This window comes from Henckelia pumila, chromosome 3, assembly GCF_033568475.1.
Source record: "Henckelia pumila isolate YLH828 chromosome 3, ASM3356847v2, whole genome shotgun sequence".
NCBI lineage: Eukaryota > Viridiplantae > Streptophyta > Magnoliopsida > Lamiales > Gesneriaceae > Henckelia > Henckelia pumila.
Window position 1 is genome coordinate 190,799,037 of NC_133122.1, and position 71,844 is coordinate 190,870,880.

At 32.9% G+C, this 71,844-nt stretch overlaps 6 protein-coding genes and 1 non-coding gene across 20 annotated transcripts; 6 read left to right on the forward strand and 1 right to left on the reverse strand.

Moving 5' to 3' along the window:
• Positions 1–5,391: 5,391 nt before the first annotated feature.
• Positions 5,392–7,308, forward strand: LOC140890211 (AAA-ATPase At5g17730-like). The gene is made up of 3 exons (XM_073297971.1): positions 5,392–5,476; positions 5,797–5,897; positions 6,577–7,308. Exons 1-3 carry the CDS (start codon positions 5,392–5,394, stop codon positions 7,306–7,308), a joined length of 918 nt encoding a protein of 305 aa, XP_073154072.1.
• Positions 7,309–14,299: 6,991 nt separating this feature from the next.
• Positions 14,300–15,748, forward strand: LOC140890213 (AAA-ATPase At3g50940-like). The gene has a single exon (XM_073297972.1). The coding sequence runs from the start codon at positions 14,300–14,302 to the stop codon at positions 15,746–15,748; it is 1,449 nt and encodes a 482-aa protein (XP_073154073.1).
• An 8,832-nt stretch (positions 15,749–24,580) lies between these two features.
• On the forward strand, positions 24,581–27,876 carry LOC140890967 (thioredoxin domain-containing protein PLP3B-like). The gene is made up of 9 exons (XM_073299155.1): positions 24,581–24,612; positions 24,698–24,812; positions 25,270–25,344; positions 25,425–25,472; positions 25,549–25,691; positions 25,960–26,032; positions 26,153–26,214; positions 27,127–27,224; positions 27,296–27,876. The coding sequence occupies exons 2-9, from the start codon at positions 24,729–24,731 to the stop codon at positions 27,400–27,402; spliced, it is 690 nt and encodes a 229-aa protein (XP_073155256.1). The 5' UTR covers positions 24,581–24,612; positions 24,698–24,728; the 3' UTR covers positions 27,403–27,876.
• Positions 27,877–30,117: 2,241 nt separating this feature from the next.
• Positions 30,118–44,095, forward strand: LOC140887846 (uncharacterized). 12 transcript variants are annotated; one of them, XR_012152020.1, is made up of 18 exons: positions 30,118–30,449; positions 30,553–30,644; positions 31,615–31,656; positions 31,730–31,783; positions 36,821–36,895; positions 37,992–38,057; positions 38,218–38,260; positions 39,648–39,714; positions 40,633–40,726; positions 40,829–40,881; positions 42,137–42,221; positions 42,307–42,409; positions 42,497–42,589; positions 42,689–42,755; positions 42,890–42,983; positions 43,081–43,147; positions 43,263–43,316; positions 43,672–43,689. XR_012152020.1 is itself a non-coding variant. In XM_073295375.1 (18 exons), the coding sequence occupies exons 4-18, from the start codon at positions 31,624–31,626 to the stop codon at positions 43,813–43,815; spliced, it is 1,098 nt and encodes a 365-aa protein (XP_073151476.1). In that variant the 5' UTR covers positions 30,120–30,449; positions 30,553–30,606; positions 31,284–31,363; positions 31,615–31,623; the 3' UTR covers positions 43,816–44,094. The 12 variants fall into 12 exon arrangements, 11 of the variants coding, with proteins under 11 accessions (XP_073151467.1, XP_073151477.1, XP_073151478.1 ...); XM_073295375.1 differs by lacking the exon at positions 42,890–42,983 and adding an exon at positions 31,284–31,363 and having other exon boundaries at positions 30,120–30,449; positions 30,553–30,606; positions 43,672–44,094; XM_073295373.1 differs by lacking the exon at positions 42,890–42,983 and adding an exon at positions 31,284–31,363 and having other exon boundaries at positions 30,120–30,449; positions 30,553–30,597; positions 43,672–44,094.
• Positions 44,096–49,679: 5,584 nt separating this feature from the next.
• LOC140887845 (3-epi-6-deoxocathasterone 23-monooxygenase CYP90C1) lies at positions 49,680–53,221 on the forward strand. 3 transcript variants are annotated; one of them, XM_073295363.1, is made up of 10 exons: positions 49,680–49,815; positions 49,915–50,161; positions 50,643–50,970; positions 51,059–51,208; positions 51,411–51,692; positions 52,145–52,234; positions 52,333–52,411; positions 52,503–52,609; positions 52,743–52,870; positions 52,945–53,221. In XM_073295363.1, exons 2-10 carry the CDS (start codon positions 49,917–49,919, stop codon positions 53,042–53,044), a joined length of 1,509 nt encoding a protein of 502 aa, XP_073151464.1. In that variant the 5' UTR covers positions 49,680–49,815; positions 49,915–49,916; the 3' UTR covers positions 53,045–53,221. The 3 variants fall into 3 exon arrangements, with proteins under 3 accessions (XP_073151464.1, XP_073151466.1, XP_073151465.1); XM_073295365.1 differs by having other exon boundaries at positions 49,707–49,811; XM_073295364.1 differs by lacking the exon at positions 49,680–49,815 and having other exon boundaries at positions 49,822–50,161.
• A 13,016-nt stretch (positions 53,222–66,237) lies between these two features.
• LOC140894136 (small nucleolar RNA R71) lies at positions 66,238–66,344 on the reverse strand. The gene has a single exon (XR_012153684.1). It is a non-coding gene; the product is annotated as a small nucleolar RNA R71 (small nucleolar RNA).
• A 273-nt stretch (positions 66,345–66,617) lies between these two features.
• On the forward strand, positions 66,618–67,880 carry LOC140890214 (uncharacterized). Its single transcript, XM_073297973.1, has 3 exons — positions 66,618–67,131; positions 67,249–67,400; positions 67,476–67,880. Exons 1-3 carry the CDS (start codon positions 66,618–66,620, stop codon positions 67,878–67,880), a joined length of 1,071 nt encoding a protein of 356 aa, XP_073154074.1.
• Positions 67,881–71,844: the final 3,964 nt, after the last annotated feature.

Sequence of the window (71,844 nt, forward strand, 5' to 3'; positions counted from 1 at the left end):
TAGAATTAAAATGTTAAAAATCAAAACATGCAGCCCACTCCCCCGCTATTAATTCAAACGGCATATATACATGTTACGGCCATGATTTGAACGCATACATACATATACATATATATATATATATATATGTCCACCTATCATGTCCACTACCATGTCCACCAATGATGTGACACTATTCTATTGCATGTGATAAATTGTAGGTCCAATAGAATAGTGCCACATCATTGGTGGGCATGGTAGTGGGCATGATAGGTAAGCATTTGAAAGAAACTATATATATATATATATATTTTCAAAACTATATATATATTTCAAAAACTATATATATATATATATATTTTTTCAAAACTATATATATATATATATCATGCCCAATATTATGCCCACCAATGATGTGGCACTATTCTATTGGACCTACAATTTATCACATCTTCCCCCTCAATTTTTTCCAAAAATTATATATATACATATAACTAATCTATATTTCATATATAAAAGTGTGAACCAAGGTCAAAGTTTTTCATTGTGTATTTTCAATTTTGTCATTGGTTAGTACACACTTGATAAATTCTATAAGGATACTTTTGTAAAATCAATTATTATGATAAAGTCAAAATTGACAATGTGTGCATATTAAATAAGGTTCCAGTTTCCAAAAATATTGAAATACCAAAATATTTTAATTTTTATTTTCTTGTAGATAAAGTGAACATATTTTTTTCACAAAAATTTTAATTAAATTAAATACTTATCCAATTTTCTAAAAGATTGAAACACCAATATACTTTAGTTTTTATTTGTTTGTAGATGGAATGACATATCTTTTCAACAAAAAATCTCATGTATTTTAATGTGCGTAAGGACTTATTGAACTAAATAATTATATCACGAGTTCATAAATATAACAAAATATCAGATTTTTAAACGTTATTAATATATATAAATTAAATTACACAACAGTGTTGAAATAAAACAATTCATGTGGAGTCAAGTTTTAATCCAAAATAATAAATAAAAAACAAAACTAACACACAAATATCATATATGTAAAAGTTGAAATTTAAAAAATTAACTATTTTTCCTTCTCAAAAAATCTAAAATTATAACAATTATTTTATTAGATGATGTTACAATTAAAGAAGGAATATTTTTACAAGAGTTGGAAATGAATATCTTCAATTGTTTTTAGAAAAACAATAAAATTTATATTATTTAAATATTATTGAAGTCTGTAAATATATATATATGTTAATCAATCTACTACGGGTTAGTTAATATTCTAACAATAAATTAAAGATCCTGTAAAAATTACATTGATGTAAATTTTCAATCAGATGCATAAATAAAGAAAAATATGCAACAAAACGGTTGAGATAAAATATGGAATGTTAACATTTGTAATTAAAGACATTCAAAATTCAATCAAAAATTTCAGCAATAAGAGCATTGTAAGCAAAAAGAGATCAGTAGATTTCGAAAAATGAGAAATCAAAAATAAAAAACGATGTTCAACAAATAAATTGATCGTTAACGATACTGACATACAAGTAATGGAAAACGATTACATACCAGAATGCAGATGAGAATGATGAAATTATTGTTATTATTTGCAAGTAAATATTTTTAGCATAAAAAAGAGACCGTCTGATTAAATAATAACGATAGAAAAATGCAAATGATTCATGAAGATAGTATCACAAGAATTGTTATTAAAGATGATGATAATAATGATTCTTTCATGGAGAATAAAAAACTCATGATAAGAAAATTCGTTAAAGAGAGAAAAATCTCAAATATAAAATAAAAAAATATTTGACGCAATAATTTAAATCAAGGTTTAGAATGCATTATCTATACTAATTTTTTTTCATAAATCAATAGTGATCAACATATAAAATATAAAATTAAAAAATCATATTTAATATAATTTGATTAACATATCTCACTTATTAACAAATAAAGAATTATTCATACATACATGAGATAGAAAATAAGACGAACTCATGGTACGAAGCATGTCATGATTTCTCAAGATTAGACATGTCAATTCGGGCCGGCCCGCCCTGCCTCCCAGCCCAGCCCAACCCTTCATGGGTTGTGGGTTGGGCGGGCCAACCCGCCAAAAAATAAAAAAAAATTAAAAATATTTTAAAAAATAAAAAAAAATTAAAAATTATACATAAACAATTATAAATGATATAAATATTATAAAAATCATTATAAATAATATAAATTTTTAAAATTAATCAATTAAACATAAATTATAATAAATTATATAAGTCATTTAGAACTTATAATCATATATAAAACATTTCAAACAATGTAAATTGTTCAAAACTTATTAATCATACATAAAATATTTAAAATATTAATTATAATAAAACTTAAAAAAATTGGCGGGCCGGCCCGCCCCTAAACCGGCTGCCAATTCTTCAACCCAGCCCGCCATTTTTTAATGGCGGGGCGGGTTGGCCCGACAGGCTCAACTCAAATTGACATCTCTACTCAAGATTAATAGAAAAAATAGAAAACTCGATCGAGCTGTAATAATTACATAAGTTTCAATATCAATATTGTGTTAATGTAAAACTACAATAAACGTAATACTTATATTTATAAGCTTACATGAATGATTGATAATGTCTTAAACTCTTATTTTAAACTGTTAATGTGGATGTAAAATAATCATGACCGTAAATAATACAAACATTGAAATTGCAAGTGTTACATTGTCGAAAAAGTTGCAAATATTTTTATTAGTTGCAATGTCAAATATTATATTGATTAAGACATGTAATAGTTTTTTTTCAAAAAAATATATATTATTACCATGAAAATTATTTATTTATAATTGTGTGTTAATATTTTATCATCTCAATTAATTTATTTAACAACGTTTATCGACAACAAAATATGTTTTCATGTGCATCGCACGTGACTTTTACTAGTTAAATAAAAATTAATGGAAATTTTAAATAGAAGTTTTCACATACTTTTGTCCCCATTAATTTTAAATTTATAATTTTATGCAATATATTTTATTAAAAAACATGAGCTCTTATTATATTTATGAGATCGATGCGAATGCTTTTCATTAATGATGTATAAATTTATACAAAAAATCACTTGATATCAACTACATTTACAAACATTTTGAAAAATAATTTTATTCGATGATTTGACAAATAAAAAATAGTTACCTATAAAGTAAGCATTTTACAGTTTTTAAATTTGATTTTTCGCATAATCATCAAATTTCGGATGTATCAAACTACTAAAATTGCAATGCCTATGTTGGGGGTGTAATAATTACACTTATTAGGTAGAGCGATTGAACCCTGGTGTTTGAACTACTATGTGGTTTAAAATATTTGAGTTGCACAATTATCAATAGCTATAGTTTTTAGTAAAGCTTCAAGCGCTCGATCCTACATTTGTTACCAGAGTCAAGGTCATGGGTTCAATTCTCATTGATTGCAAGGAGTGCAATTATTGGGAGGGAGATTGTTGGGGTGCAATAATTATCCCTGTTGATAGAACGATTGAACCATGACGCTTGGGCTGATGTGCGATTTAAAAAATTTGAGTTGCACCATTACCACTTGCTATAGTTTTTGATAAAGCGACAAGTGATCGATCATACAACCTACATATTTAAAAATGGGAAACTAGTAAATTAGTATGTAATGGATATATTATTAGATTTATTTTACTATTTCTATTTTCATTATAAATATAAAATGTGAAGTTTTAGCTCTAAAAATTGTAATAATATGAGTTTATAAAATAAAATTGAAGATTGATGCTTTAATAATTATTCGTTAATGTACACTTGTACATATTTTGTCCAACTTTTCAGAATTAATTTAATCGTTACTTAGTTTAAAACTATATGAAAAAACTCGAACATAATATAAATTATGTAACGATATGGCTATCTAGAAGAGTTCTACTAACGGCAGGTTTTCGGTTAAATCTGCCTGGAATTTGGTGCGAAATAGGAAAATAGAGGATGGGTGGTTCAAAGGCTATTGGTCCAAACTTCTTAGGCCAACGATTTCTATTTTTTGTTGGCGGTGGTTTTACAAAAAAATTCTTGTTGATGATATTTTAATGGCTCGAGGGATTGCTCTAGCCTCGTTGTGTCAGTGTTGTCAAGCTCAGGAATCCTTTGAACATTTGTTCTTTTTCAGTGCTACTGCTGGCAACACTTCTCAAAATTTTTTGGCGTTCAAAATCATCGTAATTTTAACAACTGGAAGATTGGAGAGGATTGGCTTAAGGATGGTCATGCTAAGGAATTGATCTCTTTTCTGATTATTTGGTTCTTTTGGAAGGCCAGGAATGACCATAAACATAGGGGTGTTCGCATCCAATCGGCCAGGATTATCATGAATATTAACGAGTATATTACTTCTCTTGGCCGTGCAGGGGTTTTGAAGGTGGGTCTTCACTGGCATGGTCATGGAGCGGTGGCTGGATCTTTGAGGCTCAATCATCGAATTACTCGAACCTCATTCATTCGAGTGGTTTTGTGACGCCCGGGGCTGAGGAGGCATGGAGTGATCGCCGGTGCCAAGAGGTTGCACGGACAATGAGCGGCTCCTGGTAGGCTTCTAGGTGGAGGGAGACATGAATGAACCGATCCCGTGCCGGAATGAGAGGGGATTCTGAGACTGTGTAGGTATGGGACTACATAGTTGAGGAGGGTTTAAAAGATTTCATATGTACTGCTCATATCAAGAAGGTGCATCTTCTTTTCAGAAGCTCATCACATAAGAACTCCAAAGTTAAGCGTGCTTGACTTGGGGCAATTATAGGATGGGTGACCCCCTGGGAAGTTTTCCAGGGTCCGTGTGAGTGAGGACATAAGCACGCTGAAAAGACCCGTCTTGATACAGTGGGGCGTTACAAATGGTATCAGATCCGACCTCTCTTAGTACGGTATGGTTCGGGGACGAACCAAGCGAAAGCTGGTGGGCATGTGACGCCCGGGGCTGAGGAGGCAGGGAGTGATCGCCGGTGCCAAGAGGTTGCACGGACAATGAGCGGCTCCTGGTAGGCTTCTAGGTGGAGGGAGACATGAATGAACCGATCCCGTGCCGGTGCCGAAATGAGAGGGGATTCTGAGACTGTGTAGGTATGGGACTACATAGTTGAGGAGGGTTTAAAAGATTTCATATGTACTGCTCATATCAAGAAGGTGCATCTTCTTTTCAGAAGCTCATCACATAAGAACTCCAAAGTTAAGCGTGCTTGACTTGGGGCAATTATAGGATGGGTGACCCCCTGGGAAGTTTTCCAGGGTCCGTGTGAGTGAGGACATAAGCACGCTGAAAAGACCCGTCTTGATACAGTGGGGCGTTACAGGTTTGATGGATGGCACCGGAAATGGGCCATTTCAAACTTAACTCAGATGGTTGTACGAAAGGTGATGGAAAATCTGGGATTGGTGGTATCATCAGAGATCACTCAGGTAAGATTATCCTAGCTTACCATGACTCTATTGGACATGGGACCAATACGAGAGCTGAACTCTGTGTCATTCTTATGTTGGGATATCAACCTAAGTCCCACATTGATAGATCAAGGAAATAATCATGGGTTAATAAATGGAATGATATCTCCATTGGTATGAGGCCTTTTGGGTGGGTTCCCAAAAACAAAACCATGAGGGTTTATACCCAAAGTAGACAATATCATACCATTGTGGAGATATCCGGATTCCATTGATCTAACATCTTAAGGGGTTGCAAATTTGCAAGAATTATAATTTATTCCCGTTATGGCTTGAAGTTGACTCTATGGAAGCTTTAGCCATTATTGATGCGAACAATACTTGTTGGAAACTTAGTTCCATACTGACGCAAATTCAGGGGATTTTAAATTCTTCGATGGTGAGGAAGACTCATGTCTACAGGGAAGCTAATGTTGCGGCTGATGAATTAGCTAATCTGGGTTTGGCTAAGGGATCGACTTTGTTGGGGCCAGATGACATTCATGGACAGTTAAAGGGGATATGCAGATTAGATTGTTCGGGTCTGCCTTATATTCGCATTTCCTCTTAGTTTTATTTTCTTTGGAGTCTTTGTATTTCGGTTGTTGAATTTAAAGTTTTCTTGCTTTTAAGTTTTGTAATTTTTTGAGAGGTCTTGGTCTAGTCCCCCTCTCATGTAATTTTTTTTTATTTCTAATAAACGGGTCGGGGTCCGCCAAACCCCCCGCCACAAAAGCGGCTTTTTGAAAGAAAAAAAATATAAATTATGTAAATTTATTAACCATGCAAATACAAAACATTTTATATATATCATTTTTAATTTTAAATCTATGCGGTAATATTTTCTCTACACTAATTAAGTTGTAATTTTTTTCGTTTAAAATATTTAAAAACATTCAAACAGTTGCTTGTAACTTTTATGTATTTAATATGAATTTTTTTAAAAAAATTTCCTCATAATAAATTGTGTGCATTTTTTAAAATTAGAATCAACTTTCTCTTTGATACGAGACAAAAATTATTTATTTCTTTTATTCAATATTGTATATATTTTAAAGTTTTTATAATGATCATTTCAGAATACTGAATTTGCGGCCCAAAGTAAAAATCATAGCGCCGCTGAAATCTATCTCTGCACCAAAACCAGGCCAAATATTGAGCGTGTGAAGATCAGCAAGCGCCACAAAGACACCAATGTGAGCATCAAGTTCGCTCAATCTGAGAAGATCGCTGATTCCTTCCAAGGGATGGAGCTTCTATGGCGGTTCGTGAACGAGGAGATGAAAAAGACTTCGAAAGTGATCGATGAAGAAACCGATAATGTTCTCCTTGAATCGGAGAAACGGTATTTCGAGCTGTGTTTCGATAAGAAGTACACGGATAAAGTGTTGGATTCGTACGTGCCTTTCGTGCTGGAAAAGGCCAACTCCATCAGAGCAGAGAATAATGTGGTTAAGCTTCACACGTTGGCTTGCGCTGCATCTTACACATCTTCGAACGTGTGGGATTCTATTAATCTCCAACACCCATCCACTTTTGACACAATTGCCATGGACTGTGGGCAGAAACAGGCTCTTATGGATGATTTGGGAAGGTTTTTGAGTAGAAGAGAGTTTTACAGGAAAGTAGGCAGAGCCTGGAAGAGAGGGTACTTGTTGTACGGGCCTCCGGGTACAGGAAAATCCAGTTTGATCGCTGCAATTGCCAATCATCTCAAGTTTGACGTGTATGATTTGGAGCTGACTAACATCAAACGCAACTCGGATTTGAGAAAAATTTATAAACTTTTAAAACTTATAATCTGTCTTTAATAAATTTAATCAAACATCGTACAGTATAGTTTAAAAGTAAGCAAGAGATTAATTTGAGTTTCAACTATTTAAATAATTTAACAATGCAAATAAATTTGAAATCTATAAATTTCCAATTACTCAATCCAAATGTAACTTAATTTGATTATATATCGTACCTTCAAAGAACAATTTGAAATAATTTATAAACGATGAAAAACTTTATGATACAACGATACAACACTTGTAGTTGAATTTTTTATAGTTGTTATCACTACCACATGTCGGAATTTAAGATTCTTGGAATTCAACATTTTTCAAACATTGTGATTCGTAACTTTGCATACAATTGACCATGAAAAACAATCTAACTCTTCAAAATAAATCTTACGTACACGTGACAATAATTGACTTTGTCCTCAAAGAATAATATTTTTATTGAAATAAATAATTTGTACCACAGTCACCCTATTAAAACCAAACACCAAATTTTATTTGATCACGAAAAAAATTATTTTAAATTTTTTGTAAATTCAATCATATTTTTATATGTATTTAATTAAGTAGTTATCACTTATTATATCATTTTTTTCAATCTTTACTGCACATATGTATATATCCATGTAGGAAAACCAACAAACTCATTAAAAGAAACAATAAAATTTGTTTTAAATTCAATCGTATTTTTATATTTATTTTAAAATTGTTAGATAAAAGAGTCTATCACTTATAATATAATTTTTTTGATTCTTATTTTTCTTTTTTTAAAAAATATTTGTGGCGTATATGTATACGTGCAAATTCACAAAACAACAATCTTATTAAAATTAAAAATTAATTTTCTTTGATCATGAAAATATTATTTTTAATTCTGTTTAAATTCAATCGTATTTTTATGTATATTGTCAATCTTGATATTAAATAGTTTATCAATCATAATATTATCTATTTTTTAAAATCTCAGCTATGTATATCTATATATGCATCAAAACAATCCCATATTTATGTAAAAAAAAATAACATATTGAAAGTAAAAAATAAATTCTGTTTGATAAAAAAAATTTATTTAAATTTTTTTTAAATTCAATTGTATTTTTATGTATATTTTAAAATTTTTAAATTGAGTATTCTATCAATCATAATATCTTCTTTTTTTAAATTTTTTTTCAATATCACTGTAATATATATAATTTTATTTAAATCATATCTTTATTTTTATTTTTAAATTTAATGCTGATGTTTCTACTATGTAGAGAAATGAATTTTGAGCAGAAAAATGTTAGTTTATATTTCTATTAGACTTTCTGATTTTTATATATCGATATATTTTAAAATCTTATATATTAAATAGTTTATTAAACATAATATCATCTTAATTTTTTTTGAATATTTGTTGTGTATATGTGTATATGCATAAAGTTAAAAAAACCAACCTATTAAAAACAAAAATTAAATTTTGTTTGATCACGAAAAATAGTATTTTAATTTTTTAAAAAAATTTAATCGTATTTTTAGCTATATTTTAAAATTTCTAGATTCAATAATTCTGTTATTCATAATATTATTTTTTTTAAAAATGTGACACATATATGTATATAAGCAAAACAATCACTTTATTAACAAAAAAATAAATTTTTTTTATCATTAGGTACCGTTTGGTACAAGTACAATTAGTATTTGTACAACTTATCATATCCAATTCCGCGTTCTTCTCCTCATATTACTTATACATTTATTAATTATTTATTTTACATCAATCAAAACATTAATCATTTATCTTAAATCAATCAAATCATTGAATTTAAATTACTATATTACCCTTATAAATAGTATTATTCATATTTTATTTATAATCAAAAGGACAAAATAGTAATTTATATTTTTAATATAAAATTCAATAAATCAAATCAAATAAACTATAATCTATCAATCAGATCAAATCTTAAATTAACTATCATTTTCTATTTATTTTATATTACATTATATTACTTATCCAAATATTATTTATCATATCCTCGAACCAAACGGTGCCTTAGAATATTATTTTAATTTTTTTTAAATTCAACCTGTATTTTTATTTATTAATTAATTAAAAATTAATTTTCATTATAAAAACTTATTTTAAATTTTTTTTATAAATTCTATCGTATTTTTACATGTGTTTTAAAATATTTAGATGTGTCTATCACTTACTTTTGATATAATCTTTTTTTTTTTGAATATATCATTATCTATGAGTTTAAAATCAATATTATCTTTATTTGTATTTTTTTTATGTATTTACGATTTTTGAATGAAAATTTAGCGGGAAACTTTTACTTTTATTTTTTTAGTGTTATTTTTAGTTTATATATACAGATATATAGATATAAATATGTATTTTAATATCGTCTATATTCCGATACTTACTAAACTATATCTATATCTAAATAAATATAAAAAAATAAAATTATATTAAAAATAAAAGTTTAATTTTCCAGCCTAAAGTTTTATTCTAATTTTTTTTGTTTAAATAGAAAGAGATTTTTTTTACTAAAGAAATGATGAAAAAAGTACAAAAATTGATCACGATTTGAAATTTTAAACAAAATAAATAAACTCAAAGTGATGCGGCGCTGCGAAAAAATTATCAGTTAAAAACAAAATTTATTTTTTTTATCACGAAAAAGATTGTTTAATTTTTTTATCGTATTTTTTTCTTTATTTTAAAATGTTTATATTAAATAGTAATAATTAATAATATCACTTTTTAATCTCTGTTGTGTTTGTGTATAATTGCTAGATAAAACACCAGCTATTAGAATTTTGTTTGATCACGAAAAATAATATTTTAATTTTTTTAAAAAAAAATTCACTCATATTTTACTATATTTTAAAATATTTGGATAAAACATCTTATCACTTATAATATAATATTTGTTTTATTTTGAATATTACCTTTACCTATGAGTTTAAATTCAACAATATCTTTATTTTTATCTATACAATAGTTTTACTATTTTTATCTATATATATAGATTCATCAAATCAATTGAAAGTTGATTTTTATAAAGGTCTCTAGAGAACCACATGCCCTAAATCACATCCACTGATTTTGTCCTTGTGAAAGTCTAGATTTATACATAAAAAATATATACTCTATTGTGTGCAAAGACAATATTTATTTTTATATATAGAAAAAAATTAAAAAGATAATGAATTATTTAAAATATAAATTCAGAAATAATTACCTGTATTTTCAATCTCCATAAAAATAGAATTGAAAGCAAGTTTTATAAAAAATAATAATAATAAATCACCTAAAAAGTGATTCGATGAAAAAGTAATTGTGATTTTAATAACAATTCATCAAATCAATTGAAAGTTGAATTTTATAAAGGTCTCTAGAGAACCCCATGCCCTAAATCACATCCACTGATTTTGTCCTTGTGAAAGTCCCACGCCATACAATATTCTATTCTATTTTCATCTTTTTCCTTTCAACAATACTACATGTACAACCAAATTTATACAATAATTTTTACACCACAAAAAATTCAATACAAAATTTTAATTTATCAAATCTCACGATACATTGAATGCAAAATATCACGATATCATATCAAAATCTCACGAGATAATAACAAAATATCACGATATAATTATTATAAATATCGTTGTGATATATTGGTTGCAGCTTTGACATTATTCTTCTCTTTTACCCATCAAACAAAAACGACATATACAAACCCATTCCTTTTAAAGTCACTATTTTGTGCATTGGTAGGTGCACGGGTATTATTATTATCAGGACAAGTGTCACCACCTTGGTCCTTTTCCACATCCACGGCTCCACAAAATCACATCCACGGCTCCAAATCAACCAGCAAACCTTGGTCCTTTTGTCACCCACTCGCCATTTTTCATAAAAGTTGTTTGCATTCATATTTGTTTTTTTTTATTTTAAATATTGAATAAGGGGATCTCATTCTACATGAGTTAAAGGTCCATTGGCCCATGCGGAGGGTAAATCGAGGGATGTGCACGAGCGGCAGGGACCTGAAGGAGGGAGCACATGGCCCAATCCCCAGAGTATACCCCCACAATATTTCAGCAGAAAATATGCTTTACACGAGGATCGAACCCGCAACGCTGAGGAATTTCTTTCCACGTCACCTCAGGCCTTACCAATTCGCCTATACCTTTGTGGGCATCCATATTTGTTTTTCTTCACGTACAAATGGAAAGTAAAGTTCCAAGGAAAAATGTTAAAATAAGGGTGCCGTACATATACCTTTAATGCGTCGGGACAAAACTCACACATATAGGATCGCAGATATATCTCTTGTCCCTTCAATTCTTCCCTTTTCTTGAGACTTCGATTACTACAAGTACTACTGAAGTAAACTGGAATTTAAGGTTGTGTTTGGATTGAAATATTTCAAATTCATGGATTTGATTATATTTTTACTGTTAACAATGAAACATAAAGAAATCTCAAATTCATAACTTAATAATTTACACATTATTTTAGATGAATTAAAAAGAATTTTAAATCACCATGTTATTGGATGAACTTTAAATCCATTTTAACTACAATGAGTTACCATATAAACATAAAAGAAGTGGATTTGATGTTTGTGGTACTACTTCTCTAAAAAAAATGCATTTAAAATTCATGAATTTGAAATACTTTTATTCAAATCAAATGTAAAAGATTTTATTTTTATATTTAAGCTGAATTTCAACCAATAAAAGTTGATCCAGTTAGAATTAAAATATTAAAAAATAAATAAAATGGAGCCCACTCCCCCTCTATTAATTCAAACGGCAAATATACATGTTACGGCCATGTTTTTTTTTTTTTTTTGAGATTTGAAACGCTTTTATTTATATATATATATATATATATATATATATATATATATTATATAATCATACACTGAGACGGAGCTAGGGCCTAGGAGGGCGCCCTGCCGCCCCCTCAAATTTTTCCCAAAATTATATAAATATATATAATTAATGAAATAAAAAGTAATAAAAATTTTAAATAGAAGTTTTCACGCAAATTCGTCCCCCTTAATTTTTAAATTTATAATTTTATTCAAAAACATGAGCTCTTATTATATTTATGAGATTGATGCGCATGCTTTTCATTAATGACATATAAACAAATTTTATACTAAAAATCACTTAATATCAACTACATTTACGAACATTTTGAAAAAAAAAAATTATTCGATGATTTCACAAATAAATAAGAAATAGTTACCTATAAAGTAAGAATTTTAGAGTTTTTAAATTTGAATTTCCGCATAATCACCAAATTTCGGATGTATCAAACTACTAAAATTGCAATGCCTATGTTGGGGTTCAATAATTGTCTCTGCTAGGTAGAGCGATTGAACCATGGTGTTTGGGCTACTGTGTGGTTTAAAAAATTTGAGTTGTACAATTACCACTAGCTATAGCTTTTGGTAAAGCGGCAAACGCTCGATCCTACAATTGGTATCAGAGCCAAAGTCACGAGTTCAATTTTCATTGATTGCAATGAGTGCAATTATTGGAAAGAAATTGTTGGGGTGCAATAATTGTCTCGGTTGGGTAGAGCTATTGAACCATGACGCTTGAGCTGTTATGCGGTTTAAAAGATTTGAGTTGCATCATTACCACTCGTTATAGCTTTTGGTAAAATGGCAAACGCTCGGTCTTACAACCTATATATTTAAAAACAGGAAACTAATAAATTAGTATGTAACGGATTACGGATATATTATTAGATTTACTTTACTATTTTGATTTTCATTATAAATATAAAATGTGAATTTTTAGCTCATAAAATTGTAATAAATATGAGTTTATAAAATAAAATAGAAGATCGATGTTTTAACAATTATTCGTTAATGTACACTTTTACATATTTTTTCCAACTTTTCAAAATTAATTTAATTGTTACTTAGTTTAAAACTATATAAAAAACTCGAACATGATATAAATTATGTAAATATAATAAACAAGTAAATAAAAAACATATATATATATATATATATATATATATATTATTTTTAATTTTAAATCTATGCGGTAATATTTGCTCTACACTAATTAAGTTGTAATTTTTTTCATTTAAAATATTTAAAAACATTGACACAAGTTGCTTGTAACTTTTATTTGTTTAATATGAAACAGCAAGTTTAATTTTTTTTAAAAAAAAAAAAAAATTCATCATAATAAATTGTGTGTATTTTTTAAAATTAGAATCAACTTTCTCTTTTGTACGAGACAAAAATTATTTATTTCTATTATTAAATATTGTATATATTTTAAAATTTTTATAATTATCATTTCAGAATACTAAATTCGTCGTCCAAAGTAAAAATTCTAGCTCCGTCTCTAATCATATATACAATTATCATTCATCTATTGGATGTACGAAGTGCCACATCAGTTGTTGCTCATATAGTTACCCATAATGATTGTCCATGAGATTAAAACAGTTACCCTCTATCCAACCGATGTGAAAAAATATTCAACACACCCCCAACACGCCCAGGAATGAACATCTGTAGCGTGGAGATATTAACGGATGACCTAACTATAGGCCGCCCAATTATGGGCGGTCCAACACACGGAGGGCCTGAGCTCTGATACCATGTTAGAAATGAGACTTGGACCTAACTCACCTTAAAAGCTAGCTCAAGAAATGATGGTTGCCCTTGTCTATATAAAGGGCTCACAGGTTATTTAGTTGTCCATGAGATTAAAACTATATATATATAGAGAGAGAAATTTTCAGCTGTTCAACCATGTTTATCCACTTGGTCCGCGACCACTAAAATCCGGTAGTGGGTTTTAGTGATGCAAAAATAAAAAGAGACAAAAACCACTAAAACCCACTACCGGATGCGGAGCAAGTGGAAAAACATGGTTGGACAACTGAGCATTCCTCAACAAATATATATATATATATATATATATATATATATATATATATATATTTCAACGTAGCTTGACCTTACACAGTCGATTATACATGGCGGTTTCGATATTCTCCGGCATGCCTCCCGCATCTTCCATTTTTACCTTATACGCCTCCATTTCAGCTCTACTTCTGATGCTTCAGACTATTTTGAGCCAACTTGTGCCTGGCCAGGTTCAAGACTATATACTCAACAAAATTCATCTCTATTTCATGCCAAAAAGTTGCAATATTAACGCCACCATTGTTATCGAAGAAAGAGATGGTATGTCCATGAACGAAATTTACAGCGCTGCTGAAATCTATCTCTGCACCAAAACCAGGCCAAATATTGAGCGTGTGAAGATCAGCAAGCGCCACAAAGACACCAATGTGAGCATCAAGTTCGCTCAATCTGAGAAGATCGCTGATTCCTTCCAAGGGATGGAGCTTCTATGGCGGTTCGTGAACGAGGAGATGAAAAAGACTTCGAAAGTGATCGATGAAGAAACTGATATTCTTCTCCTTGAATCGGAGAGACGGTATTTCGAGCTGTGTTTCGATAAGAAGTACACGGATAAAGTGTTGGATTCGTACGTGCCTTTCGTGCTGGAAAAGGCCAACTCCATCAGAGCAGAGAATAATGTGGTTAAGCTTCACACGTTGGCTTGCGCTGCATCTTACACATCTTCGAACGTGTGGGATTCTATTAATCTCCAACACCCATCCACTTTTGACACAATTGCCATGGACTGTGGGCAGAAACAGGCTCTTATGGATGATTTGGGAAGGTTTTTGAGTAGAAGAGAGTTTTACAGGAAAGTAGGCAGAGCCTGGAAGAGAGGGTACTTGTTGTACGGGCCTCCGGGTACAGGAAAATCCAGTTTGATCGCTGCAATTGCCAATCATCTCAAGTTTGACGTGTATGATTTGGAGCTGACTAACATCAAACGCAACTCGGATTTGAGAAAAATTTTGCTTAGGACAGCAAATAGATCCATACTCGTGATTGAAGACATTGATTGCAGTACAGATCAGTTGCTCGACAGAAACGGGCCAACGTGCGCAAATGGACCGGGCCAATATCGGCCCGATCAACAGTTCACGCTGTCGGGGTTGCTGAACTTCGTGGACGGGCTATGGTCGAGCTGTGGGGATGAGCGAATCATAATCTTCACGACGAACAACAGAGACAAACTTGACCCGGCTTTGTTGAGGCCTGGCAGGATGGACATGCACATTCACATGTCCTACCTCACTCTAGACGGTTTCAAACTATTGGCCTCAACATATCTTGGGATCCATGATCATGGGCAGTACTCGTCGTGTTTCGGAGAGATTGAGGATTTGATCCAGAATATGAGAGTCACGCCTGCAGAGGTTGCAGAAGAACTGATGAGGGATGACGATGCTCAATCTGCTCTTCAAGGGCTGATTCATTTTCTCAAGTCCAAGAGGGTCAGTAGCAGTCATCCTCATTTGGCTGATCCAGAAAGTGACATGGAAGTTAATTGTAACCAATAATGGGTGCTGACTAACACAAATTAAACTTGCATGTTAATTATCATGCAACGTCGTCGTCGGAATTATTAGATTAAAAATAACAGCTTGTTTCAAATGACCTACTGGCGGCCATTTCTATTTATCTCATTTTGTTGGGTTTTTCATCTAGTTTTTTTTTTTTTTTTTTTGTTAAAATTCGGATCAATGGCTTTACTATTAATTAACATTTTATTTCAAATAACCATTTTGCTAACAGGTATTTGGCTTTAGGAGCAAAAGCTAAAGCGTTCAGGTTATTTTATATATGCTACCTAGCTAGCTAGTTGAAGCCATATTTGTATTAGTGGGAACCAATCGTTAAAATTCTTTAATCATATTCAAGTTCAATAATTAATAATCAATATATTATTTCTTCAACGTTGAGAAAAGGTTGAATTTTGAAGCAGCAGGGAAAGGAGCTTGGGGAAAAATATGATATCAGCTGGATTGGAAGCAATCATATGGCTCGATTTTAGCTATTTCATTAGATATATATTTAATTAATAGTTTCAATATCTAATTTATGGTTTAAATAGATAATATTTATTTGATAAGGTTTATTAGTTTTGAAAGTGGTTTTTCTACCACCAACACACACGTTGATAGAACTTGTAGTTATCTGATATCAGTTATCAGAAACTATCTCCCTTATAATAGTAGAACGGCATATATGGTAAGAGAGATAAACAGTTTCTTCATTCTTTTACCAAAAGAAATTTATGGCTACTCAAAGTTAGTGTTTTAATTCTTTTCTATATGAATATGAGTGTGATTATCATGAAATTCTAAGCTCAATTCTTTAAGTTTTAACATGAATTTTTATATGATTACACGTGGTATCAGAGCATGGTTTTGGAACTCATGATTTTTCATTCGTTTATGTTACAATTAAGGAACCCTAAATTTCAATTAGGATTATATTCCACTACCGTGGGAATAACCTTTTGCCTATTATTAGTTATTACATATGTCGAATTAATGTATGTATTGGCCAAGGTTTATGCCCACTAAATTTCAATTCTCTCCATTACCGTATCTACTGTGTTTGGATTTTGAAAATTAATGTTAACTCAGTAGTAATGATGGCTTATGATCATGTCTTTCTGTTCAAGTATTATATTCTGAATTGTGACTTTATGAAACTAATGATGATGGCATAATATATTCTGTCTCAATTAATGAACGTTATATAATTTGGATTTATTTTATGTTGGTTTGTTAATCACTAAAGTGATCTTACCATAAAGTTAATAAGTTCTAAATTATATAATCAAACTTTAATTACCTATAAGTATGTGATGCTTGGAAAATAGTTATAGGTAATTAAAATTCATAACTATAAGGCATTTAAAGATCACCCATAGGTTGATCATCTGTTCTTACAGTTTATGAATATAATAAACTGTGGTAATTAACATATTATGTTAGATATTTTGTATATCCAAAGATAACAAAATAATTTTATTTAAATATTTTGATTACCAAATTACAGTAAATCATTAAGCATAATAATGTTTATATATTGTTGGATCATTCAAAGGTGAACATCAGTATACATTAATATTTATGAGTGTTGAATCTATAATTAAGTCATACTTAAAGCATTAATGACAAGTGATCATTATATTATTCTTGCAATATTACCTATTCCTGTTTCACTTCAATCGCATGTTACGTCTGTTTCAATTTTTAATGGTCTCAACTTCCCTGATTAATTGGTGCGAACAAATTCAATTTCACCTTGGTGTTTTGGGTCTTGATTTGTCACTTCAAGTTGAGAAACCTGCTGTTATTACTGATACTAGCAGTGATGATGAAAAGAACATTCATGATGCTTGGGAAAGATCGAATAGACTAAGCTTAATGTTTATGCGAATGAGTGTGGAAAACAACATCAAGTCCGCCCTTCCTCATACCGAAAATGTTAAAGAATTTACGAAATTTGTGGGAGAGTGTTCCCAAACTGGTGATAAGTTTCTTCCTGGCAGGGCCGTCTCCAGAAAATTGGAGGCCCTAGGCTAATTTAAGATTTATATAATTTTTTTTATTAAATATAAAATATTACATATGAATTGGTAATAATTAAAATGAACTTAACGATCACCAATGTATAATTTAATAAATCTATTGCATTTTTTTCTCGTCGAACTTCCAGATTCTAATGTTATTTTTCTCGTCATGATTCACAAGAAAATCTAACAAAACAAATACAAATAAATAAATAAATAAATAATAACAAATATGGATCGATGATATGAGATATAATATAAAAACAATATAAAATATATTTTAGATGTTAATAAAAGATTAATCACTGATTTTATTTACTGTCAAATTTTCAACAAAAAAGAATCAATACACTAATTTTATGTGATAATCAAAATTTCAAATTCTTGCGACTAAAAATAATGACATAAACAATTGAATTGAATTTTTAATAAAAAAAACTAAAACTAAAAAAGATTTATAACATAAACATAGTAAGAATCATAAAACTAAGAAAACATAAATACTTGATTTTTCGTTTTTTTAAATATAACAAAACAAGTAAAAATTATAATTTAAATACTAAAATATGTAAGAAATTAAAATCCCGAAGATCAAATTTCAAAAATAAAATAGTTAAAAATTAAATAAAAACACCAACGCATTGTACAAAAAACGATACGATAATTTACCCACTTTGAGCAATCTTACTCTTGAAAGAAAAAATTTAACGAAAAAAGAGTTGTGTATCTTATAAAGAATTTTTTTTATTTTTACGTAAACAAAACAAATTACCAAAATCAAAAAAAAATATTAACTTTTCAATTTTTTTACAAAATATTTAAAGATCCATGAACCATATATAATCCATCAAAGATTTTGAATAGAAAAAAATAAAACATACATATATAATATAATTTTTTTTTAAAAAAAATTGAGGCCCTACCCTAGGGGAGGCCCTAGGCAGCTGCCTAGGTGGCCTCCCCCTGGAGCCGACACTGCTACCTGGGGACACTAATGACTACTTTAACCACCATGAAGTTTGATGGTTCTCGTAGCATGCATGAGCATGTTATTGAAATGACGAACATTGCAACAAGACTTAAGTCCTTGGGGATGAATGTAGATGAGAATTTCCTTATTCAGTTTATCATAAACTCGTTACCATCTGAGTATGGTTCATTCCAAATGAACTACAATATTATGAAAGACAAATTGAATGTGAATGAACTTCACAGTATGTTAGTTCAAGAGGAAACAAGACTTAAGAATCAAGGAACTCATTCAATTCATCTTGTAACCAATCAAGGAGCTGGAAAGAAAGAGGGAAATGGTAAACAAAGGCTACGTAAGGTGAATGAGTCATTTGCCCAAGTCCAAGAAAAAGGAACATAACAATCTTAAGTGTCGATTTTGTGAAAAACAAGGACACTTTCAGAAATATTGCCTGAAACATAAGGCATGGTTCGAAAAGAAAGGTATGTTTCATGCTTTCATATGTTTTGAATCAAATTTAGTTGAAGTTCCAAATAACACATGGTGGCTTGATTCCGGTTGTATCACTCATGTTTCAAATTCGATGAAGGGATTCTTTACGACCCAAATCATAAATCCAAATGAAAAATATGTCTTATGGGAAATCGAGTCAAAGCTCCAGTTGAAGCTATTGGAAATCGTTAATTCTAGATACTGGACATCATTTAGATTTGTTTGAAACTCTTTATTTATCTTTTATTTCTCACAATTTAGTTTCCTTGTCAATACTTGATTCTGTTGGATATTGTTTCAAGTTTGGAAATGGATGTTTGAGTTTGTTCAAACAAAATCTTTTCATTGGTTCTGGTATTCTTAATGATTGTTAATACAAATTTAGGTTTGATATCCTCTTTGCTAAGACTTTTTTAACCTTGCATCATAATGTTGGAACTAAACGTGGTTTAGTAAATGAAAGGTCTGCTAACTTGTGGCATAACGTTTGGGGCATATCTCCAAAGAAAGCTTAGAAAGATTGATAAAGAATGAAATCTTATCAGATTTGGATTTTACCGATCTTGGCATTTGTGTGGATTGTATTAAAGGAAAACAAACAAAACAAAGAAAGAAAGAAAGGAGCCACAAGAAGCACACAACCCTTTGAGATAATACACACTGATATTTGCGGGCCTTTTGATACTTCATCTATATGGAATGAAAAATGTTTCCTCACCTTCATTGATGACTTTTCACGCTATGGTTGTGTCTATCTAATACATGAAAAATCTTAGTCAGTAAATGTCTTGGAGGTATTTATCAATGAGGTAGAAATACAATTAAATAAAAAAAGTGAAATTTATTCGATCTGATAGAGGTGGTGAATATTATGGAAAATATGATGAATCGGGACAATGTCCCGGCCCGTTTGCTAAATTCCTTGAGAAACGTGGCATTTGTGCTCAATACACTATGCCAAGTACACCACAACAAAATGGTGTAACAGAAAGACGCAATCGTACTTTATTAGATATGGTTAGGAGTATGTTGAGTAACTCATCATTACCCATGTATTTGTGGATGCATGCATTAAAAACTACTACATATTTATTGAACAAGGTTTTTAGTAAGGCAGTTCTTAAAACTCCTTTTAAACTGTGGACTGATAAGAAACCTAGTTTAAGCCACCTGCATGTTTGGTGTTGTCCGGCAGAAATAAAAATTTAGAATCCACGTGAAAATAAATTGGATTCAAGAAGAATCAGTGGTTTCTTCATTGGTTATCCAGAAAAATCTAAAGGGTACATAAATTTATTATCCTAACCATTTTACAAGAATTGTTGAAACTGAAAATGCTAGGTTTATTGAAAATGACGACGTTAGTGGGAGTGAAGAGCCACGTAAAGTGTATATTAAAGAAGTAAGGGTGGGGATTCCTTTACCTAAGACTTTTTCTTATATTATTGTTCCTATAGTTTTTCATTAAACAACTCACAAGAACAACATATAATGATCAAACTCCCATAACTGAATTTATTGTCAATGAACCTGTAGTAGATGAAACACATGAAATAGTATTAAGAAGGTCTGAAAGACAAAAGAGGCCTACTATTTCTGATTATTATGTGGTTTATATATCTTCAAGAACATGAATTTGATATAAGAATTCATGAAGATCCAGTTTCTTTTTCACAAGTGTTGCGTTATTTTGTGCCCGCAAGTGCACGGTGTCAAGTTTTAATATAGTGATAAATAGAGTGTCGATCCCACGAGGAGTAAAGTGAACATATTTAGTACTTGTAATTAAAATAGTCTTAATTTTATTTAGAAAATTAATGATCAGAAGATTTGCAATAAAATAAAAATAAGCAATGGATTTTTATAGCACACACACAACTTTCAGAGAATTATCAATCAGAGGAAAAAATGGTCTAGAGGTTTATATTTCACCTGGTTTCAACAACAATCACTCCTAATTAATGTATCTTCATGAATTCCATTCAATTAATAACCAAGAATACTTAGATTATTCTATTTCCCTCTCCCGAGTAACAAATAGAGTGTATCAACTACAATTCAATTCTAATATCCCTATTAAGAATCTAATTGCAGTGATCTGTGTAAAACAATGTTCTTTTTAAGGCTCTATTAAAATATATACTCTCCCGAGTTATATAAATAATTAATAGTATTATTTCTATCGGTCCTATTCAAAATCCCCTCTCCCGAGTGCCGAATTTCAAATAAATATTACAATTCAATTATTGATCAAGTAATTGAAAAGAAATTCAAATCCAGAAAAATAATTAATCTAGAGAAACTCAATTCAATACAATCAAAAATTCATGAAAGTGTCTACACCAGGTTTCATCCGACCTGTAGACTCTAAAAATTTAGTTCATAATTAAATTCAAATAAAACCAAAACATATTCAGAAAAATAAACATCAATTCAAAATTTAATAAATAGAAAGAAAGAAAACAAAGCCGAATATTCGATGTCGTGTCCGGATCTCGATCTTCAAACTATGTTCATCAAGGTAAGCACAGATTCCTCCTTCAGAAATTCACGATCAGCTTCTCTAAAATTATTTCTTTGAAGTATGCGGCGGCTCTCCCTTAAAATTCTGACGCTAATTCCCTTTTATACGTTACAGATAAAAGCCCAATACAAATCCCAAAAAAAATATAAAATTTCCTTCCCGAAATATTTAAAACTCTGTGAATTGCGACGGGGCGGGCGCTCATTAAATCACAGGCGGGCGCGCACAAGTGTCTGACTCAATTTCCTACGCCTTCACAAGAAATAGCGCGATTGCTCATGGATACACGCGATAGCGCATGTTCTTCTCTCTTTAGCGCTTCAAATAATGGTTAGCGCTTGATAACAACGCTTGAGATTACCTTCTTTCTTTTCTTTTTCCTTTCTTTTCTCTTTTATTCTTTTATTCTTTATTCTCCTTACAGCCTTCTTTTTCTCCATTTTTACTTCTTCTTCACAATCTTACTAATTTTTCTACAAGCACACAAACAACAAAAACAAAGCATAAATATGCTCGAAACAAACAATTAACAATAAAAATCATAATCAAATTAAGTGTATAAAATACACTTATCAACAAGCCATAAATATCGAAAGATACAAGGCCAGACTTGTTGCCAAAGGGTTCACTTAAAAAAGTGGTATTTCATAAAAGATCTTTCTTTACAACTCATAATCCAAATAAGTGTTGAAAGTTTTATGGGTAAATTCGCATTCAGTACCTAAACCCAAACACATATCAATGTTCAGTCCCCTGTCAGAAAAATATTTGTTTGAACTCCCTGGGCCCACATTTTTTTCTCGGATGAAAATGAGTACAAAACATTGAAAATAAGGTACGAATATATGATATTCCAGTACAAAACATTGAAAATCTGGTATAAAAACTAAGATTTTGAGTATAAAATTAACATGAACATTTTTATTAATAAGAAAAATATGTCATTAATATTAATATTTTTAGTATTCAAAAATCATATATTTGTACCAGATCTAACACATTTCGTACTCAAAAAACATATATTAGTGCTCTATTTCTGATATTTTGTACCCATTTTCATCAAAACATACAATTTGTCATTAATGTCAATATTTATCTATATATTTGAGTACTAAAAAATCATACATTTATACCAGATTTTCAATGTTTTGTACTGGAATATCATGTATTCGTACCTTATTTTTAATGTTTTGTACTGATTTTCATCCGAGAAAAAAATGTGGGTTCAGGGAGTTTAAACAAACATTTTTTCTGACGGGAGACTGAACATGTATATTTGTTAATTTGGGTTTAGGTACTGAATGATACTTTACCGAAGTTCTATCTACAAAAAAAGTCAAAATAGAATGCAAAAGTGTTTACAACTGAATTAACCATATAAAAAATGAAACTTAAAATGAAAGCTTGATCTTCATGCCTTGAATTTCTTCACATGCCTCATAACATATATTGCTCATTCTTGTCCACTAGATCTTCTTTTTTATCTGGGACGGAAGTAAAGAGCACGAGAGTTTGGTAAACATTCAGCAAGTGCAAGTCAAAACATTCAGCAAGTACAGATCGATCGTACACACAAAATAACAAAGTATATATATATATATATATATATATATATATATATATATATATATATATAAACACAATTTATAAAATGGCATGTCATAGAACATGTAGCAACATAGGTCATGACATATATACAATGAATAGATTTCAAAACATAACTAAAAAAATGTATCATAACTGGCCTTAAACACACATATATCGTATAAAACATTGAATTTATTCTTTTAATATGTGGTTTATTAGTTAGTCTCCTATATATTACTCCGATATATTACTCCTCTAAGATATGTCATATCGATTTTCTTACTCCTCACTTCAAGAATCGAGTCCTACCTGTGCTTTTCAGAATTGAAGTATAACGATAGAAACATACAGAATGAATGGAGCATATGTAGATCAAAAGACATGAAGCAAAAATTGAACATTAATCGAATTTTAAAGCATAACATAAAAAGCATACATAAGCCCACTTACCAAAATTGAGTCAGAAACACGCAAAGGGTGTTGGTTGAAAATGCCCGAACAAAAGTTGTTTCAAGTGACTTATGGCTCGATTATGACTTACTTATTTGAACACTTTCTTACTTGAATTCAAGTAGGAAATCGGGCAGAATAATGCCTTATTGCCTTGACCATCGCCTTGTTGCTGCCCCAAAATCGGCTAGATTAGCACGAGTTTGAAAACACCGAATAGATCGAATTTGTGGAGTGTATTTGAAGGATATTTGTGATCATTTTTCAGAGTACTTGAACGGGTATTTATAGGGCTGGAATTTGGTTGAATGGCTGTTCACTCCTCACCAAAAAATCTCTCATTTATGGTGGTCGAGGTTGAGATAACTAAGGGTCACTTTCGTTTACTACAAGATCATTTCTCATACCATAAATATGTCCAATTTTTAGCTCAAATTGGCGGCTGAATTTCAATCTATTGGAGCTGAGCGTTTTGTTGTTTCATAATCTAAAAATATCATTGGTTTGCAATGATTGAGTCGGTTTAAAAATCTGGGCTCGTGAGCTTAAAGTTTTGAACTAGTTTCCCATGGGATACGAGTTTTGTCCTTGGTTTTCGATCCATTTTGAACCCATGACCTAATTGGCTAATTGGTTGTTGTTAAAGGAAAGGCCCAAAAACGTGGTTTAAGAAATAAATGAAATTTGAATATGGGCCGGATCCGAGTAACCTTTCATGACCCAGCTCCTGTACGCGAAAGCAAAACGCCCATATCATATTTTGAATCATTTCCCATTTCATACTTCAAGAGCTCCCCGAACTTCTAATTCTGTATAAAATGGAAACAAATTTATTTGTTTGCTCATCCTTTAATTTGTTTTTACTTTAACGCTCACGTTTTTTAATACACTCCCAGATTCAATTTCAGGGTGAAAGGAGGAGAAGAAATGGATCCAGATTCTGTGAAATCCACCCTTTCTAATTTGGCTTTTGGGAACGTGTTGGCTGCTGCAGCCCGCGATTACCAAAAGGTTTGCCTTCTTGTGATTTTTAATTTTTTCCAAAATATTTGATACCCCTTTATTTTAATTGGGCGATTCTCGGTGCCTCTGGTTCGTTAGTGGTTTGCGATAATTACTTTTATGAATTGACAAGTTAGTATTAAGGATAATTACAGTGATGGAAATGCTTAGATATACTTGTTCATATGAGAGGGTTGAATTTCACTTGGGGAGAAGATTTTGATTGGAGCTTCATGTCATGTGGTTGGATTAAATTGCCTCGTGATCAGTTTATGTGGAGAAAATACGACCAGAAAAGGGCCGAGGTTTGAAATGGTGAATCTGGAGGCATGAACTGTCGCAGCTGATCCTAAACACCGAAAATTATATTTTAGACTTTGAACTCCTGAATATAATTTGAAGCAATAAAGTACCATAAAGATAGCAATAGACAATGATTTCACATTACAAGTGTTATTTTTCGCAGGAATTGATGGCGAATGATAAGGCACAGTCATCCAGCTCTGTTAATCAGGAAGTAGATCTTGACGAATTGATGGATGTAAGAGGGGGATGCCTCAGTGATTGCTTTCTCCGTCTCTGTAATATAATTTCTGCTCACATTTTTTCTTTTCTACCCAGGATCCTGAGCTGGAAAAGTTGCATGCTGACAGAATTGCAGCTCTTAAGGTCTGTAAGTTTTTTTATTTTCACGTGTCCTTAAAATTATCTTTCAGATGGTTGAATTTTTCTGCATCAAAACTAGAAAGAAGCTGAGAAGCGGCAAGAACTGAAAATTCAAGGGCATGGAGAGTATAGGGAGATAACCGAACCTGACTTTTTGGGTGAGGTTAGGGGCAGTAATAAAGTTATATCTCACTTCTACCATCGAGAATTCTATCGATGCAAGTAAGCAAACACAACTTTATTTGAAATATGTAGCATCATGAATTGGAGGGTGGATTTATCTTCTGTTTAAATGTCATTGACAAATGTAACCTGTCAAAAAATTTATGGTATTCACGAAGTGTTTCCCACTAAGTCATCTTTGACAATATGTGATATTCATTTTAAGCATTCTGTCTCTGTCCATTAAGTTATCCTTGCATATTTGTGATATTCATTTTAAAAACATTCCATTGCTGCTTATTTAGTTTGTGTTGTTGAATCTTCCCAGAATCATGGATAAACATTTGAAGTCTCTTGCTCCAAGACATTTTAATACCAAATTTATCAAATTGGATGCTGAGGTCAGTTTAAATTATCCATTATGTTTCATATAATTATAATTGAGTGCGGCTGATAATGGCACTGCACTTAAATTTTATTTCAGTAACTGAGAAATTACTAATTGTTCTAAGTTTTTGCAGAATGCTCCTTTCTTTGTTACTAAACTCGGAATCAAAACGTTGCCTTGTGTCATATTATTCAGGTAAGTTCTGTTTCATTATATCTTTGCTGTTTAGTATCTTCATGTAATTATGTAGTTATTATAGTTGTTCTGTTGATTATTTGTCGTGACGCATGGTGATGCCAAACAAATTATTGAAATTATCTTAATTGTTCAGTTCTTAATGATACTTGTTAAATGTCCCACATCGGTTGGATTAAATCATTGGCAGTTGTATATATGGACTTGGACAATCATATCTCTTGAGCTAGTTTTTGGGTGGAGTTAGATTCAAGTCCATAATTTTAACATTGTATCAGAGCTCAGGTCTACCGTTATGTGTTGGACTGTCCTGCCAAGTTCGTAATGTATTGGACTGCTCTAATGGATCAATTGTTAATGTCTTGCAAACTTCACGCTGCAGATTTTCATTTTTGAGGGTGTGTTAAATGTCCGACATGATTGGATCAAGCCCTTGGGAGTTGTATATATGAACTTGGATAACCCTTCCTCCTCGAGCTACCTTTTAGGGTGCATGGAGACGACTGAATTAAGTCCTTGGGAGTTGTGTATATGGACTTGGACACTTATCTCCCCTTGAGCTAGCTTTTAGGGTAGAGTCAGTCCAAAGTCCATAATTTTAACGATACTCGTGTTTTAACTCTAAGTAAGTTCGCTTAGTTATGTTTCTTGAGTACTTTTTTGTACACTGGCATTTTCATTATATCTGCCACATGGTGCTAATACACGAATTCTTTTGGTTACTTGGCATTTTTTTTTTGGTTCCTCATAATAGTTTGGCCATGGGATTGAATTTGTTCATTTGCTTCAAAATTCTCAACATTTTTCCAACGTGTGCATTAATTATATTTGATGAATTTGTGATATATTCACAGATATTCCATAAGTAAAAATGCCTAGAGTCTTGGGTTTTTTTCCCTCCCATTTGTCCAGGAATGGAGTAGCAACAGATCGGCTGATCGGATTTCAAGACTTGGGAGCAAAAGACGATTTCCCCACAAGGACTCTTGAGGTCCTCCTCTTGAAAAAAGGTAATTCTATTATTCAAAATGCTTCGATGATCTACACAATTTTTAGTGTTCTAAAACTGGTGTTTATTCAGGAATAATCGAGGAGAAAAAACAAGGAGAGGATGATGATGATGATTATCTTGAAAATAAACAAAGGACAGTGAGATCGTCCATCAATACTGATTCTGATTCTGACTGAAATGAACAATTGAGCTCAATTCTCTCTCAAACCTGTGTGGTTAGCTGCAGTTGTTTATAATCGAGGCATCTATCTACCTGAGGCGAGCTCTATGGAAATGTGGATGGAAGTATGCATGATCCCAAGCCTTTAATAGAAGACATTGTGTGATTTTTTTTAAAATCATAAAAGTGAGTTAATAGCATTAATAGACTCGGTGAAAAATTCGGCGTGACCTTTGTTTTGTGGAGATAATGGTTTGTATTCTGTGGTTGTAATTGCGCTAACTTTGGAAAAATTAATTATCAATCAGCAGCTTAATTAAGTTTATTAGTTGGTGAAGCAAAATGTAATTGCCAAATATATATAATCTATATAAAAAAAATTGTTGGGTTTTTTTCGTAGTCATCCACATTAGATCATAGATATAAAAATCCAGTGTCATGGAGGAGGAAGATACACGAGAGTATGTGAGAATGCTTCAATTATTATCAGAATATTGAAAAAATATTACAGTGTGATAGAAGAATTATTTATTTATGAGTTATGACCCATTTTCTTTTCTTTTCTTTTCATTTTAGGTTTAGTGTTTATTTTATTTTTTGGTGGGGTGGAGATGGAGAATAATTGCTTTAGCTTAGACTGTATTATTCCGATATATTACATCTCCAATTCTACCAGAACCCTCTTCCTATTCTCATATTCTTTCTGCCATAGCTTTTGCTCTATATGTCTAGCTCCTCTCTCCTCCTGAAATTCTTTCGAATTTTCCTATATATATTACCTGCACGAGTTGCTTATTGAAGTCCTCATGTGGAAGCGTAAGTTTATTTGCTAGAAACCACAATAATCAAGATTCATGTCTATAGTAATTAGTGAAATTCTCCTTTCTAACGGTTAATTCAACTATTCGTCGTGGTTCACATCTTGTTCAATCTTTTTCGGTTGTCTTCCTCTATTGGTTCTATGTTTTCTCATGACCATAACCAATCCATTTGAAACTACCAATAACTCGAATCTAAACACACACCTTTAGTGTTAGGAATTCTTGAAATAATTACGCACCAAATATATATATGGTAGATACATGGTTTTTCCAAGTGCTGTGACCTGTTCAGGGTCAATTAGCTCCTTTCGAAAGTACCCATGAGGTTCGAATCAGGAGCATGTGAAGGATCAAAGGAAATGGAAGCGAATGCTTTCAAACCGAAAATCAGCAAGAAGATCCCGGATGAGAAAACAGAAACACTTGGATGATCTGTTGCTTCAAGTGGCTCAACTCAGAGCTGAAAATATTAAGATTCTCAGTAATATGAAGATTGTTACTCAGCTCTACTTAAATGTTGAATCTGAAAACAATTTCTCAGGGCTCAGATTGCGAGCTGAACCACATGCTGTTTTATTTGAATGATATAGTAAACTGCATCAACTCAAACAGAATCAACACTTACACACACTGCCGCTGGTTTTGAAGATTTTGGTACTGATCATAATTCTGATATTTATTATCACGTGCTTGATGGGGATAATGATTTTGTGGAATCCTTGGAGTTTGAATATTATTCATGCGAATTATAAGCCAATTATCTGGGCTTCTTCTGATAATCTCTTTAAGGATTACTGATCATGGCGATGATGATGAGTTTCAAGCATCATGCATCTTTTAGTTGAATATGAATCAATAAATTTTGATGTTGCATTACATGTACGTAGGTTTTTCTTCCATATTAAGCTTTGTAAGTGTGTTTATGATCAATGTGATATAAATTGTTGACATTGTGTCATTGTGAGAGAAAGTTGATTATATTATAGTATATTACATTGCGCAAACTGAAGTATATTAGCATATCATAATATAGATATAGATTATGGATTATTTAATGATGGCTTTTGGAGGTGTTGAAAATATAATGGCGGAGATTTGACGGGAATTTCGAACCTACAGAGGGATACAGCTAGTAGCGTCGAACTTCTCAAATTTGACATCAATGTTGAAAATTAAAGATCCGCAAGCTTTTTATTATATTATTATACACTAAACAAGGCAAAATTGCACAAACTCAAGCATTCATTAAACAAATATATATATTTATATTAATGTTAATTAAGAAAGTGGGTTGAGGCAAGTGACTAGACACTAATTAATCATGCATAAGATAAAGCTAATTAACTCTACTTGCTGAGCTCATGTATTCGGTCAAGATCATAGTTAAATCGGAAATCTTGTCGAAGAAAGCCTAATAAATTTCTCACTCATGAAATCACACCCCAAAATAAATAATTTTTTTTCTCTCTCTTTTGTGCAATCAAATAAGTCGACCTTATAATTTGGAGTTGAATGGCAATCATGCAAAACATAATAAGTTCCTTCCATTAGATTTTTTAAATGTTAAATAATAAACAGAAACATTAAATTCATCAAAACTAAAATAAAAAATGAAAAAGTTGTCTTTTTTTTTTTTGACAGAAAAACTTATAACTTTATTAAATACTTAAAATGTCAGAAATTATAAGTTTAACCAACCAATTAGAAAAATTCCCAACATCCAACAAAAGGGTGAAGGAAAAGAACAAACAAATTTAGCTTTAGGAGATTGGTTGTAGTTTTTTAACAATATAATTCAATCAATATTTAAAAATATTTTAATTTAAATAATTAATAATTACAATTCATTATAATTTTCCAATAGTATATTCATTTACATTTTCTGCTCGCTTAGCATCATAAACATTTGCTCGTCATTGAAATCCGCAGATTTAAAAGGGGTGATGAATAATTATTATTAGCCAATGCTTCGATCCGACGTCGTTTTTAGCTCAGGTGTTCTAAAAATGACGAAGCACAAGCAATATTGGGCTCATTTCAATGTCGAAAATAGATTTTGTTTTCCTTTCGCCCCCACCACCGATTCGTTATGAATGACTCGTAGGATGCGGTTCCTGTTGAATTTCAATCTGCATATTATCCTGGACCTTTGTCGGCGGAGCACACCGAGTTTATGTTGATTTTGAGTCGGAGAATCATTTTCCAAATACCATGCGAGGATTCGTAATTGCTGCGATTTCAGGTAAATACGCACAGCAGGACAACGGCTATGGAAAATGTAATTGTTTCATGGGATTTTTCTGTATCCTGTAATTCTTTCTAACTCGTGAGTACCCATGTTTCAGCTGTCTTTTTTCACACGCTCGGAGCTGATTCAGTTATTGTGCCGAGTACTAGCTGTTACGCACTTGATAATTCCAGTCGCATTCATGATTTTGTATCCTTGTTATATTACATGTATTCAATTTAGATGTGCCAACCCGATTATCAGCCATTTCATGTTTTAGCTCGCTCCAATTTGGAAAAAAAAAAAGACTAATTTGTTTGGATTGAATTTTTCCAAATTTAAAAAGTTGAATTATTGCTCGATTTGTACCGTTGGAACTTAATTGTCGAAATCTGATAAATAAATGCTCAATCTCTAGCTTGAGTTTGTTGTGTCGTTTTCTTTTGTATATATTCATAAAAATTACTATATAGTATTAACTCTATGAGCTATCGAACAAAATAGTTAGGACTCTTATTCAGTTGAAAATATATTCGAACATGTTCAAGGTTAGATGGGTTCGGTAATTTTTGAATCGAGTAATATTTGAGCCCACTTGAAAAACTTGCAAGCCTGCTCTACTCGTTGTACAATCTTGAAGATGTTGAAGAATCTATATGTTTCAAACCACAATTTGTAGATAGAGTCAATGTGTTGATTTGTTGACTATGGTTAAACGTAAATAGGTGTGTATCTAATTCAAGTTGAATGATTGTTTCTTTATTTAAATTTTAAGGGTTCATTTTCTTTTTTAGTTGAGACGATATTGGTTGATATTAGGGACATGATCTTTACTTATTGTTCTCTTAGGTTGCGCTTGGATGGAAGGATTTCAAATCCATGAATTTCGATTGCAATTTTGTTGTCAACAATGAAACGATGATCAAATTGTAAATCCATATTCATTTATGTACTCTTTCTTTATATGTAGAATGAATTTCAAATAACATCATAATTGGGTGAACTTGAAATTCATCTTAATTAACATGTAACACTACATAAACATGAAATGAATGGATTTGAAGTTTATGACCTCCCTTCTCTAAACAACTAAAATACATTTGAACTCCATAGATTTGAAATCCTTCTATCCAAACGCAACCTTATGTTTAAAGTGTTTTCTTTCATTTCTTTTGATCAGAGTGATTTGATGGGACAAGTTTTTGAGTATGATGACGATAAGGTAATATCTTCTATCAAATTTAGGTTTCCTGACTGCCAACACATAAGCATCTTATATCCTAATGTTGTGACAGGACCCCGATTTAGTCGTACGATTTTGTAAAGATGTTGAGACTAGATCCCGAACGGTATGTAACTAACAATTTTTCCTTTTATTTGAATTATTTGTTAATTTGTCCATCTAAATTGTTCGTTTGATCTCAAATTGGTAGTAGGAAGTGGGATTATCCCTGTTTGGTTGGATTCGGATTTCAAATTCCTGAGTTCAACCACTATTGGGATTAAAAATCCTAACATCTCCATTCGTTCTTGTTTTTCAAAATTTTACTTATCTGTTCGTGTTTCAAATCAACCATTCAAGAGATAATAATTACAATGTCTTTATAATTTACTGCTTAACAATGTTCACTAGGTACTAATCAGGATAAACATAGTATTAAAGGTTCTGTTATTATAAAGATTAACTGTAATTGGAAAAGTTACCGCCTTTTTACATTGACCTTCAAAATCACTTGTTGTGAGAAGAGTGGTTTGAACACCCCAAAATCATGCATGTCAAGTGGGAGACTATCCTAACTAATGCTGATCTTCCTGTCCTCGGGGCTTATAAAGTTTTCCCATAAAATGGATATAACTTCTTGTTTTGTCAGACCCCACAGTCCCAATTCATAATCATGCCATCATGGTTATTGAATATTATCTTAATCAGACAATAAGATATCTACTTAATTACCCTATTATTATTTTCTGTAAAACTCTGCCTTGAGAATTTGATTAATAAAATTACAGAAATCTGGTTGTGCTTCAATATAATTTTGTGACATTAATTTAAGACTTGATTTCTCATTTCCACTCACTCTCATCCAAAATGAATGGCTATCCGATAAATATATATGTTTGTAGATCTTCCTTCAATCATATATGTTGGTGTATTAATTTTTCTCCCACATCGGTTGGCTAAATAACCTGGGAGCCCTTTATATAGACAAGGGCAACCCTCACCTCTTGAGCTAGCTTTTGAGGTGAGTTAGGTCCTAGTCTCATTTCTAATATGGTATCAGAGCCCGGGTTCCATCGTTATGTGTTGGACGACCCATAGTTGGCCTCACTCGTCCCATAGTTGGCAACCCGTTAATATCTCCACGCTCCAGTCGTTTCATTCCTGGGCGTGAGAGAGGTGTGTTGGTGTATTAATTTGTGTCCCACATCGGTTGGCTAAATAACCTGGGAGCCCTTTATATAGACAAGGGCAACCCTCACCTCTTGAGGTGAGTTAGGTCCTAGTCTCATTTCTAACAATATATTTTCGTGAAACTAGGAAAGTGCACATGCGATGCACGTGGGTGACTAATGGTTGAAAGCATGATTACGAAATTTAGATAATTTAAAGTCATTTTGATATCATCGTGTTTATGAGTATTTAGCAACTAAACAGATCAAAACACAATAGATAATAATCATCATGATCATAACAATATATGTTCACGCACTTGTCCATATGACATTTTTAAATATGTTTTTACGTGATTTTGACATAATGACACCTCTATCTCAAATCAAAAAATATATGTTTTCATCCGAATATAATTATAAGGGGAAAAAATAAAAAATAATTAACAGAATAATGGATTTTACCAATGCCGAGCCTGTAGGATCGAGCACTTACCGTTCTACCAAAAGTTATAACTGTGTTATCGGCGCAATTCAAAGTACAACAACTCAAGCGTCATGTTTCGATTGCTATACTTAGAGGAGACAATTATTGTAAATTTGTAACCAAACAATCTCTCCCAATAATTGCAGTTTTTGCAATCAATGAGAATCCAACCTGTGACCTTGGTCTGATACCAATTGTAGAACCAAGCGCTCGTCGCTTTATCAAAAGCTATAGCTAGTGGTAACAGTGCATTTCAAATTTGTTAAGCTGTACAACAGCTTAAATGTCACATTTCGATTGTTTATTGCACCCCAACAAACCAAAGTTGACTAAAATAGAACACACATAATAACAAACGATTGTCAAATAAAATTATCTTAAATACCAAAATTTATCGTACTATTGTTAAAATAAAACCACTCAAATTGTCATTAAATTCATTATAAATTATGTTTTTGCTAAATTTTCAACCTCTTACGGATTTTGTTTACCTTTATCTATTTATTTTTTTATAATGACATGTTGTAGATAGTTATCTTTTATATCAAAATGGATATTTTGTCAATTAATACCGATGACTATTAATTTCATGAGAAATTATATTTTAAAATAATATGATTCAAATAAATGTGTTGTAAAACATATATTTAAAAATGATCATACGTTAAATTATCAGATAAAAATATCATATAATTTTTCATTATAATTCATATTTAAACACAGATTATTTCATGCATTGAATTCAAAAGTAGAAAGTAATTGCTATTCTTTTTAGTTTTTAAAATTGAAAATAAATCAAACTAATCAAATTATATTTCAATTTTCAAATAAACATAAAATACTAAAAAGTATAGAAATTAAAATTGAAATTAAATCATTATATTACAACTAAACACTTAAAAATTTACAAAAGAGAACATAGAATCCTTATGCTCTCAACATCCATTTTCATGGAAAAGACACTATAAGAAAAATGGCATTTACCGACCTATTTTTAAGGGAACTTGTGGAAAAGTGTCAACTTTGCGTACTTGTTGAGACATTAATTAAAAAACACAATTTTAAAAAATTAAAAATAAAATACCATATTAGGGCATTGCCTATCATGTCCTGTCAATTCAACCAAATAATAAACATGGTTCTTCCCATTTCCATTCTGAATCTCTTCTCTCCAAGTCCAACGCATTGTCACCACCACGACCTAAGTCACTAATATTTTTTCCAATAAAAATTATTTGAATAGAAGTGCTACCGGTATTTATTTAAGTTAGTTAATTTGTCATGATTTGTTTGATATTATACTCACTTCCACTGCTCAAACATTTTTGTTAAATTAAATGTGAAATTATAATTATTTGGTTAAAACTTAAATTTATCAATGGAAAAGAACTACTCAAAATTTTCTAACTAAAATAGATATTTACATTTTTGTGAAACAGTGTGCTAAGTTTTAACATATTCAATGTTCGTTTAAAGAGAGCTACAAAAGCAAATATATAGACACTAAAATAAATGGTACCCTAAAAGACTCAATCCATGAAACTAGTTACTGTGGTAAAATTAAAATAAATATAAACTAAATATATAGACACTAAAATAAATGGGACCGTAAAAGACTCAATCCATCATTGGTTGGGCAGCTGAAATAAAATAAATAATAATTCAATAACTAATAAATAATAACTTCAGGAAATTATTTGAGTGAAGCTATAAACCGAAAACGGAAAATCCATAGGAAGAAATTCAATGTATTTAATGCCCAAATATTAATTAATAGTTGGTATTTAGTTTAGAGAATGATATTACAAATAATAAATAAATAATAATTCAATAACTAAGGGTGTTTGGCTGCTTATAAGTTATACAAAACAGCTTATAAGTTGTTTTGGAGCTTACAAGCTGTTAAATTTATTTGGTAAATTTTTTTCTAAACAACTTATTAGCTGTCAAAATAAGTTGTTTGACGGCTTATAACATGTTTTAAAAAAGTAGGTGTGACCTTCATTTTTTTTAAAAAAAAACTTATTTTAATTTTATTTTTCCAAAATATCCTTACATATTTTCATAAATCCCCGTCATGTTCTTCACCCGTCAAATATAATATTATTTTAAAATAATATCAATTTTTCTAAATTAAAATATAAAAGAATTTTATTTTTTAATATAGATTTGCTCGAAAATTATTTTCGTATATATATAACTATTTACACTACCTTCATAACATTATACCATTTTTGGTAATTTTGACAATAAAAAGATCTTATAATACCAAGCATATCAACATATTTAAGTTGTTTAAAATAAGATCATTCAAATACTTTAACAACTTATTTTTAAAATAAGTCCTGACGGCCTATAAGCTTCTAAAGCAACTTATAAGTTCTAGAAGTTTATAGGTTGTTTTTAATAAGCTTAGCTAGACACCCATAAATAATAACTTGAGGAAAGTTATTTGAGTAAAGCAATCAACCGAAATGGGAAAACCCATTGGAAGAAACTCAATGTATTTAATACCCAAATATTAATTGATTAATAATTGGTGTGTAGTGTAGACAATGAAATTACAAATGAAACTATGAGAGAAAACAACTTGCTAGCCTAAAATTAAATATGTAAGGGCATATAGGTACTTGCATAAATGGAAATGACTTGCTAGCCTTAAATTAAATATGTGAGGACATATAGGTAATTTCACAAATGGAAGTGAACTAGGAAAGAACACGTGCGATGCACGTGAAAAATTTGTAATTAGATATATGTTTATTAATATCTAATACATAATAGAGAAGAGATATTTGATTGACAGTATTAATTAACACGCAATATGATTACTTAATGGTGAGGTAATAAAGTAGAAAATGAAGGGTACAAAAGTAAACTCGCAATTCAAAGTGGTATATTTATACGAATGTTAGAATGTTAGACTAGGAAAGAGCACGTGCGATGCACGTGAAAAATTTTATAATTAGATATATATTTATTAATATCTAATACATGATATAGAAGAGATATTTGATTGAAAATATTAATTAACACACATAATGATTAATTAATGGTGGGGTAATAAAGTAGAACGAAGGGTACAAAATGAAATTCACAATTCAAAGTGGTAGATTTATCATTTATTATTATTATATTATTATATGTATGCTAGATAAAATAAGGATAAGATAAAATAAAATAAATTAAATAATGAAATGATAATAAATATAATAGAAATAGATCATAGATAAAGGGTCTGTCTATGAGGGTTTAAGATCTACTGTCTTTAGATAGATCCTGTGAAACCAATATTGTGCTACTAATGCTGGAAATTTGATAATAGTCTTGGATTTGTGTTTCTGCGTTTAGTTTTCAAATATAAAAGATTGATAATCCCTATTTTATTTTCAATTTTATCCTTGATCACTGCAATTATAATTTTTATACTCCTTGTACATTCTTTCAATTTTTGTCAATTTGATGTGTCATAATGGAAATTTGTCTTTATGCATTCATGAACTCGTAGGGCTATGTGGATTTTGGAAGATTTGATAATTTCAATCATTTTATTGCCAGTTCTGGCCATGTCAACTTTGTTCAAGTAAGTTTGATTTGTACCTGTGAATTCCAATTTTATTGATTGTTTTGTGATTAAATTGCTTATCATCTGGTTTGTCAAAGTGCGCTCTTCTGGAAGATGAAATGGTAGGTTATCTTGTGTGATTTATCGAAGTGGCAAGTATCCCTTCTGAAATTGAAGATTACACCCACTTTCCCTTATACTTGTGAAAAAATGGGTTAGGCAGACATCCCAGGTATAACATGAAAATGGGTCGGGGGTGGTGGGGTTAAACCTGACCTCCGTTTAACTACAAAGGCAACAATGTCAAACGAATAGTGTCATGTGAATATATAGTTTACTGCTACTGAAAATTAATAAAATAGTGCAAGTATTCTAAATTTACTTACCTAGATATCGTGATTTCTCCCTTATTGTCGACCCAGCACTTAAGTATGTGATTCATAATCATGCTATTCGTGCAATATAGAGATGTAGGTGTGGGTTCATTATCCGAGAAATCTGAATCAGCTGTTGACCTGTTGTGGGATTAGAAGTAAAGTGCCTGATGGGTAAATATGGCCAAGATCATGGGTCGAAACAAGCAACTGGCATGTAGTAGGGGTAGGAGAACATATAGCATTAGCTGAAGGAGTGTCTTTTATTGGGTCAAGGTGCTTAGTGGCAAAAGGAGCCAAGGGTATTGGCGGGGTTTGAGTTTTTGGCTGCAAATATCTTTTGGGGTCAAAAAATGTGGAGGAGGAACTTTATGGGGGTGGAGTTGTAAAATTTTAGGATCAGAAATTTGAAAAGGTGTCGGGCAGAATTTCGATTTTTGGATTTTGTAAATGGATTTTACTTTACCAATAATGTTAGAATCCGGACAAGTCCGAAGCTTGACCAAAACTTTGGCCCTGCACAGCTTAAAGGATTATATATTTACAATATATCACAAAATAATTGGTTGTATCAGCGGCTAAAATGATTTCATTATCATGGACTTATACTTTTTTTTAAAAGTTAGATTTATGATATGAATTGCAATTTATGTACCTGTGTGGAGCAGGTGAATACTCACACAATATGTATAGATGTTTAACTATTTTCTTTTGTGCATTGTGATAACTTTTATTCCAAGGAATACTATGGTGGTGACCTGTTGAACTGCGAGAAGAGTTTTGATAAATTGGGACGTACAGCACAGGTAAAATGAGTGTCCCCTAAGATGGTGTGTTTTAATATTTGGAGTCACAACAGTAGGGTAATTTGGAAGAGCGGATTCACGTAGCTAAAATTTGTAGCTGTTATTGAGATATCACATTCCCTATTACTTTGGACTAACTCTTTTTTTTTGCGATTTTCAGGTGAATATCATTTGTGGAAACTGTCCAAATGGACAATGCGTAGGTACTTGAAGCTTCATAACTTAGCATGTATTAATGACATGCTTAGGAAGACCATGGAGGTGTTCATATTATTGAACTTATTTTTGAACATTGGCCAGACACTTGTGCATAATCAAATAGATATTATTTCCTTGTTATTGAATAGCTTGTTTAAGTTGAATCCAGGATAGAATCAATACTCAGGTACATAGTATAAAAGGTCAAATGGATTTGTTATATTGTGTCCATGATAAATTTTGACATTCTAAACAAGTGTCTGAGTCTAGATAGCTTCTCTACACATTTCTGTTGGTTTTAAGATGTATGCATTAATATTGAGGAAAAGTTGGATCAGTTCACTTGGGGGGAAGAGTACAAAGATGATGAAGAAAATGCAATCCAAGATCTGTGTGATTTAAAATTTTGATTGTTTTGGGTGGTAGTTAGTGGTTCATCTCATGTTTCTCTACATTTATTTCATGAGCTCATTGTGAAATGAGAAATTCAACATCATTCTATGACTTTTAGACTTGGTATGATTAAGGGAAGAATATCATTTAGGTAATCTAGTTTCTTCCGTGGAGGGGTTTCTAGGATGTCATGCCTAATGAATCCTGAGTGTAAAAATGTGTGTGCCCTAGAAAATTGTTACCTTTTCAACTGTGCGTCTTTTTCCTATTGCTATTGTTAGATTCAATTAGATTAATGATCACCGCTTCAGCCTATTTGGACTTGAATCACTATGCAACCAGTAGCACTTATGGTTAATGAATCTATGGGATGAAGCACTCGAGAATATAGGGATTGAGATGAAAAAAACACGAGGGAATTTACGTGGTTCAGCCTTCTTTTGAGACCTACATCCACGGGAGGAACAACAACAATGATTTTATTGATAACAGAGTTTACAAAGCTTGAATAAGAAATGAGAGTATACTCAACTACTCAAGATTCTTTCACTCAATCTCACTTGTCTCTCTTTTCTCCCTTGCACTTTTCATCTTGTTATTCTAGGAGATTTTCTTGGTAGTGAACTGAGAAGTATATATTCTCTTTTCCCTGGTATTGCCCTTCTATATGTTCACCGGTGATACCAGTAGCCTCTTGCCTCGTTCTTCTTCCTAGCTTGTTGAATAGTGAAGCAGTTAGTTTAATCAACCGCCTTCCTGTTATGGCCACCAACAGAAAGAGTAAGTTTGCTTCTATATTCACCTAAAGGCTAACATTGAGAGACATATTTATATAGCAGTTATTATTAGTAGTTTCGTACTTACCACACCACTGTTATATTATGTCCATGATTTTATGTCGAAGATCTTGAGCAGGTTCACGTGTAATTTTATTTTTAGATGAAGATTCTTCAGTCTAGATTATTTTCTCCTTTTAATACTTAATTATATGTCTTCAAGGTATTTCGTTGTTTGTCATAGGTGGACTTGGATGCATCTGCAATGTCACATATGAATCCACATGCAGGTTTTTCACACGCATTCTAGCATTTAGGTTTTCCTTTGTATATTCACGTATCTATTGTTCATTATTTATATGTCTACAAATCCTTTTTATCCATATTTCATAACTATGCTGTGGTGATCTAGGATGTTGGGACCATGGGCGTGCATTAAGTCAAACTCAGAGAATAATAGTAATTTATCACAAATAACTCTAAAAAATTATAGACGGAAAATTATCTTCAGATACATCTTACAAATTGTGATATGTTCAAGAATATTAAAATCCTAAATGGAATTAGAAAGTTGGTCCCTTTCCAATTTTTTGGCCAAAAAACTTTCAATAGGTTCAATGTGTTAGCCCAAGACTTGCTACATGCAATCTTTTGTACGTAGAAGATCTAAAAAATCAGTGTCCTAATCATTAGAGGATTTGATTCAAAAAAGAGAAAATTTCTAAAATAGTAAAATTAATGAATATAGCAATAGAATTATTTAGGAATTAATTTATTGGTACTGTACAAGTTTTTTTTAAAATTAAGAATGGCATGGTCACAATAAATATCAACCATTGTCAAATGGTGTAGCATTGCCTCTTATTGTCCGCGTATAAAAAATGAACTTGAATAGATGAACTTGACATCCTAAAGGATAATGTGAGCAAACTTGTGTCATCCTGTGACCAGGTACGATAAGATTCTGTGGTTCCTGGACTTGATTATTTGTGACATGCATTTAACTTGATTCATAGGTCCAAGATAAGATTTCGGTAGTAATAACTTGTGTGATGATATGTGAGGGCAAGCAAGAGAGAAGTTAGATTGTAAAGTGGGTTATCGGTTGAGGCTGCAGCTTGCCTTTGTGAATCTTATGTTTGTCAGATAATCTGTAATATCGTTTAGGATATTGCTGATTATTTTATTGGTTTGTACTTTTGGATCAGGGTACTTGTTGATCTTGCCATTCCATGTGCAAAGCCAGGTCTGCGAGTATTTAAGGGATGCACAGTTGGTTTTCATCCACGGTCATGGGAACTTGTAAGCTCTGTTGTAAATTTTAGATTGTGATGTAGTAAATAAAATGATGGATCAGTCATATATGTTCTTTTTAGATCATGGCTGATCTCTTAAATATTGTAGGTTTACAATGGCATGACTCAGTTAGGATATGAAAAGGCTTACAACGAATTCAGGTACAATGTTTTACCTTTTCAAGTTGTATTGCTCCTTTTGCAGGTCTTTCAGATTAATCTTCCAACAGAAACCTTTTTTTCAAATACTACTCTATTTACCATATTAAATAAATTGATGTCAATACTCCTTTAAAGAAAACACACAACTTTACAATTTTACCCTTATCTTGGTTAGTCCCCACCTTCGGGCATTTGTGGAACGTATATCAACCACTGTTAGAGCATTGAATCACATGATTAAGCCTAGAAGTCGAAAATAAGGTTTTTATGTGCTTATCTCGAAACTTTTATCTCTAATCTCTATGCGACGCACATCATTTTCATACTCATGGGGTCTACTGGATGCTACTCATCTTGAGACGGTTAGAGCAAGGACGCAATATTGTATCATGATATTGTTATGGATTTGGACCATTGTGGAGGTCGAAGTAGTTCAAAATGAAAAGTATACGTCAGAAGGACCCCAAAAAAATAGGTGGGGGAATGTTTAGGGTAGAAGAAACGGAAAATATTTTGTGAGGTTTTTCTTTCCACGTATAGGGAGACATTTATTTTTTTTATACAATGGCGGGGTGTCCACGGTTCTGTTAACCGCCCTAGGCGAAACCGAAAATTCAGTTTGAAACAAAAACCGAGCCATTAATTCAGTTTGGTTTTTTGTTTTTGGTTTTCAGTTTGGTTCGTTTTTTTAGTCCGGTTAACCGAATCGAAGACCGGTTTTTCTTTTTCTTTTCCTTTTTATTGTTTAAAATCATTTTTGCAGTTTTTATATCATTTAAATTTTTTTGTTATTTATTTTTATTTATATTTAAAATGTGTAAATTCAGTTAAACCGAAACCGAACCGAAAAATCTTCGGTTTTTAACAGAACCGTGTAATTCGATTCGGATTTGGGGTGACCGGATTTTGGAACAGCCCTGGAGGCGGGGGAGTTATTATCTATCTATCTAACTACTGCCCACATAAGTGAGATCTGAACCCAAGACCATATGGGTTTTGGGACCTCTCCCTTGCCACTAGGCCAAGAGATCGTTGGTATGTCTGGTTTATATTATCTTTGTTTTCCAAGAAATAAGATCATTCACCTTCATCACTTGCAAAGTTGCATCTTGCAAATTTGTTACTGTTTTCTGGGTGCACTAGTGAGTGAGTATCAAATTGGTCCGAATCCGTAACAGATATCAGATTAATAACCAGTTGCATGGGATTCCTTAAACCTCTATTCTAATCCATTTTCCTTTTGAGATTGCTGCAGCTTCAGAACTGAGCAAAGGCATGTTACTTTATATATGACTGCAGTTGCTTCCCTCTCCAGTTTAGTGCAAAAGCCAACGATTAAGGTTTGTTGTGGATTCTAGTACATCTATGCTTGCAGAAGGACTTATGGTTTCTATTTTTCATTGCTTTGTCATCTCTCGCTTCCAGATTTCTCCGAACCAAGGATTGCAAGTTCAGTTGTCCGGCTCAGGAGCAAATGGCATCCCACCTACTACTTTGTCTCCCACATTGATGCTTTTGGAATGGAGATGTATGTACATTGCAACATTACCTTGTTAATAATATTGATTTACTATATGGCTTTCTAACTACCTTATTATACTAATTGCTCAATCAGGTGAAAGGGCTCATGATTCACCTTATGAAGTTGAAATTACCATTCCGATAGAGAATTATGACCCAATTCAGTTTACTTTGGCAAAAATGTGTGGTGAGTTTTATTTGCTATTCAGGTTATGTTTCATGTGATGTTTTCTCAAATTAGCAATGCTTATTTAACATGAGTCTCGATATGTTTCAACTTTTATAGAACAACGGCAAAATGAAGATGGAAAAGCTACAAGAGGATGGGCTATATTCGGGATCTTATCTTGCGTGTATGTCCAGTTATTCCTCATGACACGTTAAGTTACTAATGTTTGTGTTCAAGTATGATATCATCTGCATCACATCTAGTATTCAACTGTATTTGGATTCTAAATGCATCATTTGCTGGCGCATTTTCTGCCAGTCAAGTAGGTCAAGAATTGTCAGTGTCTTGTGACTTATATTTGATCCTGATGCAAATCTATCATTTACTGGTGCATTTTCTGCCAGTGAAGTAGGTAAAGAATTGTCAGTGTCTTGTGAGTTATATTTTATCCTGATACAAATCTATTCATGAGTCCGACTGTTACCTCCTGTGTTCCTTTAACAAAGCAGATTCATCGTAGCCTTTACGCTGTTCTGTTGTGGAGGGTTCATCTACAGGACGCGAGTAGAAAACATGGTGGGTTGCTTTTCATCCATTGCTAGAATCAGTTTTCGGCTTGCAACACACACACACACACATGTTTATGGTCAGTGATTCTTTGTACACTTACTTTTACTAACTGCATTTGCAGCGTGGCTTAGATGCACTCCCAGGAATGGCCACTTTATCAGCATGTTTGGAAACTGTAAGAAGAGTTTCCCGATTTCTTACTGGCCATATTTAAAGTAAAATTGAAACTTTAGTTAAATGATGTGTATATGTGATGTTCTTGTCCCACAACGGTTGAAAACAAATGTTTAAAATGGTAAATAAATGGTAATGAACTCTTGTAAAAACTTGAATTAATTATTTTCGTAAAGCGAGGAGGAATACGAAATACTTGCTACAAGAACCCAGTGTACAGTTGTATTTGTGTGAGCCTGGGTCCGGGACGTGACAATATATATAGCAGAACTCTTTTTTTGTCTTCTCGGTGCAATTCTTCATTTTACTGCATCCCTCGACTTGCTAAATTTGGAAGTGAACATGGGAATATGCAGGTGAGTACTGGAGTTGGGCAATGCTACACACGACCAACTGATGCTAGAAATCCTTTTGTAAATGAAAGTTCATGGGAACAGCAGCAAGGAACTTCCACTCAAGGAACATGGAGACGAAGTGAGAGAACGTATGGATCCATTTGATCGCCTAAATTTACTGATTCTCCGCTTCTTTGGCCCGAATCGAGGAATCCCTTAGACATGATGCAAAATGGATCTGAAGGAAGCTCATCTGGGTTTCAATTGTATCTCTTCTGTATTAAGAATATTCTTCGTCAAAACAATTTTTGATCTTTTTACAGAACCATGTGTCCTTTGTGAATTGAACTTGTGCAATAAACCGCAACATAACTGTAGTCTATACCCATGAACAAGTTTAATTTGATTTGGGAATGGATGGGAATTTTCACAATCATGGTGATGTTTGTCCATGTGAAAACCAACCTAGAGGTTAAAGTGAATCAAATGAAGTTGAATATCTTATTGTCATATTCAAGCGATACTGAAGATATGAACTATTTTAGGTTCAATTTTGACTCCAATTAAAACTTTAATTCGATATTGATTCAATTCATTCAATCTTAGTTTTTAAACAAAGGTTGGAAGCATTACTCGAGTTTCGTTATAATTAAAGCACCATTATATATGTTGGAATATAGAAAAACTAATGAGACGGGACACCAATATTATACACAATTCAAACGGCTATTTGAAAGTCGAACTCAGCAAAAAAAAGTCTTTTGTGATATGTTTCGACTAAGCAAAAAAAAGTCTCTTGTGATATGTTTTCACGGATTTACATCTGCGAAATGAGTCAATTTAGTCCATACATGCAATGAAATGTAATATTTTTTTTATATAAAAATAGATGTTCTTACAAAATCTTTTGTGAATGATATAAACCAAGTAATTAACGTTTGACCAAATTAGCGGAGTAGGTCCTTCGAATCAAACCTTTTTTCACTGATTAATATAGACTTTTTGGGGTTAGCTTTCATGGCCCCTTTTCAACGGAGCAGGTGTTTCTATTCCAACTTCTTATTCCATGGCAAGAGCATTTCCTCTAAATTTCTTAATCGTATCGTATTTCCTACGTTGTGGCCAACTAATTAACCGCACAAAAGAGTATCAGCTATGTTATCTTTTTCACACTGCCAAAAATAACAAAAAAAATACATGCTTTTACAATTTTCTATGATGGAGAAAGTAGCAATTTCAGCTCAAAATCCTACCAATTCCACGTTCTATGCCTCCTCTCTCTATGTAAACACTCGATCACATATTAACTGCTTCAACATTATCGATCATTGCTGCAACACACAAAATGGTTAAATGTATCAACTTTTTCGTTGTATTGTCTCTGCTAGCTCTTGTGCCTGATTTATGCTTCTCCCTAAACACCCTCGGTACTGGTTACTTATATCCACAGTTCTACGATCGATCATGCCCCAGGGCCCAACAGATCGTCAAGTCTATCGTTCCAAAGGCTGTTGCAAAAGAAGCTCGTATGGCTGCTTCACTTCTAAGGCTTCATTTTCATGACTGCTAATTTGTTAAGGTTTGCCACGAACTTGCATGAGGTTCAATATTCGTATTCTAAACCATAACTTAATATTAATTATTTTCATGCATGGCCTTTTATATATAACTTTGTGAAGATTGCCCTGTTAAACTACTCTGTTACATCAACATGATAAGTACACTATAATAACTAAAAAGATATAATTAATATTGTAGGGATGTGATGCATCCATACTTTTGGACAGCACCGGGAGCATGGTCAGCGAGAAGAGGTCAAATCCTAACAGGAACTCAGCTCGTGGATTCGAAGCGATTGATGAGATAAAATCAGAACTTGAGAAAGAGTACTGCCCTAATTATACTGTTTCTTGTGCTGATGTTATGCAAGGGATTCCACTGTTTTCGTGAGATAAAGGGAGTGTTTGCAATCACTAAAAAAAAGTGATTGTTAGCTTTTGGCTTAAAAAAATCATTTTTGTGTGTTTCTTAAACCTAGATTATGTGTTAGCTTATGTTTAACTTAATTGAAATCCAAAAGCTAGTCATGTGGTGATTGTGATTCTCCAAAAGCGATTCTAATAAGAAGGTCCTTGTTATAATCACTTTAATCACTTATTTATCAAACACTACCAAACTTTGATTTTTAGATTTTTACATTTGTTTCCAAACACTACCAACTTTTGATTTTTCTTAACTTTTTTATAATCTATAAATTAATCACTTCTACAAAAGCACAATCTATTGCAAACACTCCCAATATGTCTTCTTGGATTTTGTCACCCCATGCAACAAAGTTTGACAACTCATATATACTTCAACAACTTATTGAGTTCCAAGGGACTTTTGAGTTCAGACCAAATACTGGTTAACAAGAATCCAATATCATTAGAGCTGGTGAAGAAATATGCATGCGTTGAACAACCACCTTTTCATCCAGCAATTCGCAAATTCCATGGTTAAGATGGGAAATATTTCTCCATTGACAGGTTCCAGATCAGGACAAATCAGGAAGCACTGCAGGAAAATCAACAGCTAGAAACCATGCATGCAAATGCAATGATCGATCACTCTTCTATTGATCATTTTCTATCGATGCATGTGTGCCAATTATATATATATGACAATCTTCTGTCTAGTTTCGACTATTTTGTCAATTAATTATATATTTCTCGTACGATCGTTTCTCAGTTTTAGATTTTAGAATAGAACTAAAGCACTAACACAAGCACAATTATTGGAAATGAGAATGTTAAGGACGTACGCACTAATTGTCGTCATGTTGGGTAGAACAATTAAAACGTGGCGTTTAAGTTGTTGTACGGTTTAAAATATTTGAGTTATATCATTACCATCAATTATAGTTTTTAGTAAAACAAAGCGCTCGGTCCTATAATATTTATAACAAAAATCTCTATGTACATTTTTTTTTTACATTTTCAACAAATATATAACATATATATGTTATTTTTTAAAAGTCTTTAGCTAACAAATAAATCAATGTCAAGATATACAACATGTAATACACAACAAGAATAACACCGACTAGAGAACAGCCCGATCACAAAATAAAAAAGTTAAAGATATAATGTTCTCATTTCAGTAGTTAATTAGAGATCGAATCATATAGTGAACGAAGTTTGAAATTGGCCGTAAAAATTTTAAAACTTAAGTTTAAAAAAGCTAAACAAATTAAGATGATATATATAATAACTCCGATCTTAACCAAAAACAATTATCGTCTCGTACAACGTACATGTTATTTTCTAGTTTTTCAAAATATAGAAGTGTTTAAATCAGAACTTTTTCTTTTTTTTTTTATTAATTTAATATATTATTATTTTATTTATATTTTTAATATATAAATATATCACTTTCAATTATGAATTCTCATTTATGTCTTTCACTATATAAGTTAGAAAATTGTTTTATTTAAGAGTTTTCTAGGAATTTCACGTGCTCTAATTAATATATGACAATTAATATACATTAACTTCTATTCTTTACGTATCTTCAAATTATATTATTATCTTGAATTATATTGATAAAAAAAACACTAATTTTAATATTTGACATAAAATAAATTGAATTTTTATTTATCTTCACTAGAAAATATTATTATATTGATAGGTACTATCTATCATTAAATTTTTTTAAAAAAAATTGTTTCTTTATGAGTTGTATAGGAATTTTACATGCTCTAATTAATATAATAATCAATTGAGTGATGTTTGTAATATATTTGTTATATTTCACTACTTCAATGGATTTTTTTTCCTTTTGGATTATTTTAGGAAATTATAAACGGAATATAAATTAATTAAAAATATAGTTGCTTTAGTTTAATTGTTTCTAATATTTTTCGTTGTTCGCAGTTTGTTCAATTTTTTAAAAAATTATTACATATATTGTATGTATGTATATTATGTGAATTAATTACACATACAATTTTATGATTTAAATAAAAAAATAAATTTTTTACTGCTTTTTGAAATTTGATCAATACCTTTAATCTTATGATTATGAGGTGTCACAATTTTTTTAAAAAGAATTACATTTATTTACTTGAAATTTCTATGACAAATTATCTTGATTTATTTGTCTTTATTCATAAAAAAATATCTACATATATATCTGACTATAAAAGTTTCTTAAAATTATTAACTTTTCTTGAATTGTCATGTAATTCACTATTAATTTTTATATCAAGTAATTATATCAATAATTTTGAAATTATTGTATAGATATAATTTAATTGCTCCATTTTTCAAGTGTTTTCCATTAATTTATATTTTAAAATTAAGTCACAGGAGTATTTTGCATTAACAATTAATGGATGCACTTATTATTATGTTCCTAATGATTTTTGTCATTTAATTTATATATACAACCAATTGAACTATTAAAGATAATATGCTATGAGAATGAGATGTTGATTTTGAAAACCTTTAAATTAGTTTTAAAAATCGTTAAAATTTCAAGTTTAATTTAATTTTAAAAAATAGTTGAGAGGTGGAATTGAGTATAATGATCAAATCATTATAATTAATAAAAGCACCTCATTCAAATTACACATAATGGTAGTACTTCTATTGAATCAATTTTTTTCTGAAAGAAAATAATTTATTGACCTAGGTCGTTGTGGTGGTAGCTTAGTTTGACTTAGAGAAAATATTATGGGACTTTATTTAATTTTTAATTTTAAAATATGTATTTTTTTAATTAATGTCCTTTATTTTTTTTTTAGGAAAAACTCCAGTAAATGTCCTTTATTTTTTTTAGGAAAAACTGCATTTTTGTCATGTGATTTTGTCATTTTGTACTTTTGGTTCTCTATGTTATCAAATTTCACTTTTATTTCTGTAAAAAAAATTTTAAATAATTTTAGTGATTTTCATTGGGATTATTAATGTGACACTATAATAAAAAATGAGAGTTGCATCGTCACTGCATTGTTTTTATGTTAGCGTCAAGTCGAAAAAATGACTAAATATAAAAATATATAACGGACTACAACAGAAATTTAATAACATAGAATACCAAAATCGCAAAAATATAAACATATAAAATTAAAAAAAAAACAATTTTACCCTTCGTTTTTTTTACAGTGCCTGTACAATGAAACTTGACATTGAACAGATGGATTTTAAATGCTCTTTTGTACATTGTTCTAATGGAAATGCTACATGTACACATTGAGTTACACATTGGATTACACACTACACATGAAATTACAAAATTATCCCTCCACTTGATTTGAAAAAAAATCTTTCCAAAATACATTAGGGATATTTATGTTAATTCAAGTACAACGTGTAACCCTCAGTGTACATATAGCATCACCCGTGTTCTAATTACTTTCAATCTTATTTATAGAAAATGAAATTAATGAGACATTTAAAAAGGTGAAAATTACTATACTTTTGAATTCAATGCATGATATAGTTTTTAAAATAAATATGAATTATAAGGATAATTTAATAGCATTTGTTAGAGATTAACTTTTATATGATATGTTTATTGATTCAAGTCATTTTCATATGAAATTAATATTACCAAAAAAAAAAACCTTTGATACAAATTAAATTACATAAAAATATTAAATTTACATAAATTACAAAATCTGTTGAGTTAATGAGTTGTAGAAAAAGTTTACATAAATAAAGAAATAAATGTTTGAAATGGTGAGGTAATTGCGTCTTCCAATGTGGCTAATTGTATTAATATCCCGTGTGAAAAGTCTAAAAATTATAAAACCCTTTAAGAAATATTAATAGGTTAATGCATCCTTCAATTTTTTAAAATGTAGTATATTTCACCCCTATGTTATACAAATTCGGGCACATTTATACCCTTTCATAGGGGTTTTTATGCTATTTTTTTAAAATATAGGACCTAACATGCTATTAATTTTACACATAATATTTTATGTCTTTTAAACTTTTCACATGGAGCATTTGTTATTTATTTATTACCCACCGATCCCTCTATCTCTCTCTCTCTCCTTGTTACGAATCCGAGCACAGAGCATTCATTTCTCCTAACAAAGACAAAAAGAATGGAACCCATCATCCAATTCCACATCTAGGCCTATACATACATAACTCAAGTGCACGTGTGCAGTGTGTAGATCTCAAAGACCTTATCTTTCTCTTCTTTTTTCAGAAAATTAAGCGTTTCTTCATTTTGAGTCAAACCACATCTTCTCTACTTTGGTTTTTACAGGAATGGAACAGCTGCCATTTTCTGAGTTCTTGAATGGGTGGTTGTCGCTGGTGATTTTATCGTCTGTTGTGGTTTTGTATGCGTTTAAGTTGTTGAAAAATCGTGGGGAAGAAGATGAAAGGGAACACAAGGCTTTTGTTTTACCAAGAGGGAATAGGGGTTGGCCATTGATTGGAGAGACGCTGGATTTCATTGCGTCCGGTTACTCTGCTAAACCTGTCAGTTTCATGGAAAAGCGCAAATCTTTGTGAGTCCGCCGGAATCCTTTTTTGCACATTTTCTTTTTAATTAATGGTGGAAATTTAGTTCAATTTTTAGTCCTGGAAATCTTAAAAACAGACGAAATTGATAAAGAAATGGAGCTGGAAAGCCGATATACATCATTTTGGTTTGTTCAAATATAATTAGTCTGCTTTTTTCTTGATTCCAAACATGTGCCACCACATATATCTATATGACTGGTGAGTCTGGCAGAGTAAATTCAGATTGGTATTAATCCACTTCCTTTTTTTCATTCAATATTGCTCGCTGTCTTCACTCATTTGCTCTTGGTTTGGGTCAAACTGGATGTAGCATGAGGAAAAATGAAAAAGAATCTTTTTTTTTTCTCTTTTCTTTCCATTTGCTTAGAAATGGTTCATCTCGGAATCTGGTTTCGTTTGATCTTTGCTTCAACACCCTTTCTTGAATTTCACTCATGAAAATAACTCATCCTCTCTTGTGATCAGGTACGGTGATGTTTTCAGAACACACCTTCTTGGGAAGGCCATCGTGGTCTCAAGCGATCCCATCGTGAACAAGACGATTCTACACAACCATGGGAATGCATTTATACCTTGTTATCCTAAATCTATCACCGAGCTTCTTGGAAAAACTTCGATTCTGCAGATGAATGGATCTTTGCACAAGAGGGTGCATGCCCTCATTGGTGCTTTCTTGAAATCGCCACAATTTAAAGCTCGAATCACCAGAGACATTGAGAGAGCTGTTCAGCACTCCCTGTCTTCGTGGTCGAATAAAACTGGCCTCATTTACCTTCAGGATGAAACAAAAAAGGTCCCGTCCTCTCATAGGCATGGTGTCTTAATGCGTGACTATTTCTGATCACTGCATTAGTTCATTCTTTTTTGGTTTTATTTGGCAGATTACATTTGAAATCCTCGTCAGAGTGCTATTAAGCATCGAACCAGGTGAAGAATTGAACTTACTAAAGAGAGAATTCGAGGAATTCATCAAAGGTTTAATATGTCTACCCATTAATCTCCCTGGAACAACACTATATAATTCTTTGAAGGTACAAATTAACATTTTACATGTGAGGTATCAAGAACACTATGTATACAAATTAACATTTTACATGTGAGGTATCAAGAACACTATGTATACAAATTAACATTTTACATGTGAGGTATCATTTCTTCCGTATCCTTCCTCGAACAAATGATCAAAGAACTCTATTTTTTCGGTGTTGTTACAAATCCTTTCTTTTGCAATAGGCCAAGAAGAGATTGCTAGAAATGGTGAATAAAATTATAGAAAAGAGAAAAATCTCGCTGGAGAAAACAGATGGAAACGAGAAGCCTCCAGTTGATGTGATCGATGCTCTACTAAATGAGCTCGGAGAATCAGAAGAGACGCAGCAGCATCGACTACCATTTGACTTCATTGGCGGGAACATAATCGAGATGATGATTCCCGGAGAGGAGACCGTGCCCACGGCCATGACCTTAGCCGTTAAATTCCTTACCGACAATCCTGTTGCCTTAGCCCACTTAGTGGTATGAACACACGCTTGTTTACTTCTTCATGGCATCGAATTTTGCAAAGGTTTTACTGCTACCATAGTTATTCTTACTTGCAGTGATTTAAATCGGGAGTGTAGTTGTCACTTTTTGGATTATTATGTAAGATATAAGAGTACTGATTTGTTTGAAAAGATTGACAAGAATTGGAGAGAGGTACGAGTCCTTTGGATGTAAATTAACTGTATGGATGTGAAATATTTAGAGGGCCAACAATGTCAACTTCAATTCATGTCATATTCTTGGACGTGGTAGATAATAATGCGAATAGATAGCCCACATGTTTCAATCAAAGTGTTGTTTGATAAATAAATTAGAGAACTAGGTAGTTAATTGGACGTAGCCACGAATTATTTTCCTATATTAATTAATGTGATTTGACTTGTTTCTTGATCTGTGATGATATATTATATTCATGAAAATGCTAGGAGGAGAACATGGAAATCAAAAGGAGAAAGGATAGTTCCCGTGAGGAATATTCTTGGAACGATTACATGTCGTTAACATTTACTCAAAACGTAAGATGCTTTATATATATATATATATATATAAACAGAGAATAATCTATAGCTAGAGCTGCTGAAAATTAATTTTTTTTATCTTTCTTTCCCTACAGGTTATCAGTGAAACTTTGAGACTCGCAAATATAATCAATGCAGTATGGAGAAAAGCTCTGAAAGATGTCAAAGTAAAAGGTGCATGCATGAGACATTCATGAATATTGAATACATTACGATAACTCGCAGTTTTTGGCTTTGAAAAAATTATGGTGCTGTATGTCTTCAGGTTACTTGATACCAAAAGGATGGTGTGTTATGGCATCCTTTAGCGCTGTTCATATGGATGAAGAGAATTACAAAAAGCCTTACGAATTTGATCCTTGGAGATGGAAGGTAAATCCAATCGACTCTATCTATATATCATTAATCTGATCAATTGATCATAAAGTGTATATATATGGTTCCAAAATCACTTCTCAAATTAAAATGTGGTCTCTCTCATATATATATATATATTTTGTGGCAGAAAATAGGAGATGCTATAAGTAGCAATATATTTACGCCGTTTGGCGGAGGGCAACGGCTATGTCCTGGTCTGGAACTGTCGAGGCTGGAAATCTCGATTTTCCTTCATCATCTGGTTACAACATATAGGTGAGATTGGTGTTGATATATTTATTATTATATATATGCATGAATTAATAATAATAATGATTAATTTGGTGCAGATGGGATATTGGTGAAAGAGACGATATTATATATTTTCCAACTGTGAGAATGAAGAGGAAGCTACCAATCAACATTACAGCATTGAACTGCAACAAATAATTTGGTCGATGTGTAAATATTATTCGATGGTAACTTTATGATTTGATGTACAAAATACTGAAGAATAATGTGTGTGTATTACTTATTAGATTCATGGCAATCATTTCATCCATTGCTAGAAGCCTGTGGCGACAGTTGTTTATTCAAGTGCTATGAATATTTCTTTGTTTCTTTTAATACTTGTATGTATATATTTTAAGTACACGTTGTGAGTATAGTAGTCGTATATATAAAATAATATTTTGTTATTATAATTTTTCAATTCAATTACAATTAATTTAATATGAAAAGAAAGGAAAATAGTGTAATATAAAAAATAAAAAAGTTAAATACTATTTAGGAATCCCCTATGCTCTTTACAAGAGTGGACGGTTGAGAAGAAGATGAAAAGAAATTTAACAAAATACTGTATTTGAAATACAAATGGACTCATTAAGGACGAAGAATTTAACAAAATATTGTATTTGAAATACAAATGTTTTAATACTATAGTAGCACCTGAGTGCTACAAAATAGGATCCATTAAACATGTTACTCCACTCTTCTTAGCCTCTTGAACTTAATAATCGCCCCCACCTGCAGGTTTTGAAGTGAAGTTTTGTTGTGGATTCATCAATCATAAATTATACAACTTATAATATTCATTAGTGAAAAATACATAACACAAAAAGGCTTAAAAAGGGAATAGTAAACAGTAGTAATTTTGGGCATTTGCTAGTCTTGATATATAATATCAGTACTTTACAAGTGATCAGCGAATAATGTAATAGCAAATATTAATTCCTTTGTCACGTAAGGGTGTGGATTAGGGGAAAGTAGCAAACTAGTTAAAATTTACAGAGCCCAAAGGAGCCGTAATACTTACACGAAGAGTGTCTGTTCCAATTTGGGCCCTGGAAATATTAATGGGCTATCCTACGGATTCTTTGTCATTGTGTTTAATTTTAAACGGGCCGCTTGGACCTCATAATGGACCTTTGACCCATATTAATCAAATAGCACTTTTTTAAATTTAATTTTTCCAATACTACATTAAAATCCTGGAAAAATACTCATTAAAAAATAAATATGAGTACCAAAATAGTAATCAAATCATTTTAAATTAAGATTTTTTTTATTTTTTTTTTCCAATACTACATTAAAATCCTGGAAAAATACTCATTAAAAAATAAATATGAGTACCAAAATAGTAATCAAATCATTTAAATTAAGATTTTTGTTTTTTTTTTTAAAAAAAAATGTCAGTGAATAATGATTAAAGTAAACATTTTGGGGTTGAAGAAGAATAGAAAGGGTCCAAGGGAGGAATGTTTTTGCACCGACACGCAAACGGAAAAGGAATCTCTATGAGAGGAGGTGACAGTGACGGAACGTAACGGACACCTTAACGTCCACGGCGTTATCTTATCTATATTAATATTAATATTAATATATATGGGAATGGGAACCCCACCAGCTCACGAGCCCCGAGACGAATTTATTAATTATTAACAAATTGGAACAGTAATTCACTTGCTATTTTCTCCATTTTACTCAATTTTTAATTAATGTCGAAGCACATATATTTATGATGCAGATTATACGTTAATTCGAGCGTCAACGTCGTCGTCTATTATTACTATAACATTGCATGCATGTAACCTCAATTTTTTTAAATTAAACTGCACGATTAATAAATAATTATTCAACTAGTACTGTATTTATGTATGCATGGATGATGAGGAGTTCACGATACTCTTGACTTGACTCTTGCCATGCGTGAGATGGAGTTTGTATATCTCATGCGAATTAATTAATCATGCGGGGGTAGAGCTAATAACCTAGCTACGTACTTCAACAAAAAAACAAAAAAAACAAAACAAAACATAGCTACTTATATATATTCCATTGTCAAAAAGTACGTAATTGTAATATGATTTCAAGAAAGCCCATTCTAGCTATATTTTATGTTAAAATATTTACTAGTACTCAATCAATTATGCAGACTATAACTAACAAACAAACTAAGTGATTACTCATTATTTATGCACAAGAAATGCGTTGAATGCTTAATTCGTACAAAATAATTATAATTTATGAGAAATGTCCAAACCACAAAGGGTGGGAATCTTATTAAGAAACTTTCACACACACACACACATATATATATATATATATATATATATATATATATATATATATATATATAAATGTATATTTGTGGGCGTGCGTCCATCACTAATAGGGGAAACTCTCGATAAATCTCTAAGGGGAAACTCATATGATTCCTCAGTCTTTGTGTAAGAGTTTATGTGTTCTAGCTCCCTGACAAATGTCTGCAATATGTTTGAGCTCCCTATTCGTGACCAATTGACCAAACTACCCCCAATTTCTTTGATAACCCCACAATACCCTTTCTTCATTTTTAAAATACTTAATATTATCAGATTCAGACGTTTATTTTCCTCCTTCATCAACCAATTCTTCTTCGACGACAGAAAGCACTGATCTTTAGCGACAATCTTCTTAGTATTGATGATGGCACCGATGACGAGGAGAGGCAAACATTCGAAAGAGAAGTGAGGTTCAGGCACTGGTAAAGTGAGGAAGGAAAAAATAAACCCCGAATATGATGAAGAAAAAGAAGAAGAAATCCGAAACAGGTTAAACATGTATTCTATTATTGAAATCGACCACAATGTATTATTTTTCGCGAGTAACCCACAATTTTAGCGTTTTGATGAATAATTTTGGTCTCATTTAATTTTTAAAATCTTTTCTAGTTTCGTTTTGTCCCAATTTTTTAGGGTTTTGTTGTCAAATGTGTTGGTACTTTTATTTTTTGCATAATTTGTTAAGTTTTTATTGATATTTTTGTCGAAAAATTGGAATGATTATTCTGAATTTCGTATTTATTTGTTACAGTTCTTCATGGTATATATTTTATCCCCAATTGTTAGGGTTTTGTTCTTGAAGATGTTTGTTAAAGTATATCTTGGTTTAGAACATCAATCTTTGTCAATGAATGACATTTTGTTATGAAATTTTACGGTTTTGTTGTTGTGAATTTATATTGGATAGTTTTATATAGCTAATTCGACAAATGACCAGTTTTTGAAAATATATTGTAAATTGTTCCCAAATATGATTGGGTTGTTCTTGAACATTCCATATTTTATTATTTGATTTGATAATGATAATATTTTGTACAAATTTTTAAATATTAGAAATGGTCGATGAAGAGGAAATAAATGATGATGTTGAGTTGATGAATAGTGGAAAGGTAATATTTACACGATGTTCCCTTGCTTATTGTAAAAAAATCATGAAAGAGTTGAAGCCGATTGTAGGGAACAAACAACTCAGTAGGATAAAGGATACTCCAGTTGGTAAATAGATAGACATGTCAGTTCTTCCTGTGAGTAGTGGCAGAGTAGACTATCTCTTTAAAAGATTTGATAGCCCTTCGTGCTCTTTCATTGTTGGTGGTGATATTTTTATTCCTTTCACGTCAAGAGACTTCTCCATCGTGTTTGGTTTGCATCAAAGAGGTCAACAAGTTGATTTGGACCTCAAGCTTGAATCAAGCTTCCTGTCTCGACACTTCGGAGGAAAAATAAGCAACACTCACAGGATTGTTATAAAAAAAGAAGCTTGTTTCACTTGCGAGTAGTAATGTCGAAGCTGACATTGATGGTTTTGTTCGGATGTTTATTTTGTTTGTATTCAATTGTGTAATATTCTCCACCGGTAATTATATTACTCCTGGTTTTATTTTTCCTTATATGGATGATCTGAGCACATTTTTTAAGTTAGCTTGGGGAGATGCTGTGTTTCGGTTTCTTTACCGAGAATTGGATAATTAAGGAAGCAAACTTTACTTGGATGGTTGAACAGTTGGATTGATGGTGAGTATTAAGTTCTATCAGTTATTATGCTATTAATTTTTTGAATTTGTTTAAATATATAATTTTTGGCTTAGGCTTGGTTTTACGAGAGAGTGTCATCATTAGGTGTACCACGTGGTGTTCATATCTTTCCTCGTTTGTTTCGTTTTGGAAAAAGAAAGATCCATTTGGATGCTGTCAAAGCAAAATCGGTTTTCGATTCCATATCTTCAACCAAGGTATCTTTCATATTACTTATCCTATTTTGAATGTAGGAGCATTAATATATATATTTATTTTTGGATCAGGTTTTGTCAATATATCCCTTTCCAGAGGAGGAAATGTTATTGGACAACAAGGTAATTCTAGTAGCATCCTTTATTTGATATTTTTAGAAATAAAAAATCATTCTGTATTAATTTGTTTATTATTGTAGTTGGTGCTGCCGGTTTTGAAGGAACAATGAGGCAGTCCAGATAATTGTGAACTCGACAAAACGGTGAAGAAACAAATGGCTGAGATAAAAATGTTGAAACGCATTTGTGCGTAGTTGAAACGTGAAAGAGTTGGAGCAAAGAGGAAGTTGTTTGATGTGAAAGAAAATGTAGTGTTGGAGAAGGAAGTTGCTCGAAATCGCAAAGGAAAGGATGTTGTAGTTGACAATGATCCGAGTTCTGATGACGGTGTTGATGGGGCCGATAAGACAATTGAAGAAGAAGAGTTGATTTTGATACATGACCAAGGTGGTAATTTTTTTGATTTTTTTGATGTGTTTGTCCATAATTCTTTTGATTCCTCGTTGAAGGAAAAAAGGACAGATGATGACCAAATGGTTACGAGTAAAAGTGTTGGTTTATCTGAAAATGTGAATGCAGAAGGTGAGGTTGTTCAGAAATTGGTTGAGATCAAAATTCTAGATATTTGTGAATTTAATAATGGTGAAGATGTATGTGCTGACGGATTAGATAAGGGAAAGGGTGTGGCTTGTGTTGAATTTGAGATGAAAGAAAGTATAGGTGTTGATGACTTGGGGGATGAAAAAGGAGTTGTTGGAGCTGAGCTTGAGAGAGATAAAAATGAAGAAAGTGGTGACATGGAAATGGAAAAAAGCAAAGCCGATGGAGAGAATTCTCTTAATGGATCATGTGACGGTATTAGTGAAGATATGAATGAGATTGATAAGTTGTTGGATAATATTGTAACAAAAGTGGTTAAAGAGAATAATGTTTCTGGGGGTGATATTTCAACCAATGTGGTTGAAAGTTGTATTGATGAGGATACTTCAGACAAAAGTGGTGGGCTGGACGAGACTGACGATAATTCTGAGAAGGTTGAGAAAGTCATTAATTTTCAATCTTCTATTGTCGATAATGTCAGAATGAGGGGTGATCGGGTAAAGAAAAGAAAACCGTCAATGTTCGTGACTCCACCCAGTATCACGCCAAAGAGGAATGGCAGAAAAAAGGTGTGACTTTGATAGGAACCTACTTTAACTTTGATTATTTGATATTGAAGTCATATATTTTAATTCTTGGAAATCTTTATTGTTTTTACCATCTTTGTGTATTCTGGCGTAGGCAAATTATGTAATTGATGTTGAGGAGCTACCTGATAACGACTTGAATAAGGCTTGGATCAGTGAATATCAAGGTAGAACAGATTTCTGTGGACATGAAGAAGCCACTGACGATGAGAAAAAGTTGCTGACAGAATATCTTTCGAGTGATGACATAGCGTATAACTTTTTATCTGAAAGATCGTGTATTTTTCTAATATTTTTTTTGGGATCTTTTTTTAATACAAAATAATTCATATTTTCTTGTAGTGTTGATGTTTGGCAAGACGAAATTGTCCATTTACTAGGGTCCGTTTTCTGTGATTTCTTGTTTGGTAAGCTTGTTAGTCATGAGATTATAAATGTTCAAATGCGCATGATGGAAAAATACAGTGTGGACAATGGAAAAGAAATATTTTGCATGGACACTTTGGTGCAAGTTAGTAAAATTTAAATGTTTTACGTTTAATATACTATACACTTGAGTTAGTTTTTCAATTTTCTTGTCTTTTGTTTGCAGTCAGAATTGTTTGAGCACCTCAAAAAAATTGGGAAAAAAATGAAGGTTCAAAACAATGATTACGGCTCTTTTTTTCGCGACTCTCTTCTGCCTCAAAGTTATTTTTGCAGAAAATGAATGGTGATTTGTTTAAGAGATGCAAATACCTCATTTTTTCATCAATAGTAGAGTGCATTGGTTTTTGCTAGTGTTTCAGGAAAAGAAAGGGATATTCAAAATGTGGAATTCACTTTCCGATTCGTTCAGCCTAGGGGCATGTAGAACTTTGGTGAGTCTTCGTTGTGTCATGTTATGTGAATTGTATAAATGTATTTTGATAATATTTATCTTTGAAGGCACGTTTTTTGGTTGGTTGGGTTCGTCATCATTCAAATTTCATCATATCCGACTCTGATGTGTTGAGGGAGTGTATGCGTCATCAAGGCGAAACACTTGACTGTGGTGTTTATACATGTATGTGGGTAGAGTGTCTAGCCCGTGACTCAGATGAAATGTGGACATATCAAAAGACTGTGAAGATGTATAATCTTGATTATGTCACAAATATCTGGGACACCTACCGTGCAAGAGTAGCTGCAAATATTTTATGTCACGAAATGGGAATGCTGAAAAACAACTTTGATTAACATGTATAATCTTTCTATGCTTTTATGGTTTATGGAGATACAATACGTAAGTATGTTTAAATTATTTTGTAAAACTCTATTTGGGATGAAACAAGTTCGATTAAACTCATATTTTGTAAAATTTAATTTAGGATGAAAGTATCATAGATTTAGAAAAATTAAGAATGAATGGTAAATAACTCAGAATCATGTACTTCAATACCACTAATCATATAGAATATGGTTAGTGAGTTCGGGCACAACTAGTACTCGGTAATAGGACACATTAGATTTAATCGAGCACAATTTGTCCCAAATTTGAAGACTATCATTTGGGTCATCGAGATCAGTCACTCTTAGTGAAATTGATATCGGGTCTAAATGTGAGATATTTGGAACAACCCAAGATATATTCAGAATAATTTGTTCGATTTAAGGCACAATATGACATTTCATTGGAACAACTAGTACGCATGGATGGGATAAATATTATTAAATCGAGAACAATGTGTTCCAATTGTAGGACAAGCATTGTGGGCCATGTGGATCACACTCTCCTAGTGAAAGTGCTTTTGGAGCAAAATTTCATGTATTAGGAACAATCTTAGCCCTATAAAGAATAATCTTTTCGATTTCAGGAACAAAAAGGCATGCCCATGTTAACATGCACCAAAATCATGCAATACACTGCATGACACAAGTGAAGAGGAGTTTTCAATCCTTAAAGTTTGGTAGAACCATCATCCAAGTGTTTGTTTAGTAATGTATTGTGCTCTACATTGTCTAAGGTGTAGGAGAAAGACATTGACCATGAACTAATGAGAGCACCATTTGGGGATATCCATTGACACCCAATGTATATAGTAGGGGTATATTGTCCAAAATACAAACTCATAACTTGTTTAATATGATGTTTCTCGTCTTTAAGGACTAAAATTTGCTATAATTCCACACATCTTTAAGAACAAGTCAGTGAGGGATCGAGCACAACTAGTACGCATGGATGGAATAAATATTATTAAATCGAGAACAATGTGTTCCAATTGTAGGACAAACATTGTGGGCCATGTGGATCACACTCTCCTAGTGAAAGTGCCTTTGGAGCAAAATTTCATGTATTAGGAACAATCTTAGCCTTATAAAGAATAATATTTTCGATTTCAGGAACAAAAAGGCATGCCCATGTTAACATACACCAAAATCATGCAATACACTGCATGACATAAGTGAAGAGGAGTTTTCAATCCTTAAAGTTTGGTAGAACCATCATCCAAGTTTTTGTCTAGTAATGTATTGTGCTCTATATTGTCTAAGGTGTAGGAGAAAGACATTGACCATAAACCAATGAGAGCACCATTTGGGGATGTCCATTGACACCCAATGTATATAGTAGGGGTATATTGTCCAAAATACAAAATCATAACTTGTTTAATATGATGTTTCTCGTCTTTAAGGACTAAAATTTGCTATAATTCCACACATCTTTAAGAACAAGTCAGTGAGGGATCGAGCACAACTAGTACTCATGGATGGAATAAATATTATTAAATCGAGAACAATGTGTTCCAATTGTAGGACAAACATTGTGGGCCATGTGGATCACACTCTCCTAGTGAAAGTGCATTTGGAGAAAAATTTTATGTATTAGGAACAATCTTAGCCCTATAAAGAATAATCTTTTCGATTTCAGGAACAAAAAGGTATGCCCATGTTAACATGCACCAAAATCATGTAATACACTGCATGACACAAGTGAAGAGGAGTTTTCAATCCTTAAAGTTTGGTATAACCATCATCCAAGTGTTTGTCTAGTATTGTATTATGCTCTACATTGTCTAAGGTGTAGGAGAAAGACATTGATCATAAATCAATGAGAACACCATTTGGGGATGTCAATTGACACCCAATGTATATAGTAAGGGTATATTGTCCAAAATAAAAACTCATAACTTGTTTAATATGATGTTTCTCGTCTTTAAGGACTAACATTTGCTATAATTCCACACATTTTTAAGAACAAGTCAGTGAGGGATCGAGTACAACTAGTACGCATGGATGGGATAAATATTATTAAATCGAGAACAATGTGTTCCAATTGTAGGACAAACATTGTGGGCCATGTGGATCACACTCTCTTAGTGAAAGTGCCTTTGGAGAAAAATTTCATGTATTAGGAATAATCTTAGCCTTATAGAGAATAATCTTTTCGATTTGAGGAACAAAAAGGCATGCCCCAAAATCATATAATACACTGCAGATATTTGGAATAACCCGATACATATTCAGAACAATCTGTTCGATTTAAGGCACAAGATGACATGTCATTGTGAACTTGATATTTATCGTTTGCAAATGCACCAAGATGACTAAGGTGTATCGGCTCAAAATGTTACATATATGGAACAATCCTTAAATTATGAGGAATTATCTGTTTGATTTACGGAACAAGATGACATGTCACATGTATTGAAATTAATCTTTTGACCCTCACAATAAAACAAAAATAATAAAAAAAGACTTTGACTCCCACCTATCCCTCATTATTAAGCACTGTCGGTACACTTTATTCATTCACTTCTTCTTTCTCGTTTGGTTAGGGTTTTGCTTTTCAAAATAAATTTTCATTCTTCAAGATCAAGCACAATGGAAATGAAGATTGCAGCACAATGTTTATGTGGTTTCGGAGAAATAATTTTACGAAGAGCGGGACCACGTTCGACCCGCCCGGAGAGCTGTATTATATTTGCCCTCGTGAGCTGCAACAAAAAAATAGTTTTTTTTTTGTACGGTGATTATCACAGTGAATCTCTTCAAAAATCATTAAATTTCAAACCAGACCCAAGTAAGCAAGGTAGATAGAGCTGCGCATATTCAATGAATCAACAATCTGCATCATCGTCCATCCATGATTCAACAGAACAATTCAATTACAAGAAGAATGAGCATTCGTCCTCTGATGTTCTAGACAACCATTCTACTAGAACATCCGGGCCCGACCATATCGTAGAAATATGTTATTGTTTTGGTTGCACGTGTTTTGTTCTTGTGCTAATTTTACTTCTAGATCTGTTTATTGTAATAATCAGACAATAAGTTCTAGATTTATTCAGTTTTATTTCAAATTAAATACAATTTGTACGAACTACATAGCAATTAGTACCTTCCATTTGAAAATTTAAAAAGAACAACTAATTTGATTAGTTCGTAACTGGGAAAACATATTTCACTGAAACATCCATGAAAAAGAGCATTTCTTAAATTCTAACATTAAATAGTAGTCAAATGTGTGGCATAATTCTTTACCACAAAAGCAGTTGGTTTCGGAAGAACATAAGACAACACAAAATGCCTAGAGTACACTACAACCACATATCAAGTTCAAATATCACAACTGTTGGTTCCACAAATTCCTCAAACCAAGTTCAATCCAGCAATGCTTCCGCTCGAACGTGTATGTCGTCTCGAGGGCAATTCCATGATCGAACCCCCTTCCAGTAATCGCTTTCTCCTGCATATGTGTAGCGCAAAGTAGATTAATTTTTTAATAAAGTCTGTTACAAAATTTTACTAATAACAAAAAATGGAAACACAAGTTTTTGAAGCAATTACAGCTACTATATAGGTTCTTTGCAACTGCGTCTGTTGTGTCCTCTCGTATGACAACGATCACATGTTGACACACGTGTATTAACTTGTGACGGTATCCTCTTCGTCTTCCTACGACCGGGCTGACTACGCACACAAGGAGCTTGGATTATTTCGGATTCATCAACACATGTCTCACTCATGTCAAAGGTTGGGATTGGGTTAATAATTCCTTTGTAAGCCACACGATACATCTCGATTTTGAAATACCTGTCAGAAAAATCATATAATGACAGCAATTTCGACTCAATGGCAGAGCAGGCGTGCTTGCATGGAAGCTTATTGATCTGCCAAGCTCTACATGAACAAGTTCTATCCGCTAAATCCACGGCAAATGACTTTTCACCATCAACAACCTCAAACTTCCAATTACACGAACGATGCACTCTTAATGTTCTTGATTCGGTATATACGCTTGCAACAAACTTTTCTTTTCTTGGACTTAATTCCTTATTCATGGATAAAGTTGATTCACGCCGTCGGTGCATCATGCTCATTATCTGTAACGCCCCGTTTTTATCTTAAATGAACTTATTCGAGATAATCGGAGTTCCAGAGTTCAAGAGCCGACTTGATTTTGATCAGGGTCTATTTTGCAAATTTTGGAAATTTCAGGGACTAAAGTGTAATTTTGGAGTTTAATATATTATCTTGACTTGAGACTAGTCTTCATTCTCTCCACCTTCTTCCTCCTTGCACGCCACCTCCATTGAAGCGCCCTTTTGAGATTTCAAGCTTTGGGATTTCTCTCCGAGCTCGATCCATCCGTTGGAATTTAATTCTGAAGGCAGATTAGCGATCACGGCTGCGAGAGCTTCATTCTATCGTAAGTTTTTCTACGATTGGATACATTCTATTTTTTGGATGTTGTTAGAATCGTTCGAGATTCGAGTATGTTGTTCTTGACAGAGTTATGAGCGTTTATTATCTGTCGGTTTTGAAATAGAGCAATGATAGGAGTCGTTTTTATGTGTTTTTATTGCTTGTTTGTGTTTGTTTTGCATTCGTTTCGTTTACATTTTGTCAGTTCTTTTCCATTTTTGTTCTTTATATTGTTTTATTATGTTCGTATTCACTCCTCTGGTTTATCTATTTTTATGGTAGGACACCAAGAAATGCCGATACTTGGTGGGAAGGTGATGCACAGTAGAGGCCATGCAGATAGAACAAGAAGAAAGGTAAAATTCTGGAAAAGAAGAAGGGCGCGCGGGCGGCCAATATCTACCGCGCGGGCGCATACACGGTTGAGAAAAACAGTAGGTTGGAACTTTAGGAGGCGCCCGAGCGGCCATATTCTACCGCGCGGGCGCGGTCACGTATTTTTGAGACAGTAGTGCAAGGAGTTTCGAGGTGCCCGAGCGGCCAATTTCTACCGCTCAAGCGCGGCGCGCAGTTTTTATTTTTTTTATTTTGAGAGTTTATTTCGAAGAGGATTCTGGGGAACTATAAATACAATTATTTCTTTAGTTTTTGAGGGTTACACGGGACGCATATCAGAAGACTACCGGCGGCTGAACGCTTGAGATTTCTCTTCTCCGTTGGGAGTTTTTCCTTTTCTTCTTCTTCTGAATTTTTATGTTGAACATCTTGGAGATTGAATTTTTGTAATGAGTTCTAGTAGCTAAAATATTATTTTGTTGGAATCGAGGGGATCCTTATCCCGAAACACTGTAGTGTGATTGAATCACCGGACGTATTGGGAATTGATTTATGTTTATAATTGATTTTATCATGTTTTTCTTTCTATGTTGATGATTAGCTACCTTTAACATAGATTCGTAAATTATGAATTGCTGTCGAGAGATAGGTTTATAATTAGGACGAATGATATAATCCATGGACTTAAAATATGCATAGAGATATGGTATTTAGTACATGTTGATAGCCATATACCACCAGGTTGAAAGTTGTAGAATTCATAGAACGCAAAGCAATCAGTCGTGATAAATAATTAGAGAGATTTAATTACTTCACTGATTTGATTAGTTTGGCATCACCTCGAGAGAGAGTGTCAATGTTATAGGAACTTCTGTTAAATTTATAAGAATAAATTAAGTTCCAATCGTCCAGTTCAATTAGGAAAAAGGTGAACCGAAATTCCAACAAAATCATTTTGAATTGTTATTCTTCACTCTGAGATTTGTTGGCTTGGTTGTGAAATTTAAGTTTATTTATATTGAGTTTTAATTTTAGATGTTAGTTAATTCACAAATCACTTTTTCGATACTTTGTGTAGTTAAAAATTGAAAAGACAAATTATTTTCGTTAGTCCCTGAGGACGATACTCGTACTCAGTACATTATATTATAACTTGAATCGTGCACTTGCGATTTATTCGAGCTTAATTGATAGATATATTTACGTTGATTTTTCGTGGTAGTATTTGCTCGAACAAGTTTTTGGCGCCGTTGCCGGGGACTAAATAGATTTTAATTTGTTTGATTTGATTTTTCTCTATTACAATTTTAATCATTCTTTTCCATCTGTGGACTGCAGGATTCTCTTGCAGTACATGCAACACTCACCTGAAGGACTATTGCCTTTTGATCCAGAAATCGACAGAACCTTTCACAAAAGAAGAAGGCAACAGCAGCAAGAAATGGAAGGAGAACACGAACAAGAACCACCAGTTTACAGATCCATGATGGATCTTGCCTTTCCAAACATTGAAGGTGCTCGACCAAGCATTATCCGGCCAACTGTAGCAGCGAATCACTTTGAGATAAAGCCGGCGATTCTTCAAATGGTTCAGAACACGCTTCAATTTGGTGGAAGTGTCATTGATGAACCCTATGTGCATCTCACAAATTTTTTAGAAATTTGTGATACATTCAAGATACAGGGAGTTTCAGATGACGCTATTCGTTTGCCGTTTATTCCCTTTTTCACTACGAGACAAGGCGAAAGCATGGCTAACGAATTTACCTGCAGGTTCCATCATAACTTGGGATGATCTAGCTAAAGCTTTCCTCACCAAATACTTCCCACCATCGAAGTCAATGAAGCTGAGAGCGGACATCACAACTTTTTCCCAAGGTGAACAGGAAACATTTTATGAAGCATGGGAACGCTACAAGGATCTACTGAGGAGATGTCCACACCACCAATTACCAGACGGTCTTGTGGTACAAACTTTTTACTATGGGATTTCTCATTCAAATCGTACCATGTTAGATGCAGCTGCAGGTGGGAATCTACTGCGAAAGTCGTCGGAGGATGGTTATGAATTAATCGAGGAAATGGCAACCAGTGGCTATCATCCTCCAGGAGTGGGGCCCGGAAATCAACTGGAATTCATCAAGTTGAAGCATTCACATCTGTGGCTGCTCAACTTGAAGTCATGAACAAAAGGATCGAGGAACTGAGTGTAGGACATTCGGCAATGCGAGTGCAAGAAGTATGGTGTGAAAAATGCGGTGCAGAGAATTTCACGAAAGACTGTCAAACATTCTCTCAACCAGAGGGAGTTATGGCAAGCCACATGGGAAATCAGAATCGCCCCAGGAATGACCCATTTTCGAATTCATACAATCCAGGGTGGAGACAACATCCGAATTTTTCATGGGGTGGACAGAATAATAAGCCGTATGGAAATCAGAATTACAGCAGGCATCCTCAAGAGGAGAAATCAAGCTTGGAGCAGATGATACAGAAATTTATATCATCTACTGAAACCCGTATGCAGAATCAAGATGCATCGATCAAAAATCTGGAGAATCAAATAGGTCAATTGGTCAAATCAATTTCCAGCAGAGATCAGGGTACTTTGCCGAGCGACACTGAGAAGAATCCGAAGGAACAGGTGAAAGAAATTGAATTAAGGAGTGGAAAGACGGTCGAGCCTGAACAAAAAAGCGAGAAAGAGCCCGAAACGGGTACATCAAAAAAAACTTCAGGTAAGTCATCTATCTCAACACCCCCACCCACTTCACAATCAAAAATTGTTGTGCCACCACCTTTTCCTGCAGCTCTTAAGAAGGCCAAGCTAGACTCTTAGTTTGGTAAATTTTTAGAAGTTTTCAAGAAATTGAACATCAATATACCCTTCGTCGATGCACTGATGCAAATGCCAAGCTATGCGAAATTCTTGAAGGAAATCCTCTCTAACAAGAGGAAATTGGAGGAGCATGCAATGATAAGTCTGACAGAAAATTGCTCGGCACTGGTGCAGAACAAAATCCCACAAAAGAAAAAGGATCCAGGGAGTTTTTCTATCCCTTGTGTAATTAATGATGTTCAGTTTCATAAGGCTTTGTGTGATTTGGGTGCAAGTATAAATTTAATGCCTTACTCTGTTTTCAGGAAACTGAGCTTGGGAGAACCAAAGTCCACCGGAATGTCTTTACAACTGGCGGACAGGTCCATCAAATATCCACGGGGGATTATCGAGGACGTGCTTGTGAAAGTGGACAAATTCATCTTCCCCGTGGACTTTGTGGTGTTAGATATGGAAGAAGATCTGGACATTCCACTCATCTTGGGAAGACCTTTCCTGGCAACAGGAAAAGCACTTATAGATGTCCAGAAGGGAGAGCTGTTGTTGAGAGTGGGAGAGGAGAAAATTTCTTTCGACGTTTTTAATGCTTTGAAATTTTCTCAGAATAATGAAGAATGTTTTCAGTTAGATGTAGTAGACTCACTCTAATTTGATTATGTGCAAGATAATTTTCAGGAACCGTTAGAGGCTGCACTTGTATCTGAACAGTTGGGCGACCTCAGTGACGGAGTAGAAGAGATGACCGCATACTTGAATGACAAACCAGTCATGGAGAAGAGGTGGAAAGCTTAGACTTGAAGACCTTGGTGACCGGAAGGATTTAGTTCTTCAGAAACCAAGCATTGAGGAACCACCTACTGTGGAATTGAAACCATTACCCATTCATCTTAAATACATGTTTTTAGGTGAGAACGATAAGTTACCTATCATAATATCTTCTTCTTTGACAGGTGAGATGGAGGACAAACTAATGGAGGTAATTAAGAAACACAAGAGTGTGTTTGCTTGGAAAGTGGCGGATATCAAAGGAATCAATCCATCCATATGCATGCACAAGATTTTAATGGAAGAGAGCATCAACCCATTAGTCCAACCACAGAGGAGACTAAACCCAAAGATGCAGGAAGTTGTGAAAGCTGAAACGATCAAACTGTTGGACGCAGGTATCATTTATCCTATTTCTGATAGTCCGTGGGTGAGTCCAGTGCAGTGTGTACCAAAGAAAGGGGGGATAACTGTCATAAAGAATGAGAATAATGAATTAATACCTACTAGGACAGTTACGGGTTGGCGTGTGTGCATAGATTATAGAAAATTAAATGACGCAACCCGTAAGGATCATTTTTCCCTCCCGTTCATTGATCAAATGCTAGAAAGATTGGCTGGGTATGACTTTTACTGTTTTTTAGATGGGTAATCAGGATACAATCAAATAGCGATTGCACCTGAAGACCAGGATAAAACGACTTTTACCTGCCCATATGGTACGTTTGCCTACAGACGTATGTCTTTCGGATTATGTAACGCTCCTGCTACTTTTCAGAGATGTATGACTGCTATTTTTCATGATATGGTCGAAAATTTTCTAGAAATTTTCATGGATGATTTTTCTATTTTTGGTCAATCTTTTGATGCATGTCTGCATAACTTAAATTCTGTGTTGATGAGATGCGAAGAGATCAATTTGGTGCTTAACTGGGAGAAGTGTCATTTCATGGTGACAGAAGGTAAAGTGTTGGGTCACAGAATTTCTGAACAGGGGATCAAGGTGGACAAGGCTAAGGTGCACGTTATTCAAAATCTGCCTCCACCTACGACAGTATAGGGAGTTAGAAGTTTCCTCGTACATGCTGGTTTTTATCGGCGATTTATTAAAGACTTTTCAAAAATTGCCAAACCTCTGTCCTCTTTGCTCATGAAAGATGCCCCTTTTGATTTTGATTCGAATTGTTTGCAGGCCTTTGAGGTGTTGAGAGAAAGACTGGTGACTGCGCCAGTATTGACATCTCCGAACTGGGAGCTTCCATTTGAAGTAATGTGCGATGCTAGTGAATCTACTGTTGGTGCGGTACTTGGCCAACGAATAGACAAGGTATTCCGAACCATCTACTACGCTAGTAAGACTCTTAATGAAGCTCAGCTCAATTATGCCACCACTGAAAAAGAGTTGTTAGCTGTAGTATTTGCACTAGAAAAATTTTATTTGTACCTTGTGCTTTCAAAAATCACAGTCTACACAGATCACTCTGCTATTAAACATCTGTTGGCAAAGAAAGATGCGAAACCTAGACTGATTAGGTGGATCCTGCTTTTGCAAGAATTTGATTTAGAGATCAGGGATAAGAAAGGTGTTGAAAATGTAGTAGCTGATCATCTGTCTAGATTAGAATGCATTACTGATGATGCACAAAATGAAGTAAAGGATATAGATGATTGGTTCCCTGATGAAAAACTTTTCGCCATAGAGAGTTCACCATGGTATGCACATTTTGCTAATTTTCTGGTCACAAGCACACTCCCACATAATCTATCTTTCCATCAGAAGAAAAAAATTTTATCGGATGTCAAGCACTATTTTTGGGAGGAACCATTTTTGTTTAAAATATGTGCTGACTCAATGATTCGAAGATGTGTGGCGGAAGGAGAAATGCAAAGCATCCTCAATCATTGTCATGATCGTGAGGTAGGTGGCCATACTGGGCCAATCAAACTGCAGCGAAGGTACTTGAATGTGGGTTCTATTGGCCCAACCTTTTTAAGGATGCGCGCCTGTATGTTTTAGCTTATGATAGATTTCAGCGGACAGGTAATATCTCTAACCGAAATGAAATGCCTATGAATAATATCATTGAGTGTGAGATATTCGATGTTTGGGGAATCGACTTTATGGGACCATTTCCACCTTTTTTGACGAAAAAATACATTTTGGTCGCAGTCGATTATGTTTCAAAATGGGTAGAGGCTGAAGCTTTTGCAACAAATGCACATGTTGTACTAAAATTTTTGAAGAAAAATATTTTTAATCGGTTTGGTACACCCCGTGCAATCATTAGTGATGGTGGAACCCACTTTTGCAATAAACTTTTTGACAAACTTTTAAAGAAATATGGTGTCAAGCATAAGGTATCTACCCCATATCATCCCCAGACCAGTGGCCAAGTGGAAGTGTCCAATCGAGAGATCAAACAGATCCTGGAGAAAAGTGTGAGTACTAATCGGAAGGATTGGGCACTTCGACTTGATGATGCCTTATGGGCCTATAGGACGGCATTTAAAACCCCTATCGGCACTTCCCCTTATAGATTATTATTTGGAAAGGCATGTCATTTACCTGTTGAATTAGAGCATAGAGCATTTTGGGCTATTAAGACTCTAAACTATGAATTTGCTGCTGCAGGTGAAAAAAGATTGTTGGAGCTAAATCAACTGGAAGAATTCCGCGACAATGCATATGACATGGCGGTTTCGTACAAGGAACAGACAAAGATAATACATGACAGGCGTATTCGTCAGCGGGAATTCAAGGAAGGAGAGGCTGTGTTGCTGTTCAACTCCCGGTTAAGACTATTTCTCGGGAAACTGAAGTCTAGATGGTCTGGGCCCTATAAGATCACCAGGGTGTATCCATCAGGGGCCATAGAGATCAAAGATGCCCGCAACGAGTCGTTCACGGTCAATGCTCAAAGGTTAAAACACTATGTGGGGGGTGATGTGGATTCCACGCCAGTCATCACCACATTGACTGACCAAGACTAGTTTGGGGAGGGTGAAAAGTCAAGCTCTCGACTTTAAATTGAGAACTACATTCTACTTTCCCTTTTATTTATTTGCGTTTTTGTTCATTTTAGTTTAAGTGTTAGATTTTTTATTTAATTTCCTGTCTTTCTTGAGTTGAGTTCTGTTTTTAAAAATTTTTGAAAAAATGGGGTGCGCTCGCGCGGCAGTTTTCTGCCGCCCGCGCACCCAAACTCTCGGTCTCAAATTTTTTTGAAAAAAAGGGGGTGCGCTCGCGCGACAGTTTTCTGCCGCCCGCGCACCCAAACCCTCTGCCTAAAATTTAAAAAAAAAAGGTGTGCGCCCGCGCGGCACTTTTCTACCGCGCGGGCGCCTCGCGCAAAATCAGAAATTTAAAACACCCGATTCCTTCTTCCCTTCTTTATTTTCTCTCTAACCCTAATTCCCTCACAGCCGCCATCTCTCTCACTCTCAATTTCTTCTTCTTTTCTCAAATTCGCAGGTAATTCACTCGATTTCTCACATCTCTCGACATGGCGCCAAAGAAACAGAAGGTCGCCACTTCTAGGGCCAACCCATCCCACTTCATAGATGGGAAATTTATTTCTGAAGAAGCAAAGGCACGTTATGAGGAAGCCAAGGCCGCTAGGAATCCCATTCCGGAGCGAGGAATTGATCTTTCTGAAAACCGCACCGCCTCCCTTGGCATCGTAGCTCGAGGATGGGCCGAGTTTTGCCGCCAACCTCTCGCGGCATTAGTCCCCTTGGTCTGTGAATTTTACGCCAACGCCGCCGAGCGTACCGATAGCACTACCTTCGTGCGGGGTAAGATGGTTTCTTTTACTCCCGCTGCTATTAATGCGTTATTGCAAACTCC

What these genes read in the sequence shown, in the direction of transcription:
- LOC140890211 (XM_073297971.1), top strand. Translation starts at nt 5,392, where the DNA reads ATGGGCCATTTCAAACTTAACTCAGATGGTTGTACGAAAGGTGATGGA. An exon ending in TATCATCAGAGATCACTCAG is followed by an intron (nt 5,477 to 5,796) that starts GTAAGATTATCC and finishes TATGGCTTGAAG; the next exon opens with TTGACTCTATGGAAGCTTTA. An exon ending in GGATTTTAAATTCTTCGATG is followed by an intron (nt 5,898 to 6,576) that starts GTGAGGAAGACT and finishes TGATCATTTCAG; the next exon opens with AATACTGAATTTGCGGCCCA.
- LOC140890213 (XM_073297972.1), top strand. Translation starts at nt 14,300, where the DNA reads ATGGCGGTTTCGATATTCTCCGGCATGCCTCCCGCATCTTCCATTTTT.
- LOC140890967 (XM_073299155.1), top strand. Translation starts at nt 24,729, where the DNA reads ATGGATCCAGATTCTGTGAAATCCACCCTTTCTAATTTGGCTTTTGGG. An exon ending in ACAGAATTGCAGCTCTTAAG is followed by an intron (nt 25,473 to 25,548) that starts GTCTGTAAGTTT and finishes CATCAAAACTAG; the next exon opens with AAAGAAGCTGAGAAGCGGCA. An exon ending in GGTCCTCCTCTTGAAAAAAG is followed by an intron (nt 27,225 to 27,295) that starts GTAATTCTATTA and finishes GTGTTTATTCAG; the next exon opens with GAATAATCGAGGAGAAAAAA.
- LOC140887846 (XM_073295366.1), top strand. Translation starts at nt 30,419, where the DNA reads ATGCGAGGATTCGTAATTGCTGCGATTTCAG. An exon ending in TGCAAAAGCCAACGATTAAG is followed by an intron (nt 42,222 to 42,306) that starts GTTTGTTGTGGA and finishes TCTCGCTTCCAG; the next exon opens with ATTTCTCCGAACCAAGGATT. An exon ending in TACTTTGGCAAAAATGTGTG is followed by an intron (nt 42,590 to 42,688) that starts GTGAGTTTTATT and finishes CAACTTTTATAG; the next exon opens with AACAACGGCAAAATGAAGAT.
- LOC140887845 (XM_073295363.1), top strand. Translation starts at nt 49,917, where the DNA reads ATGGAACAGCTGCCATTTTCTGAGTTCTTGAATGGGTGGTTGTCGCTG. An exon ending in GAAAGATGTCAAAGTAAAAG is followed by an intron (nt 52,412 to 52,502) that starts GTGCATGCATGA and finishes GTATGTCTTCAG; the next exon opens with GTTACTTGATACCAAAAGGA. An exon ending in CATCTGGTTACAACATATAG is followed by an intron (nt 52,871 to 52,944) that starts GTGAGATTGGTG and finishes AATTTGGTGCAG; the next exon opens with ATGGGATATTGGTGAAAGAG.
- LOC140890214 (XM_073297973.1), top strand. Translation starts at nt 66,618, where the DNA reads ATGCGAGTGCAAGAAGTATGGTGTGAAAAATGCGGTGCAGAGAATTTC. An exon ending in TACATCAAAAAAAACTTCAG is followed by an intron (nt 67,132 to 67,248) that starts GTAAGTCATCTA and finishes GTAAATTTTTAG; the next exon opens with AAGTTTTCAAGAAATTGAAC. An exon ending in CAGAAAATTGCTCGGCACTG is followed by an intron (nt 67,401 to 67,475) that starts GTGCAGAACAAA and finishes AATGATGTTCAG; the next exon opens with TTTCATAAGGCTTTGTGTGA.